Here is a 72,089-nt window from a genome sequence, read left to right as displayed (position 1 = left end):
TACATTTACATTTTAGTCATTTAGCAGACACTCTTATCCAGAGCAACTTACAGTAGTGAATGCATACATTTCATACATTTTTTTATCAGTACTGGTCCCCCGTGGGAATCAAACCCACAACCCTGGCGTTGCAAACATTTCTAAGCAAACAGCTGGAGGCAGGGCTTTCTCCAATAGAGCTCAATTTTTATGGTATGGTCTGCCTATCCAGGCGCAGACTTGGTCTCAACCTTTAAGTCTTTATTGAAGACTCATCTCTTCAGTAGGTCCTCTGATTGAGTGTAGTCTAGCTCAGGGGTGTGAAGGTGAACGGAAAGGCACTGGAGCGACGAACCGCCCTTGCTGTCTCTGCCTGGCCGGTTCCAATCTCTCCACTGGGATTCTCTGCTTCTAACCCTATTACGGGGGCTGAGTCACTGGCTTACTGGTGCTCTTCCATGTCGTCCCTAGGAGGGGTGCGTCACTTGAGTGGATTGAGTCACTGATTGTCCAGGTTGGTTTACCACTCGGGTTTGTGCCGTGGGGGAGATCTTCGTGGGCTATACTCGGCCTTGTCTCAGGATGGTAAGTTGGTGGTTGAAGCTATCCCTCTAGTGGTGTGGAGGCTGTGCTTTGGCAAAGTGGGTGGGGTTATATCCTGCCTGTTTGGCCCTGTCCGGGGATATTGTCGGACAGGGCCACAGTGTCTCCCGACCACTCCTGTCTCAGCCTCCAGTATTTATGCTGCAGGATTATTTCTCCTGTCTCATCCGGTGTCCTGTATGAATTTCATTCTCTCTCTCTTTTTCTCTCTCTCTCTTTCTCTCTCTCTTTCTCTCTACTCTCGGAGGACCTGAGCCCTAGGACCATGCCTCAGGACTACCTGGCCTGATGACTCATTGCTGTCCCCAGTCCACCTGGTCATGCTGCTGCTCCAGTTACAACTGTTCTGCCTGCGGCTATGGAACACTGACCTGTTCACTGGACGTGCTACCTTGTCCTGGACTTGCTGTTTTGGACCCTCTCTCTACTGCACCTGCTGTCTCTAACTCTGAATGATCGGCTATGAAAAGCCAACTGACATTTACTCCTGAGGTGCTGACCTAATGCACCCTCTACAACCACAGTGATTATTATTATCTGACCCTGCAGGTCAACTATGAACGTTTGAACATCTTGGCCATGTTCTGTTATAATCTCCACCCGGCACAGCCAGAAGAGGACTGGCCACCCCTCAGAGCATGGATCCTCTCTAGGTTTCTTCCTAGGTTCTGGCCTTTCTACTGAGTTTTTCCTAGCCACCATGCTTTTACATCTGCATTGCTTGCTGTTTGGGGTTTTAGGCTGGGTTTCTGTACAGCACTTTGTGACATCGGCTGATATAAAAAGGGCTTTATAAATCAATTTGATTGATTGATTGATTTACTTTATTTTTTCCAATAGAAATAGCACCGTTCTCCATGCACTGTAATTTATAAATTGATAAGAGCTAGGTAAATAAGTAATCCGTTTAGAGAAAGGGATTTTAAATACACATAGCAATTGTTTTAAATGATTTTTCCTTATGATCCCTGGAGACTAATGTGAAACCAGTCATATGGAAGCAAACTGAAAATCCTATAAACATGACATGTGTTGCGGCCCCTTTTCTGCAGTGAAGTAGGCTATATATAGATGTGCCGTTGTTCATCATTTTATTGTATGCCATCATAAATTGCGTGGATGACATTTGGAAATCCAAGCTATGGGCTTCTGTAAGGTTGAACCTGCCGAGTTGATGTATGCGCTTTAGAACGTTTTAATTATATAACCAGGCTTTTCACCTTTTTATTTTACAATTTGTATCATGTTAAATATTAGCCACTATCGGGAGCCATCATCAGTAATACTTACATACATTTATAACTGTCACTCCAGTGTTAGTTTCCTTCAATTTCTAGCCTACATTCTGTTTACCTTTCTTTCCTCTGTCACGTCCTTGTTCTTGTTTCTGAGGGTCAATAGCATTAGTGGATCATATTAAGCTAAAGTTGTGCAATAATTTGGGACATGTAGCCTATTTGAATCATAATGGAACTCTGACCACACGTATCGGCACAGGAGGTTGGTGGCACCTTAATTGGGGAGGACGGACTTGAGATAATGGCTGCATGCGGAATGATAAGAATGGTATCAAAGACATCAAACACATGGTTTCCACTTGCTCCATTCCAGCCATTATTATGAGCCATCCTCCCCTCAGCTGCCTCCACTGGTATCAGGTTAAACCTGGAGCCTGGTGCACAGTTCACGGCGACTGGACCGTTGTCACACAGTTCCAAGATTAGTGAGAATTAGGGTAGACTTATAGGACAATTGTTCAAGCCTTATTGTACACTTTTTTCCACCTTCCAATATTTTATGGATTGGACTTGAATATCACAACTTCTAATGTGATCTCCAACTGTCCTCCATCTTGCGTAACGGGTAACACAATTATACATAAAGAGTATACAAAGGACAGTTGGGCTAGGGGTTAAAATAACACATTACACAAAGACCTTAAGGGATATACCCACATTTATAGTTGTATTATTTAATTGTCTTCAAATATGGTTAAATTTCCTTTTGTAAGATAAGAAAAAGGGGGGTTTTGTTTGTAAATTTGTGAATATGACATTGGGCCAAAAGAATAATGAAATTAATTACATAAAACGTTTCAAATCATTTATATCGTAGTTAAAGAATCTAAGAAGTGCATCGCTCCATAATTTGGTAAAATCTTCATAAATCTGATTAATTATAAATCTACTGATGTCTTGCCACAGATTCTTTACATGAATACAATGCCAAAAAATATGCAACACCTTTTTGTGTGGGTGTTCCAAGAAGTACAATTTAAGTTTGTCTTTTTAAAAATTATTCATATAGCAGAATAATATTTTGGAATATATTTTTTTTAAATCCTTAATTTTGCTAATAAGTAGTTATTTGAGGCAACAGCCAAACTTTTTTCCAACAGATATTATCAATAAAATGATTCATGACATAAGGTACAGTATATGTATACAACATCCTGTTGAAACAAGGCACGTATATCTCTGTTGTTGTTGCATGGACCAAAAGAAAAACAAAGCTTTCCTACTGATGAGTCAACAGGGATAATCGAATGTAAGTTCTGAGGGTCAGGTCTTGACACATTCATGAATAATAAAGCAACACCTGAGGAAATGGCATCTAAAATTATTACAAACTCTTTAGGTGTTACAAGGATCTTGTGAAGTGATAAAAATTCCTCATAATTAAGTAAAATTCCCTCTGCATTAACAAGTTGTCTTACCAATAGATATTATTTAGGCACCAATATTCTAAATACAAAGATGTATTTTTGTACAATTTGTCCCGATTTATTCCAGATATAATATCTGTGTGGAGAGAAATTATGCTTATGAATTAAGGACCATGAAAAGCAGAGAGTTTCACTGGAACTTTGTCAATATTAGAAGTTAAAGCCACCAAAAGTAGAGAAGACATGATGAGGAATAAAGTTCCACATAGAAGTGGGTCTTCTTAGGAATTATTTTATCCAATTGACCTTAGGATCGGACCCCTTTTTTAAATGTTCACCTAAAATGACATACCCAAATCTACCTGCATGTAGCTCAGGACCTGAAGCAAGGATATGCATATTCTTGATACCATTTGAAAGGAAACACTTTGAAGTTTGTGGAAATGTAAAATTAATGTAGGAGAATATAACACATTAGATCTGGTAAAAGATTAAAACAAATATTATTTGAATTTTTCATCATCTTTGAAATGCAAGAGAAAGGCCATAATGTATTATTGCAGTTTATGCGCAATTTCGAGCATTGTGTGTGCAAAGTTTCAGATTGATCCAGTGAAGCATTTCAATACTGGACAAAGTCTGCCCAAATGTGCCGAATTGGTCAATTGATACATTTCAAGTACATAACTATAGAGAACATACAAAAATGCTATGGTAATAAAAAAATGTAAGTTTACACACTCCCAGGAATGTCATACATGATGGATCATTAGCTTATACACTAACTTTCACACATCTAGATGGCCGGGCGGGATGGTTATAGAGCAGACACAGCAGGGGTTCAAACTGTAAAACCCAGTTCCTACATTTGAATATAAAAATAGATTTGATCAAACAAAACTATGCTACATTTTATCTCTGGGCCCCTCAGGATGACAAATCAGAGCAAGATTACTGAATGTAAGTATATTGTTTACCTTCAGAGGTGAATGTATCAAACCAGTTGCCGTGATAAAAGTTTTTTGTTCTTGTGCACTCTCCTCCAAAAATAGCATGGTATTTTTTCAATGTAATAGCTACTGTAAATTGGACAGTGCAGTTAGATTAACAAGAATGTAAGCTTTCTGCCCATATAAGACATGTCTATGTCCTGGGAAATGTTCTTGTTACTTACAATGTCATTCTAATCACATTAGTGCACATTAGCTCAACCGTCCCAGTGCAGGGACACCGATCCCATATAGGTTAAGAATTATTTAAGGTAGAAAAGTCCAGAAAATTAAGCCAACCATACTCATAAGTGTTCATTACAACAGTTGTCCTAATGTAATGGTTATGGTATCTCCACAGAAAGTTGAAAAGCATCTGGTTTATCTCTGCTTATTTTACAGTCAAGATATAAAGATAGAACAGTGTATGTTAGTCTAGAGATACCCTCAGCCTTCCTTTAAAAGTTAAGACCCGCTGTAGCCATTGATTTAGCTTCTTCTGGGGTTTTTTAATAACAGGGTTCAAATTTGGTAAGCCTCCAGACTTTTTTTTAGGTAAGAGTATGGCTGACTGAAGATGGCAGTGCAGAATGCCTCATGAAAAAGCTTAGACATTAATTTCCCTAAAACTGACCAAATAATAGTACTTTTACAATGATCTGCTCTAGAAAAACTAAGACACTTTTTGACTGACACGGATGACCAATTTCCACCACCTTGTATGGTAAACATGGAAACTGAACTGCAAACATGTATAAATGATAAATTAGACATGCTTGAGTTAGTCCGTTAAGATATATAGAAGAGATGAAGGCTAGCCTTGAAATTAGTGATGAGAAAGCTGCGACACTGGAAATAAAAACTTAAAAAGCTGAAGAGTACAGTCAATGTTATCGAAGCTGACGTTAATGAACTTAAAAAAGACAACAAGATGTTAAGAGAATTGTTACTTGTTATACAGGCAAGATCAATGTGCGAAATTCTGGTGCGTACCCGGAATTAAAGAGGATAAAGGTGAAGATCCAGACAGTGTGGTGAAATATTTGATGGTTAAAGCATTAAAGATCTCAGGCGATACTGTCGACCAAATTAAACTCAAACGCGAGGACAGCGATACTAGCTCCCAAACACAAAAGTACCCAAAGCCCGAAATTAGGCAGGAATCATCAAGGTAGAAATAAAAACATGACAAATAGACTACGTAAAAGGCACACTCTTGGTATGTAGGGCTGCATGTGTGAGGGGAGTGCGGATGTGTTGGAAGATGGGGTGTCACAGTAATTGACCGTTAATTCATTATTTCTTTTAGACAGGTCTAAAGAAGCATGATATGAAGAAAATGTAGTCTATTTCAAAAGAACAGAATAAGATACTCTGAGTTGTCTTTATGTTAGGTCCTGATGTGGCTATGCCATATGGCTGTGGGCTACACTAGCTCATTTAGCAGACAAGATTTGCTTATAATTCCATGGCATTATTTTATAGTATGAAGAATACAATTGAACAAAGCTGAATAAAATATAAATATTTTCTGCAAACGACTTCAGGGAGTGCGCACATGCGGATATTCAGTGTTGAGCGGTTAACAAAGAAACAGGTACTACTATTATTTATCTAACTTTAGTTGTTCTACAAATGTTGGGCTATGTTTTGATTTGTAATATATTGTAAGGCTGCATGATGAGACTAATGATGATTTGAAATAAGTCCATGAGCACTGCTTTGTTTTTTTTGTGCAGGCTGTACACATTCCAATAGTCTCTCATTCACAATTTGACAAGCACTTGATAATGCCTCGAATTTCATGTCGACATCTCCTTTGTGGCCATAATGCACCCTAAAAAAAATCCATACCTTTTTAGCCCGGAGTGCTGCGTTGTGCCCTTCTCCCTGAGTGTGCTGTCAATCCAAAGCGTCTCTCACTCATACGGCTCTAGGTCACGTGATCAGGTCTTTCTCACAGGCTACAAGTTAAGACAGACACATACAGTGGGAGAAAAAGTATTTGATCCCTGCTGATTTTGTACATTTGCCCACTTACAAAGAAATGATCAGTCTATAATTTTAATAGTAGGTTCATTTGACAGAATAACAACAAAAAAATCCAGGAAGGATTTTGTCCCACTCCTCTTTGCAGATCTTCTCCAAGTCATTAAGGTTTCGAGGCTGACGTTTGGCAACTCGAACCTTCAGCTCCCTCCACAGATTTTCTTTGGGATTAAGGTCTGGAGACTGGCTAGGCCACTCCAGGACCTTAATGTGCTTCTTCTTGATCCACTCCTTTGTTGCCTTGGCCGTCTGTTTTGGATCATTGTCATGCTGGAATACCCATCCACGACCCATTTTCAATGCCCTGGCTGAGGGAAGGAGGTTCTCACCCAAGATTTGACAGTACATGGCCCCGTCAAATGATGCGGTGAAGTTGTGCTGGCCCCTTAGCAGAAAAACACCCCCAAAGCATAATGTTTCCACCTCCATGTTTGACGGTGGAGATGGTGTTCTTGGGGTCAGAGGCAGCATTCCTCCTCCTCCAAACACGGCGAGTTGAGTTGATGCCAAAGAGCTCCATTTTGGTCTCATCTGACCACAACATTTTCACCAGTTGTCCTCTGAATCATTCAGATGTTCATTGGCAAACTTCAGACGGGCATGTATATGTATTCTTGAGCAGGGGGACCTTGCGGGCACTGCAGGATTTCAGTCCTTCACGGCGTAGTGTGTTACCAATTGTTTTCTTGGTGACTATGGTCCCAGCTGCCTTGAGATCATTGACAAGATCCTCCCGTGTAGTTCTGGGCTGATTCCTCACCGTTCTCATGCTCATTGCAACTCCACGAGGTGAGATCTTGCATGGAGCCCCAGGCCGAGTGAGATTGACAGTTCTTTTGTGTTTCTTCCATTTGCGAATAATCGCACCAAATGTTGTCACCTTCTCACCAAGCTGCTTGGCGATGGTCTTGTAGCTCATTCCAGCCTTGTGTAGGTCTACAATCTTGTCCCTGACATCCTTGGAGAGCTCTTTGGTCTTGGCCATGGTGGAGAGTTTGGAATCTGATTGACTGATTGCTTCTGTGGACAGGTGTCTTTTATACAGGTAAGAAGCTGTGGTTAGGAGCACACCCTTTAAGAGTGTGCTCCTAATCTCAGCTCATTACCTGTATAAAAGACACCTGGGAGCCAGAAATCTTTCTGATTGAGAGGGGTCAAATACTTATCCTCTCTAGGGTATGTGGGACGAAATCGTCCCACCTACTCAACAGCCAGTGGAATCCCGTGGCGCGTTATTCAAATACCTTAGAAATGCTATTACTTCAATTTCTCAAACATATGACTATTTTACACCATTTTAAAGACAAGACTCTCCTTTATCTAACCACACTGTCCGATTTCAAAAAGGCTTTACAGTGAAAGCAAAACATTAGATTATGTCAGCAGAGTACCCAGCCAGAAATAATCAGACACCCATTTTTCAAGCTAGCATATAATGTCACATAAACCCAAACCACAGCTAAATGCAGCACTAACCTTTGATGATCTTCATCAGATGACACTTCTAGGACATTATGTTATACAATACATGCATGTTTTGTTCAATCAAGTTCATATTTATATCAAAAACCAGCTTTTTACATTAGCATGTGACGTTCAGAACTAGCATACCCACCGCAAACTTCCGGTGAATTTACTAAATTACTCACGATAAACGTTCACAAAAAACATAACAATTATTTTAAGAATTATAGATACAGAACTCCTTTATGCAATCGCTATGTCCGATTTTAAAATAGCTTTTCGGCAAAAGCACATTTTGCAATATTCTGAGTAGATAGCCCAGCCATCACAGGCTAGCTATTTTGACACCCACCAAGTTTGGCCCTCACCAAACTCCGATTTACTATTAGAGAAATTTGATTACCTTTGCTGTTCTTCGTCAGAATGCACTCCCAGGACTTCTACTTCAATAACAAATGTTGGTTTGGTTCAAAATAATCCATAGTTATGTTCAAATATCCTCTGTTTTGTTTGTGCGTTCAAGACACTATCCAAAGGGTGACGAAGGGTGACGCTCCCGACGCGTTTCGTGACAAAAAAATTCTAAATATTCCATTATCGTAATTCGAAGCATGTCAACCGCTGTTTAAAATACATTTTTATGCGATTTTTCTTGTAAAAAAGCGATAATATTCCAACCGGGAAACCCTGTTTACGTTCAGAGACGAAAAAATAAAAACATGGTGTCGCCTCGTGCATGCGCCTCAGTCTCATTGTTCTCTGATCGACCATTATCCAAATGCGCTACTGTTTTTCAGCCAGGGCCTGCAAAGACATCATTCAGCGTTTTGCCGCCTTTTGAGAGCCTATGGGAGCCGTAGGAAGTGTCACGTTACAGCAGAGATCCTCAGTTTTCAATAAAGAGAGTGTAGAAGCCCAAGAAATGGTCAGAGAGGGCACTTCCTGTAAGGAATCTTCTCAGGTTTTTGCCTGCCATATGAGTTCTGTTATACTCACAGACACCATTCAAACAGTTTTAGAAACTTTAGGGTGTTTTCTATCCAAAGCCAATAATTATATGCATATTCTAGTTTCTGGGCAGTAGTAATAACCAGATTAAATCGGGTATGTTTTTTATCCGGCCGTGCAAATACTGCCCCCTACCCTAGAGAGGTTATTTCCCTCATTAAAATGCAAATCAACTTATAACATTTTTGACATGCGTTTTTCTCAATATTTTTGTTGTTATTCTGTCTCTCACTTTTCAAATAAACCTACCAATAAAATTGTAGACTGATAATTTCTTTGTAAGTGGGCAAACGTACAAAATCAGCAGGGGATCAAATACTTTTTCCCCCCACTGTAGGGGACACAACTATGTGCGTCCTTATCCAATTCCGAGGTGCATATTGAAGATATTTGAAGAACTATGCACATTTACTTTGTCAGTCAACAAGATGAGTAGGCCTAAAGAACAGCAAAACCACTAGCCTATGTCAATCTACAATCCCCCATAATACAAAAGTCGACCTATTCTATTCTGTGCGAGAAATAAATATTCCAAACATAGTCTAGGTTTGTGGGATGCGATAGATCCCAAATGAATACAACCACTAACATCAAAACTTTGTTATGCAATGTGGCTGACGCAACAGATCAATAAGTTTAGCTTAAAATGTTGATCAACTATTAGGCTATTTCTTCACATTATAAGTGCAGCAATGCGCACATGGTAGAAGGCTATATGTTCCATATGCAGAAAACACCATTATCAAAAGTGACCGCAAATGCAATTATGCATGTAATGCTTTTATTATGAAGGTGCATTTTCATGGTGAAAATGATCTTCCCCAAACTTGAAACTCTCTCGCTGCTTATATATGCCAGTTAGGCTCTACACCCCTTGTAAAGCGGTTTAGTGTGCTTAATTTTAAGAAGTTACTTGGCCACTTTAGCTGTGATACAAACCTTATCAAAACATATAGGCCTACGGGCTAGGCTACTTGAGGTGTGCGACTATGATTCGAACAAGTCGCAAAAAAAGACATTGTTTCTTATGCTGGGCATCATTCACAAGTGATAATATAAACTCAGCAAAAAACGAAACGTCCTCTCACTGTCAACTGCGTTTATTGTCAGCAAACTTAACGTGTGTAAATATTTGTATGACATAACAAGATTCAACAACTGAGACATAAACTGAACAAGTTCCACAGACATGTGACTAACAGAAATGGAATAATGTGTCCCTGAACAAAGGGGGGGGGTCAAAATCAAAAGTAACAGTCACTGTGGCCACCAGCTGCATTAAGTACTGCAGTGAGATTGCCTGCAATGACAACAAGCTCAGTCCGATGATGCTGTGACACAACGCTCCAGACCATGACAGACCCTCCACCTCCAATTTGATCCCGCTCCAGAGTACAGGCCTCAGTGTAACGCTCATTCCTTCGACGATAAACATGAATCCGACCATCACCCCTGGTGAGACAAAAAAAGAGCACTTTTTGTCAGTCCTGTCTGGTCCAGCGACAGTGGGTTTGTGCCCATAGGCGATGTTGTTGCCAGTGATGTCTGGTGAGGACCTGCCTTACAACAGGCCTACAAGCCCTCAGTCCAGCCTCTCTCAGCCTATTGTGGACAGTCTGAGCACTGATGGAGGGATTGTGCGTTCCTGGTGAAACTCAGGCAGTTGTTGTTGCCATCCTGTACCTGTCCCGCAGGTGTGATGTTCGGGTGTACCCATCCTGTACAGGTGTTGTTACACGTGGTCTGCCACTGCGAGGACGATCAGCTGTCCATCCTGTCTCCCTGTGGCGCTGTCTTAGGCGTCTCACAGTAAGGACATTGCAATTTATTGCGCTGGCCACATCTGCAGTCCTCATGCCTCCTTGCAGCATGCCTAAGGCACATTCATGCAGATGAGCAGGGACCCTGGGCATCTTTCTTTTGGTGTTCTCAGAGTCAGTAGAAAGGCCTCTTTAGTGTCCTAAGTTTTCATAACTGTTAACTTAATTTCCTACCGTCTGTAAGCTGTTAGTGTCTTAACGATCGTTCCACAGTTGCATGTTCATTAATTGTTTATGGTTCATTGAACAAGCATGGGAAACAGTGTTTAAACCCTTTATAATGAAGATCTGTGAAGTTATTTGGATTTTTACAAATTATCTTTGAAAGACAGGGTCCTGAAAATGGGACGTTTCTTTTTTTGCTGAGTTTAGAATTCACAAGTGATAGGTGAATTGTCACCCATCAGACTATTCTTGATTTAATGTTGTCTTCACATATACTAAATAATATATGTGTGACATTTGTTTTGATTTAGAATGGACCATTATCATGCACCTGAATCGAAATCCGATGAAGCGCTGGTGCACGAAACAATTGTGGCAGGTGTGCATAATGATGAACAGCCTGGCGGCCTCAAGCGCCTCAAGGGGGAGCGGGAGCAGACATGACAGTACCCCCCTCTAGGGGCGCCACCTGGCGTGCTACCTGGGTGAGCCAGCCGAGGCGCGGGAGCCCGACGAGCCGGCTGAGGCACGGGAGCCCAACTAATAACTTGTAAAATTCTGACGTAATTCCATCAATACCTGGGGATTTAATGTTCTTTAGACATTTGATAAACTCGATAATCTCTTCAACAAAGACGGGTTCATCACACTGTTCATAGTCTGTATCAATGATAGAATTAACAGTATTCAGTGAGTCAAAAAACATATCTGTGGATTCCAGAGGAGGCTGGAGGGAGGAGCTATAGGAGGACAGGCTCATTGTATTGGCTAGAATGGCATTCATGGAACGGTATTGAACACATCAAACATATGGATCCCACATGTTGACTCCGTTCCATTGATTCCATTCCATTCCAGTGAAATTTCTCAAGTCTAAAGAAATAGTATGAATTCTGTTCTGCCTCCTCAAGCCAGTTTTCCCTGTATCTATCTGCTTTTATCTATACACTGAGTGTACAAAACTTTAGGAACACCTTCCTAATATTGAGTTGCACCCCGTTTTTCCCTCAAAACAGCCTCAATTCGTCAGGGCATGGACTCTACAAGGTGTCAAAAGCGTTCCCCAGGGATGCTGGCCCATGTTGACTCCAATGCTTCCCACAGTTGTCAAGTTGGCTGGATGTCCTTTGGGTGGTGGACCATTCTTGATAGACATGGAAAACTGTTGAGCATGAAAAACCCAACAGCGTTTCAGTTCTTGACACAGTTATTGACATATCCCGTTCAAAGGTACTTAAATCAAAGGTACTTTTGTCTTGCCCATTCACCCTCTGAATAGCACACATACAAAATCAATGTCTCAATTATCTCAAGGCTTAAAACGCCTTCTTTAACCGGTGTCCTCCCCTTCATCTACACTGATGGAAGTGGATTTAGCAAGGCACATCAATAAAGGAACGTAGCTTTCACCTGGATTCACCTGGTCAGTCTGTCATGGGAAGAGCAGGTGTTCTTAATGTTTTGTACGCTCAGTGTATCTGTCATCCAGTTTATTTTGTAACTCAATCAGTTCCATCTTCTTCTCCCCTGAAAGGCCGGCTGCAGGGTTTTGAGAAAGAGGAAGCTATTACCACCTTTTCCTCCTCAGCTCTTCCGGTCTAAGCAAGAGTATTACCATATAAGGTCATTTAAAGTGCTCCCAGCTATTGCAATAAGACTTTTTTTGCACAAGCCCTTTCCCATAAGTGTGAAAGTAGACCTTTAACCTCAAACTTAATTATATGGTTATTCAATAAGTAGCTATTTAGCTTCCAGTAGGATGCTCTACCATGGTTAGTATAAGGAGTAAATCATTTCAAATAAATGTAAATGGCCTATGGTCTGTGAGGGGAGTAGTAAAAACATTTTGAGTAACACACTATCAACACATTTCGATATAAGCTAAACATCTATTCTGGACTGTCTGGAACTAATCAGTGGCAGGGCAAGACTCCGCGAGATGACGTACAGTGTAATGAAATACATCACAATGTGTACGGGGCATAAAGCATACTTACCAGAAGTCCACTGGCATGCTCTGATAATAAAAGTATGTGCATTGCAAGCATATATGGTTTGGACAGTTCGCTCACCACGTGCGGTGAGTTGCTGACATCTATTGCCACTTGCGGTGTAAGTTCAATTACCCCATTGGGTGAATTTAATCATCACCTTGAAAATGAAGATTAGGTGCTCAATTCAATCCAACCTGCATTGGAGTATTTATGCAGTAGCTCTTTTTCAAATGGTCAACTTAACTCACAGATTGGTCTTGGGTAATGTATTAAAACCTACAACTACTACCAGGGCGACCCCTCTCACAAGTATGCTTTCATTTGTCAGAATTAGAAGTGTGTGGGTATGGGATGAATATTGTTAAAGGATTTGAAAGATATCATGATAATTGCCCCATGTGGTAATGGAACTTATAGCCATTGAACTATGAGCCAACTGTCTTAGCAGACTGCACCATCATTCAGTCAAAACAGCTGTGAAAAAATATGAGTTGACACAACCCCCATTGTCATCTGTTTCTTGTTATGATGGATGTAGTTCCGAATATAAACGTACACTTCTCACAGCCTACATGTTTTTTTTTATCTACGTAAAAGGACATAGATGTGTATGAAACCATAAACAAAAGTGCTACATTTGGTCATGTGGAAATGTGCCTTACTGCCTTTAGAATTTTGTGTAATGTTGGTAGTCTAGTCAAGGAAGCATCATAGAAAAAATATTGGCACACAACACTTACCAAGACCATTGCCAAATAAGGCGTGATGTCACCTGCTTTTATAGTAATCCTTGAAGTCGTACCACACAGTATATCTAGAAGGGAGTGTGTTTCATACCAAACCCCTTCCTTGGTTTGGTCCGGTAGTGTGAATTTTTTATTTATTTATTTTTATTTCACCTTTATTTAACCAGGTAGGCAAGTTGAGAACAAGTTCTCATTTACAATTGCGACCTGGCCAAGATAAAGCAAAGCAGTTCGACACATACATCAACACAGAGTTACACATGGAGTAAAACAAACATACAGTCAATAATACAGTATAAATATAAGTCGATATACAATGTGAGCAAATGAGGTGAGATAAGGGAGGTAAAGGCAAAAAAGGCCATGGTGGCAAGTAAATACAATATTGCAAGTAAAACACTGGAATGGTAGATTTGTAGTGGAAGAAAGTGCAAAGTAGAAATAGAAATAATAGGGTGCAAAGGAGCTAAATAAATAAATAAATACAGTAGCGGAAGAGGTAGTTGTTTGGGCTAAATTATAGATTCATTTTTTCACCTTTATTTAACCAGGTAGGCTAGTTGAGAACAAGTTCTCATTTGCAACTGCGACCAGGCCAAGATAAAGCATAGCAGTTAGACACATTCAACACAGAGTTACACATGGAATGAACAAAACATACAGTCAATAATACAGAACAAAAAAAAAGAAAAGTCTATATACAGTGAGTGCAAATTAGGTAAAATAAGGGAATTAAGGCAATAAATAGGCCATGGTGGCAAAGTAATTACAGTATGGCAATTAAACACTGGAATGGTAGATGTGCAAAATATGGAATGTGCAAGTAGAGATTCTAGGGTGCAAAAGGAGCAGAATAAATAAATAAATACAGTATGGGGATGAGGTAGATAGATGGGCTGTATACAGATGGGCTATGTACAGGTGCAGTGATCTGTGAGCTGCTCTGACAGCTGGTGCTTAAAGCTAGTGCGGGAGATAAGTGTTTCCAGTTTCAGAGATTTTTGTAGTTCGTTCCAGTGATTGGCAGCAGAGAACTGGAAGGAGAGATGGCCAAAGGAGGAATTGGCTTTGGGGGTGACCAGAGAGATATACCTGCAGGAGCGCGTGCTACAGGTGGGTGCTGCTATGGTGACCAGTGAGCGGAGATAAGGGGGGAATTTACCTAGCAGGGTCTTGTAGATGACCTGGAGCCAGTGGGTTTAGCGACGAGTATGAAGCGAGGGCAAGCCAACGAGAGTGTACAGGTCACAGTGGTGGGTAGTATATGGGGCTTTGGTGACAAAATGGATGGCACTGTGATAGACTGCATCCAGTTTATTGAGTTGGGTATTGGAGGCTATTTTGTAAATGACATCACCGAAGTTGAGGATCGGTAGGATGGTCAGTTTTACAAGGGTATATTTGGCAGCATGAGTGAAGGATGCTTTGTTGCGAAATAGGAAGCCAATTCTATATTTAACTTTGGATTGGAGATGTTTGATGTGAGTCTGGAAGGAGAGTTTACAGTCTAACCAGACACCTAGGTATTTGTAGTTCTCCACATATTCTAAGTCAGAACCGTCCAGAGTAGTGATGCTGGACGGGCGGGCAGGTGCAGGCAGCGATCATTTGAAGAGCATACATTTTGTTTTACTTGTATTTAAGAGCAGTTGGAGGCCACGGAAGGAGAGTTGTATGGCATTGAAGCTCGTCTGGAGGGTTGTTAACACAGTGTCCAAAGAAGGGCCAGAAGTATACAGAATGGTGTCGTCTGCGTAGAGGTGGATCAGAGACTTACCAGCAGCAAGAGCGACATCATTGATGTATACAGAGAAAAGAGTTGGCACAAGAATTGAACCCTGTGGTACCCCCATAGAGACTGCCAGAGGCCCGGACAACAGGCCATCCGATTTGATACATTGAACTCTATCAGAGAAGTAGTTGGTGAACCAGGCGAGGCAATCATTTGAGGAACCAAGGCTATTGAGTCTGCCGATGAGGATGTGGTGATTGACAGAGTCGAAAGCTTTGGCTAGGTCAATGAATACGACAGCACAGTATTGTTTCTTATCGATGGTGGTTGCGATATCGTTTAGGACCTTGAGCGTGGCTGAGGTACACCCATGACCAGCTCTGAAACCAGATTGCATAGCGGAGAAGGTGCGGTGGGATTCGAAATGGTCGGTAATCTGTTTGTTGACTTGGCTTTCGAAGACCTTAGAAAGGCAGGGTAGGATAGATATAGGTCTGTAGCAGTTTGGGTCAAGAGTGTCCCCTCCTTTGAAGAGGGGGATGACCACAGCTGCTTTCCATTCTTTGGGAATCTCAGACGACACATAAGAGAGGTTGAACAGACTAGCAATAGGGGTTGCAACAATTTCGGCAGATAATTTTAGAAAGAAAGGGTCCAGATTGTCTAGCCCGACTGATTTGTAGGGGTCCAGATTTTGCAGCTCTTTCAGAACATCAGCTGACTGGATTTGGGAGAAGGAGAAATGGGGAAGGCTTGGGCGAGTAGCTGTGGGGGGTGCAGTGCTGTTGACCGCGGTAGGGGTAGCCAGATGGAAAGCATGGCCAGACGTAGAAAAATGCTTATTGAAATTCTCAATTATAGTGGATTTATCGGTGGTGACAGAGTTTCCTATCCTCAGTGCAGTGGGTAGCTGGGAGGAGGTGTTCTTATTCTCCATGGACTTTACAGTGTCCCAGAACTTTTTTGAATTTGTGTTGCAGGAAGCAAATTTCTGCTTGATAAAGCTAGCCTTAGCTTTTCTAACTGCCTGTCTATAATGGTTTCTAACTTCTCTGAAAAGTTGCATATGACGGGGGCTGTTCGATGCTAATGCAGAACGCCACAGGATGTTTTTGTGTTGGTTATTAAGGGCAGTCAGGTCTGGAGAGAACCAAGGACTATACCTGTTCCTGGTTCTAAATTTATTGAATGGGGCATGCTTATTTAAGATGGTGAGGAAGGCATTTTTAAAAAATAACCAGGCATCCTCTACTGACGGGATGAGGTCAATATCCTTCCAGGATACCCGGGCCAGGTCGATTAGAAAGGCTTGCTCGCTGAAATGTTTCAGGGAGCGTTTGACAGTGATGAGTGGAGGTCGTTTGACCACAGGCTCATTACGGATGCAGGCAATGAGGCAGTGATCGCTGAGATCTTGGTTGAAAACAGCAGAGGTGTATTTAGAGGGCAAGTTGGTTAGGGTGATATCTATGAGGGTGCCCGTATTTACGGCTTTGGGGTGGTACCTGGTAGGTTCATTGATAATTTGTGTGAGATTGAGGGCATCAAGCTTAGATTGTAGGATGGCTGGGGTGTTAAGTATGTCCCAGTTTAGGTCACCTAGCAGCACGAGCTCTGAAGATAGATGGGGGGCAATCAGTTCACATATGGTGTCTAGAGCACAGCTGGGGGCAGAGGGTGGTCTATAGCAGGCGGCAACGGTGAGAGACTTGTTTTTAGAGAGATGGATTTTTAAAAGTAGAAGTTCAAATTGTTTGGGTACAGACCTGGATAGTAGGACAGAACTCTGCAGGCTATCTCTGCAGTAGATTGCAACACCGCCCCCTTTGGCCGTTTTATCTTGTCTGAAAATGTTGTAGTTAGGGATGAAGATTTCAGAGTTTTTGGTGGACTTCCTAAGCCAGGATTCAGACACGGCTAGGACATCCGGGTTGGCAGAGTGTGCTAAAGCAGTGAATAAAACAAACTTAGGGAGGAGGCTTCTAATGTTAACATGCATGAAACCAATGCTATTACGGTTACAGAAGTCATCAAAAGAGAGCGCCTGGGGAATAGGAGTGGAGCTAGGCACTGCAGGGCCTGGATTCACCTCTACATCACCAGAGGAACAGAGGAGGAGTAGGGTAAGGGTACGGCTAAAAGCTATGAGAATTGGTCGTCTATGACGTCCGGAATAGAGAGGAAAAGGAGCAGGTTTCTGGGGGCGATAAAATAGCTTCAAGGTACAATGTACAGACAAAGGTATGGTAGGATGTGAATACAGTGGAGGTAAACCTAGGCATTGAGTGATGATGAGAGAGATATTGTCTCTAGAAACATCATTGAAACCAAAAGATGTCATAGCATGTGTGGGTGGTGGAACTGAAAGGTTGGATAATGTACTATAATGAGCAGGGCTAGAGGCTCTATAGTGAAATAAGCCAATAAACACTAACCAGAACAGCAATGGACAAGGCATATTGACATTAAGGAGAGGCATGCTTAGCCGAGTGATCATAAGGGTCCAGTGAGATTCAGACAGCTAGCCGGGCCATAGGTAGCAAGCTGGCAGAAGATGGAGGGAGGTCTGTTTTTAGCCACCTCGTGCATTTCTGTCTGTAGATTAGTGGGGTTCCGTGTGGTAGGGGGGACCAGTCCAATTGGCAAAATAGTTATAGTTATAGTGGCCCAAGAAAATTGTCCGATAGACCTATTCAGATAGCAGCCGATAAGACAGCTAATGATTAGCGGGCCGCAGATGGGCATTCAGGTTACGTCGCGACGGAGGGGCCAGTTGGATAACTCCCTCGGGCAGATAACGTCGGTAGTCCAGTCGTGAAGGCCCGATGGGGCTCCGCATCGGCAGTAAAACGGGTCCAGATAGATGATTGTAGCCCAGGAGTGGCTGATGGAACTCTTCAGCTGGCTAGCTCCGGAATAATTGATGTTAGCTCCGGGACCGACATTAGCCAATAGTCACTCGGGTAGCAGCTAGCTAGCTGCAAGATCCAGGTGTAAATGTCCAGAGCCTGCGGTAGAAATCCGGGGATATGGAGAGAAAATAGGTCCGGTATGCTCTGGTCTGAGTCGCGCTGTACAAAACTGGCGATAGCTTTTCGAGCTAAGGGATAGCTGATGGCCGCCAACCGTGGCTAGCTGAACTCCAACGTTAGCCAGTGAACTGGCCAACCTCTGGCTAACCTCTGGCTAGCTTCTGTTATGGATTTCAGATTTGAGGTAAATAATACTTTTTTTTAATTGGTGAGGCGGGTTGCAGGAGAGTGTTTTGAGGTTGAGTTTTTAGAAAAAAAAATATAAAAAGATATGCGAAGAAAATATGTAAATATATATATACACGGGACACGACAAGAGGAGGACAAAGGACGTCTGACTGCTATGCCATCTTGGAATTGAGAATTGGAATCAATAATGAATCAGGCATTGGTACACTCAATATGAGATATGCAACATGCAGAATCCATTTTCTTGATTGTTTGAAATTCATTTGTACGGACACATATTATACCCAAATATTGGAGATAGCCGATAGTCACAATGAAAAATAATAATTGATAGTGCAGCGGGTAGCAAAAGTTGTGAGGTCTGCAAACAATGTGTCCACAGTAAATGACTGTAATAATATTGAATGCATTAACAGAAATGGTCATATTAAACCAATCACTGTAGATTACAAAGGACAGGGATTCATTTTAAATGTACTACTGGTGATATATGTAATGCGGAATTGATGAACATAAACAATCAAAGGGCAACAACTCACATAATGAATGCGCACAAATTGGCAGAGTGGTTAGGTGATTGTTTTGACTTGTGAACGGTATATTTTCTGTAACACACCTGATAGTGACTATATGATTTTTGTTCTTCCGTCCCTCAGCTCCCTACGTTGAGTCTGAGAACTACCAGCACACAGCTGACATGAAGGAATGTTGTCCACAAAAGGAGTTGAGGTGTGTATAGTATTTGTAATTCACCACTGAAAATCATATTCTGCCATTCCATTGAGCGTGTTGTTGTCTTACAGTCGATGTAGCTTGTGTCATTGGGTCTAATCCTGATGATGGGGGAGAGGGGGTATTATTATTTCACTTTCCATCTCCTTTTGTCTCTGCCCAGGGCACGAACGCCGCCCACTCCCCCGGCCGGTCCTGGCAATAAGACCTCAGAAACCTACCCACATCCTGGTTCACTCTTTCCACCTGCCCATTACTCTCGGGGTGAAACCCTGAAGTAAGGCTGATCGAGACCCCGAGACGTTCCATGAACGCCCTCCAGACCCTTGGCATGAACTGGGGACCCCGATCAGACACTATATCCTCAGGCACCCCGTAGTGCCGGAAGACGTGTGTAAACAATGCCTACGCAGTCTGTAGGGCCATAGGGAGACCGGGCAAAGGGAGGAGAAAACAGGACTTAGAAAAACAGTCCACAACGACCAGGATCGTGGTGTTACCCTGTGAGGGAGGAAGATTGGTCAGGAAATCCACCGACAGGTGCGACCACGGCCGTTGTGAAACGGGTAATGGTTGTAACTTACCTCTGGGCAGGTGCCTAGGAGCCTTGCACTGGGCACACACCGAGCAGGAGGAAACATAAACCCTCACGTCCTTAGTCAAAGTGGGCCACCAGTACATCCCACTTAAACAGCGCACCGTCCGACCGATACCAGGATGACCAGAGGAGGATGACGTGTGAGCCCAATAAATCAGCCGGTTGTGGACAGCAGACAAACGTACAGACGCCCAGCTGGACACTGGAGGGGAGCGGGCTCTGTACGTAACGCCTGCTCAATGTCCGCGTCAAGCTCCCACATGACCGGCGCTACCAGGCAGGAGGCCGGGAGTATGGGAGTATGATCCATGAGCCGCTCCTCTGTGTCATACAGCCGGGACAGTGCGTCTGCCTTCACATTTTGGGAACCTGGTCTGTAGGACAGGGTAAACACAAAACGGGTAAAGAACATGGCCCACCTTGCCTGACGGGGGTTCAGTCTCCTCGCTGCCCGGATGTACTCCAGGTTGCGGTGGTCAGTCCAGATGAGAAAAGGGTGTTTAGCCCCCTGAAGCCAATGTCTCCACGCCTTCAAGGCTTTCACCACAGCCAACAACTCCCGGTCCCCCACATCATAGTTCCGCTCCGCCAGGCTGAGCTTCTTCGAGAAGAAGGCACAGGGGCAGAGCTTCGGTGGCGTGCCTGAGCGCTGAGACAGCACGGCTCCTATCCCAGCCTCGGACGCATCCACCTCCACAATGAACGCCAAAGAAGGATCCGGATGGGCCAGCACGGGAGCCGAGGTAAACAGTGCCCTTAGGTGACCAAAAGCCCTGTCCGCCTCAGCCGACCACTGCAAACATACAGGACCCCCCTTCAGCAGTGAGGTAATGGGAGCCGCCACCTGGCCAAAACCCCGGATAAACCTCCGGTAGTAATTGGCAAACCCTAAAAACCGCTGCACCTCCTTTACCGTGGTGGGAGTCGGCCAATTATGCACGGCTGAAATGCGAGCACTCTCTATCTCCACCCCTGAGGTGGAAATGCGGTACCCTAGGAAGGAGATGTCCTGCTGGAAGAACAGGCATTTCTCAGCCTTGACGTACAGGTCATGCTCCAACAATCATCCAAGCACCCTGCACACCAGGGACACATGCTCGGCGCATGTAGCAGAGTATATCAGAATGTCATCAATATACACCACTACACCCTGCCCGTGCAGGTCCCTGAAAATCTCGTCTACAAAGGCTTGGAAAACTGATGGAGCATTCATCAACCCGTACGGCATGATGAGGTACTCATAATGCCCTGAGGTGGTACTGAACGCTGTCTTCCACTCGTCTCCCTCCCGGATACGCACCAGGTTGTACGTGCTCCTGAGATCTAGTTTCGTGAAGAAGCGCGCCCCGTGCATTGACTCAATCGCCATGGTGATGAGAGGTAGCGGGTAACTGTACCTCACCGTGATTTGATTTAGACCTCGATAGTCAATACACGGGCGCAGAGCTCCCTCTTTCTTCTTCACAAAAAAGAAACTCGAGGAGGTGGGTGAAGTGGAAAACCGAATGTACCCCTGACGCAGGGATTCGGAGACATATGTCTCCATAGCCGCCGTCTCCGCTTGTGACAGGGGATACACGTGACTCCTGGGAAGTGCAGCGTCTACCAGGAGATTTATTGCACAATCCCCCTGTCGATGGGGTGGTAATTGAGTTGCCTTCTTCTTACAGAAGGCGAGAGCCAAATCTATATATTCAGGGGGAATGCCCACAGTGGAGACCTAGTCTGGACTTTCCACCGTAGTAGCACCAACGGAAACCCCTAAACACCTCCCCGAGCACTCTCGTGACCACCCTGTGAGAGCCCTCCGTTGCCACGAAACAGTGGGATCATGACAGACTAACCAGGGTATGCCTAGCACCACGGGAAACGCAGGAGAATCAATAAGGAAGAGACTGATTCTCTCCTTATGACCCTCCTGCGTCACCATGCCCAGGGGCGCGGTGACCTCCCTAATCAAACCGGACCCTAATGGTCGACTGTCTAGGGTGTGAACTGGGAAGGGCATATCAATTGGAACAATGGGCATCCCTAAATCTATGGGCAAATGATCTGTCAATGAAATTCCCAGCTGCGCCTTAATTGACGAGTGCCTTATGCTGGGAATGCGGGGAAAACTCAGGAAAAGTAACATTCAAAAACATGTGAACAACAGAGAGCTGTGGGTGAGCATGGTGCCGGCTCATCCGGGGTGACGCGAGAGTGCCTACTGCCTCGACTCCCAGAGGAACCTATCCAGCACCGACCGGCAGTGTGCCCTCTGCGGCCACAGATGGTGCATGAAACGGAACCTCATCCGGTCTCCCTAAGCGCAGCACCTCCCAGCTCCATGGGCGTCAGAGTGGTGGTGCTGGGGGATGGAACCAACAGACCCCGATCTGGACGTCCGCGGGTAGCCAGCAGGTTGTCCAACCGAATGGACAGGTCCACCAGCTGACCGAAAGTGAGGGTGGTGTCCATGCAGGCCAACTCCCGATGGACGTCCTCGCGCAAACTGCAATGATAGTGGTCGATCAGGGCCCTGTCGTTCCATCCCACGCCAGCGGCCAGGGTCCAGAAGTCCAAAGCGAACTCCTGGGCGCTCCTCATCCCCTGCCTCAGATGTACGAGACGTTCATGAAATCTTCAAAGATTTCGGGTGAAATCGGGTGAAATCTTTGAAGTGGTCCAGCGCCGCATCTCCTTCTCCCCACACGGCGTTGGCCCTCTCCAGGGCTCTCCCTGAGAGGCATGAGACGAGGGCAGACACCCTCTCTCGGTCCGAAGGCGCCGGGTGGACGGTTGCTAGGTAGAGCTCCAATTGTAATAGGAAACCCTGACATTGTGCAGCCGTCCCATCATACACCCTAGGGAGTGCAAGACGAATCCCACTGGGACCGGGCGAAAGAGAGGCGAGTAGTGGAGACCTTGGTTGAGCTGGCGGAGGCGCTGGAGGACCTCGCTTTCTCTCCCAGCGATCCATATGCTGTAGGACACGATCCATGGTGGCGCCGAGATGATGGCGCATCGCCGCTTGCTCCTGGACGAGCTCCTCGACCCCAATAACAGGGGTATCTGCTCCTGCTGACTCCATGACGACTGGTGTGTGATTCTGTCAGGTGGTGGGTGTAGCTGGTGCATGAAGTCAGGCGCAGGAGAGCAGAGATGAGTGAACAACGCACTTTACTTAAGCTAATAGCACAAAGTAACAATACAAATGTGCAAACAATAACGGTTGTCACAAAACACGGGTGAAAACAGCACCCGGGAAAAAATTACCCCGAACGTACCGACCTTAACAATAAACAATCACACACAAAGACATGGGGGAAACAGAGGGTTAAAGGCAAAACCAATTGAAAATGAAAAGTGGATCGGCGATTGCTAGAAGACCAGCGACGTCGACCGCCAAGCGCCGCCCGAACAAGGAGAGGAACCGACTTCGGTGGAAGTCGTGACATTCCCAGGAAACCACCTGCTACGATACAAAATCAGCTTTCCCAGGCAAAGAACGGGGGCATATGCTGTGAAGCCTGTGAAGACAGACCCAACCTACTTTAAGTTATAGTTATTTATTTCAAATCAATTGAGCATTTCAGGCACACAAACATTTTAAAAATTCAAACACTGAAAAGTTTCACAAAAAAGTCCACAATCAAATATTGCGTATTTCAAATTGAGTACTTGAAAAACACCAGAAAATGCATCGTAGAATGAATGAGTAGATCACTACATCAATGAATTGATAGCATCATAACACAGAACAGAAGTGCTTGTTGCACCCTCGACAACTACTATGATTATTATTATTTGACCATGCTGGTCATTTATGAACATTTTAACATCTTGACCATGTTCTGTTATAATATCCACCCGGCACAGCCAGAAGAGGACTGGCCACCCCTCATAGCCTGGTTCCTCTCTAGGTTTCTTCCTAGGTTTTTGGCCTTTCTAGGGAGTTTTTCCTAGGGAGTTTTTCCTAGCCACCGTTCTTCTTTCACATGCATTGCTTGCTGTTTGGGGTTTTAGGCTGGGTTTCTGTACAGCACTTTGAGATATCAGCTGATGTACGAAGGGCTATATAAATACATTTGATTTGATTTTGATTTGAACAGGAGGAAATTTAGTTAATACCCATTTAACAAACATTTCCCTTTTCAAAAACATTACAGGCTACGTATGTAGGCTCCTGAATCTCCTCTTCAACGAGGTCACCCTTCATCTAGTGCCGTATGTGGCGAGCTGTCCATCCCAGGACCCGTCTGCCCGGTGTGAGAGGCCAGATGAGGAGGCCATAGCTGGATTTGTCATCCGCTTCTATCTTGGGGATGACTGAAGCCAAGTCGGTGACTGAAGCCTGCTTGATTGAAACAGGGCACATGGGTCCCGCTCCCCTCCCCTCCCCATCAATCTCTGTTGTTAACATTTACGTGACATGATATCACATTTTGTTACTTTGTATTGTTTTTTCAAGCTTTCGGAGGGAAAATTAGTGTTACAAATTCTACGAATCAATGGGGTCCTGCACACTGTAGGGCACCGGGTGCCTATATTAGGATTATAGCGCTAATAAATGTATGTCAAATGATGTGTCACCATTATTTCTCATAAGTGTTCATGTTGATCAACATTTCGGCTACGCTGGCCTATTGTAAATAATAAAATAAATGTCTGCTCAATACATACAATTCTGAACATATTGTAATTTATAATGCTAATGCAGAGGCACCAATAAATTGTCCAGTACACTTATTGTATGCTGTTTTCGTGTACATTCCCTTATGTGTAAACTTCTAAGGTGACTCAGGCTTTACTAATTATTGTGATGAAGTGTATTGGTGAACTGTATTCTGTAATTAGTGACAAAACAATAGAAATGCTATTGTGTATTGCTATAGTTTGTCTGAATATCCAACAGTCCGTGCTCAGCTCCGTTGACCATGAGAGCATTTTGCAGAGAAAATGCCTCAGGCATACTATTTAGGTTCAGAATGACGTGGCCCATTGTTTATCTTGTTACCTGGCAACTAACACAAGGGTATTTCAAAGAGCTGTTGGTCAAGCCAAGCTCATGAATATAAGCTCCCCGCCCACTCAGCCTGTTCTTTCAGGCTTCCTGATAGATGAGAGAAAGGTACAATTTCTTCAATTCTGAGCATTTTAATAGCGTAAAAATATTATAGGGGTGCTTGGTCATGCAAGGATATTTTTACTAAATAGGATTTCTGTGCGGGACCTTTAATAAATAGTTGTATGATGGGAATATCCATAAACAATAACTTTTTATTGTAAGGAGGAAAGGGAGCGCTTTTTCAAACCTATTTGTGAGTTCCTAGGTCAAGCCATGTGTTAACTAGCATCTTAATTAGCCTAGAATACTTATTTTCCGGACGTTGAAAAGATGTCTAGGTTTCACAAGTTTGGACAGCACAGTCCAGTAGAGCACAGTGCAGTGTGGTACAGTACAACATAGTGTATTACAGTACAGTATAGTTGAGTTTAATTCAGTAGAGTACAGCACAGTCCAGTAGAATACAGTGCAGTTTGGTACAGTACAACACAGTGTATTACAGTACAGTATAGTTGAGTTTAATTCAGTAGAGTACAGTAGGATAGTACATTATACTGTACTCCCTACTGTGCTGAACTGAACTATACTCTACTTTTCTTTACTGTGCTCTATTGTATACTGTGCTTTCCAAATTTGTGAAACAATAGACGTTTATGATTGGTTCAGATTTGGTCCGGTCTGGACCCGCTTGTCAAAACTGTGATTCATGCAACTCCGACTGAGAGTCAGCAACATTCTCACACACACACACACACACACACACACACACACACACACACACACACACACACACCTGCAGTGGTGTAAAGTGCTTAAGTAAAAATGCTTGAAAGTATTACTCCACTACATTCCACTACATTTTCCCTGACACCCAAAAGTACTAGTTACATTTAGAATGCTCTGGCAGGATAGCAATATGGCCCAATTCAACCACCTATCAGTATAACACATTGTCATCCCTTCTGCCTCTGATCTAGCAGATTAACTAAACACAAATACTGCATTTGTAAATTATGTCTGTCCTTAACTCTGGTTTGCTTAATATAACACATTTGATGCATAGCATTTACTTTTACTTTATATGACAGCTGAGTACTTTTTCCACCACTGTAATTAAGAAAATTTAAAACTAGATACTTTTAAACTTTTTACTCAAGTAGTATTTTACTGGGTGACTTTCACTTTTACTTGAATCCTTTTCTATTAAGGCATCTTTACTTTTACTTAAGTATGACAATTGAATACTTTTTCCACCACTGCACACCTGTTCCTCTTTGAAAAAGCATTCCTTGTTTTCAACCAAAAATGTTGTTAACACAAATGTTTAGAGCTTTACTTTTTTTTACATTTGATCAAAATATTTCATTTTTATTCAAATATCAGATGGTTACTGTTGTTTAATTTATTAAGACGATTTTAATGGAGTAAGAACTACAATGTAAGAACTACATTGTAATAATCTCTGGCTTCATTTATAACCTTGCGTAAATTTTACACTAAATATATGCATGCAATATTTCTGAAAAGACTGTGCCGGTATCCAAATATTGAGATTTATAAACTTGGCGCACACAGTACATACGCATGTTCCCCGTTTATAATATCAGACAAAAACAATTACAAACTGTTCTGGACCTGTAAACTGATCATTTGAATTGAATAATGTTTTGCATTTACTTTTTCCCGAATCTAAATATGCTGCACTGTGCGTGCATTATAAAACACTGCCCACTAGAAAAAAAGAGAAAACTACAGTAGGCCTACTTACAGTGGTAGCCTACACACTTCAATGAAAAATATCAACTGTCTGTTCACCTGTATGTTATAAACCGCACCCCCTTTCTAATGCACGGAACAGAAAAACAAAATTATATTAGACTGTCTAATAGGCCCAATCAAACGAGAGGTGCACATGGAAATTTGTTGTATGGCTACTTCTGAATGAGGAATTTATTCTGTAATGGTTACCATATATGTATGATATTGTCTACTCGAGACATTTCACATGACAGTATTCAGACGTAGCCTACAAACATGGATGGAAAAGGTGAAACGTCTGTTCTACCGTCAAACTGTGCTTCCGATCGGATCGCATAAAGCTATTCACTACTCTGAAGTGGGTCCAATTAAATGAGAGTTGGGACAGATGTTTATAAATGAGGCCCCTGTATGGACATAGAGTAGTGCCAAAATTATTGTAAATACATGTTTTAATTGTTTATTTTACCCTTATTTACCAGGTAAGTTGACTAAGAACACATTCTCATTTACAGCAACGACCTGGGGAATAGTTACAGGGGAGAGGAGGGGGATGAATGAGCAAATTGGAAGCTGGAGATGATTAGGTGACTGATTTTATGAAGGCCAGATTGGGAATTTAGCCACACCAGGGTTAACACCTCTACTCTTATGATAAGTGTCATGGGATCTTTAGTGACCTCAGAGAGTCAGGACACCCGTTTAACGTCCCATCTGAAAGACGGCACCTTACACAGGGCAATGTCCCCAATCACTGCCCTGGGGCATTGGGATATTTTTTTTTTAGACCAGAGAAAAGAGTGCCTCCAACTGTCCCTCCAACAACACTTCCAGCAGCATCTGGTCTCCCAAACAGGGACCGACCAGGACAGATAGAGTACAACTCACAAATATGTACCATAATCCATAAATCAAAAAAACACAATGCACAAATATAATGGACTCTCCATACACAAACACCTCTTGACTTGTACTTGTAAAACATCATTTTTTATAAATGCGAAATTATTTATAAATATGGATAATGATTTGTTAGTAAATGCTCCCACATTTGCAAACAAACATCACAATGTGTAGATAAGAACAAAAGCACTGACAAGCATCTTTTCAAAGTTTTAAATTAAAGCATTGCATTGTGTAGGTTTCCAATAATTTCAAAAAAACACGTTTGCGTTAGAACTGTTGAATCTGCATTTGCAGATCAAATGGCGTCTGTGGATTTGTTTTCATTTGTTTACAGAATTGTGTCACCTTCCGTATGTTCATTGAAAAAAATACACAAATGCAATGGGTTTTTCTCAGTTGGCCATCTCCATTGAACTAGAAAATATTGGCGGAATCTGTCATCAAAAAGCAAGCTCACCCCTGTGTGTTTTAATGTCCAATCATGTTTCTTTCTCTGTGTCTGTGTATAGGAAACCCCCACTAGTCCTTCTTTAAAATATAATTAATATAAACAAGTGCAAGGTTGCTGCAGTTTGACAGCTTTTTCATCCTTCCCAAGGCCAGGAGTTTTTCCAGGAGTTTTTTTAAAACCATGTGACCTGATTAGAAAAACTCTGGTCCCATCAGAGTCCATATTAAAGGTCCGCAGTTTTACCTGGTTAGGTTGACAGATCAGGAAAAACTACAGGCCTCAGATTTTTTTATACATTTTGTCATGGGGTGCAAAGAAAATGTAGCAGTTTTAAAGCAAATTTTCATGCAATTCTATACATTTTGCCATGTCTAATGTGTATTCATGTGATATTTGAGCGACTCAAAAATTATAATATCTATGGGCTAAAAAAAACGAAATAAAAAATTGTTACCTGACATGGGCTAGCTGATCTGGACATTTCAGACAAGTTATATATAGCTCTTTAAGGTATGCAATGACTAACATGACAAGAGGAGTAGTGATGATGTGTAACAGTGTAGGTTCCGTCCCTCTCTTCGCCCCAACCCGGGCTCGAACCAGGGACCCTTGCACGCATCAACAACTGACACCCACCGAAGCATCGTTACCCATCGCGCCACAAAAGCCGCGGCCCTTGCAACGCAAGGGGAAACCCTACTTCAAGTCTCAGAGCGAGTGACGTCACCGATTGAAATGCTATTAGCGCGCACCACCGCTAACTAACTAGCCATTTCACATCGGTTACACTCACCCCCCCTTTGACCTCCTCCTTTTCGGCAGCAACCAATGATCCGGGTCAACAGCATCAATGTAACAGTGTAGGTTCCGTCCCTCTCTTCGCCCCAACCCGGGCTCGAACCAGGGACCCTTGCACACATCAACAACTGACACCCCACGAAGCAACGTTACCCATCGCGCCACAAAAGCCGCAGCCCTTGCAACGCAAGGGGAAACCCTACTTCAAGTCTCAGAGCGAGTGACGTCACTGATTGAAATGCTATTAGCGCGCACCACCTCTAACTAACTAGCCATTTCACATCGGTTACAGATGCACTACTCAATTTCGAAATTGCACCCTGTGCATTCTACTATTGTCACGTTCTGACCAGTAAAGGGGTCATTTGTTATTGTAGTTTGGTCAGGACGTGGCAGGGGGGTATTTGTTTTATGTGGTTCGGGGTGTGTGTTTATGTAGAGGGGTATTTGGTTAGAGTATTCCTGGGTTTTTGGGTTATGTTCTATGTGTCGTATTCTAGGTTCTATCTATGTTGTGTATTTCTTTGTGTTGGCCTGGTATGGCTCTCAATCAGGAACAGCTGTACATCGTTGTTGCTGATTGAGAGTCATACTTAGCCTGTTTTCACCTGTCCCTTTGTGGGAAGTTGTATTCGTGCACTGCTATGTTTAGCCTGCAGAACTGTTAGCTGTCGTTCGTGGTTTCGTTTTGTTGTTTTTTTGTGTGGAGTTCGTAATAAAATAAATATGAGCATTCACGTACCCGCTGCATTTTGGTCCACTTCCTACTACGACCGTTACAACTATTACAACTTTCAAGACTAAGTTTTAATCCGAACTGAGTTCCCCATCGGGTGCGGCCCTACAATTTGGTAACCACTGGCCTAGTGGTTAAGAGCATTGGGTCAGTAACCGAAAGGTTGCTGATTTGAATCCCTGAGCTGACTAGGTGAAAAATCTGTCAATGTGCCCTTGAGCAAAGCACTTAACCCTAGATGCTTTGGATAAAAGTGTCTGCTAAATGACTAAACTGAAACTAGCCACTTGATAAAGGGCTTAGGGGCCAAGTGTTTGTACAGCTTGCATTGACCTTAGCTAAGATACATACATAACAAAATACTATAGAATACTACAGTAATTACTATATAATTCTGAACAATACTATACCACACACTGTAGTATCCATCGATCATGTGTAGCACTTAGTATAGACTTTTGTAGAATACTATAGTAAATACTACAGTATTATCATCACAAAAAACTGGACTACAGAAAAGTCAGCAAAAAAACAGTTCAGTCTTCAAAAACACAATTTTTGTCCTACCTACATGTTAGGGACAATTTTCTCTTTTAGTATTTCTCCAGTAGGTTTCCTCAAGGAGAAAGCCCCCCACTTCTATGTCAAAAATTATAAAACAAAAGCACTTTAGTAAATACTATAGTAATGTCTGCAAAAACACTACAGTAAATACTACAGTATACAACAGTCCGCAAAAACACTACAGTAAATACTACAGCATACTGTACAATATACAATATGTTGCAGAGTGTTCAATTTGGCTGATGGGGTGCAAGGAGAGCCCCAGCTCCGCTAAATCCATTGACAATTGCGTGCAGCGTAACGGATTGTTAAAGAAATGTTATACATTTGGTTGTAATATCACCTCTTGAAGAGCATAGTCAGAACTACAAATTTCAGATTATTCCAAGCAAAACAATTGTGCACATTTAGCTCGCTATTAGAGTCAGGCTATACAGCAATACATGCTTTTCATGATCAGTAAACATCAATTGATCATGTAATTTCAGATAGCCGACACTGTAAATGTACAGCAGGGATGGTGTAATATGATGCAATATGTACTACAGTAAGGAAAATAGTACTGTAAACTATATTAGAGCATCTGTCCAGACAAGCAAATTTACAGTATTAAGCTGGCAACTGTGGTGCCAGTATAATGCTGTAAATTTACAGGGACATACCTAAAGTAATGTACAATTATTTTACAGTACTAAACAGCATTGCAGGTTGTCTTTAGAAGACAGATCCCTGAAATGTAATATTGTAAGAAAAACAATACGTGTACATATACAGTGCATTCGGGAAAGTATTCAGAACCTTTGACTTTTTCCACATTTTGTTACGTTACAGCCTTATTCTAAAATTGATTAATTTGTTTTTTCCTCATCAATCTACACACAATACCCCATAATTATTTTGCAAATTTATAAAAAATGAAAAACTGAAATCACAATTACATAAGTAATCACACCCTTATTCAATACTTTGTTGAAGCACTTTTGGCTGCGATTACAGCCTCGAGTCTTCTTGAGTAAGATGCTACAAGCTTGGCACATCTCTTTTTGGGAATTTTGTCCCATTCTTCTCTGCAGATCCTCTCAAGCTTGGATGGGCAGCATCGCTGCACAGCTATTTACAGGTCTCTCCAGAGATGTTGAATCAGGTTCAAGTCCGGGCTCTGGCTGGGCCACTCAGGGACATTCAAAGACTTGTCCCAAAGCCACTCCTGCGTTCTCTTGGCTGTATACTTAGGGTCATTGTCCTGTTGGAAGGGCAACCATTGCCCCAGTCTGAGGTCCAGAGCATGGAGCAGGTTTTCATCAAGGATCTCTCTGTACTTTGCTCCGTTCATCTTTCCCTCAATCCTGACTAGACTCCCAGTCCTTGCAGCTGAAAAACATCTCCACAGCATAATGCTGCCACCACCATGCTTCACCATAGGGATGGTGCCAGGTTTCCTCCAGAAGTGACACTTGGCATTCAGTCCAAAGAGTTCAATCTTGGTTTCATCAGAACAGAGAATCTTGTTTCTCATAGTTTGAGCATCCTTTAGGTGCCTTTTGGCAAACTCCAAGCGGGCTGTCCTGTCCCTTTTACTGAGGAGTGGCTTCCAGCTGGTCACTCTACCCTAAAGGCCTGATTGGTGGAGTGCTGCAGAGATTCTTGTCCTTCTGGAAGGTTCACTCATCTCCACAGAGGAACTCTGGAGCTCTGTCAGAGCAACCATTGGGTTTTTAGTCACCTCCCTGACTAAGGCCCTTCTCCCCCGAGTGCTCAGTTTGGCCGGGCGGCCAGCTCTAGAAAGAGTCTTGGTTGTTTCAAACTTCTTGACAAAACTTGACCTCATGGCTTGGTTTGTGCTCTGACATGCACTGTCAACTGAGGGGACCTTATATAGACAGGTGTGTGCCTTTCCAAATTATGTCCAATCAATTGAATTTACCACAGGTGGACTCTGTGAGAGCAAAATTACAAGATTATGTTATCATACTGTTTATGCATCGAATAGCTTTGATGAGTACTTTCTCATCTATGTCTATGTGAACTGAGAGGAGCCTAAAAATCTACAGCTGGCATTCCATAGATAAGATGTGGTGGGTGTAACCGAGATAGAGAGAGAGCCTGGAGGAATAGAACAAAACACTTATTGTGTATAATCATTCTTGCATCTGGGAAACAACACCAAAGACAGATGACCACAGGATGAACCCAAAGTGGCTTATGGTGCCCACCAATCTGCATGGGAGGGGTGGAACCAACCATGATGAAGCATTTTTAGTATCAGCTATATAAGGACCAGCATTATTTGTAAAGGTTAGACTCTTGATCCAACTCTTCGACCATCCTCATTATTGCAATTAATAGAAAAAAGGTTATTCCATGATTCGATTATTCAATAATTATTGAATAAAGATGATTGTTTGAAGAAATGACAAAGTCTCTCTCACTTGATTAGAATATTCCACGACAACTCCAATCAAGTTGTAGAAACATCTCAAGGATGATCAATGGAAACAGGATGTACCTGAACACAATTTCGGTCTTATAGCAAAGGGTCTAAATACTATCTAAATAAAATATTGTAATTATTATAATAAATTTGCAACAAAAAAATTATGTTTTCACTTCTTCATTATGGGGTATTGTGTGTAGATTGATGAGAAACATTTTTAATTTAATCAATTTTAGAATAAGGCTGTAACGTGACAAAATGTGGAAAAATTCAAGGGATCTGAATACTTTCCGAATGTTCTGTATATAAAGTACCAGTCAGAAGTCAAGACAGCTACTAATTCAAGGGTTTTTCTTTATTTTTGGTTATTTTTACATTGTAGAACAATAGTGAAGACATCAAAACTATGCAATAACACATATGGAATAATGTAATAACCAAAAAAATGTTAAACAAATTATATTTTAGATTCTTCAAAGTAGCCAGCCTTTGCCTTGATGACAACTTTGCACACTCTTGGTATTCGCTCAACCAGCTTCATGAGAAATGCTTTTCCAACAGTTTTTCCACATAAGCTGAGCACTTGTTGGCTGCTTTTCCTTCACTCAGAGGTCCAACTCATCCCAAACCATTTCAATTGGGTTGAGGTCGGGTGATTGTAAACAGGCCAGGTCATCTGATGCAGCACTCCATCACTCTCCTTCTTGATCAAATAGCCCTTACACAGCCTGGAGGTGTGTTTTGGGTCACTGTCCTGTTGAACAACAAATGATAGTCCTACTAAGGGCAAACCAGATCAAATCAAATCAAATTTATTTATATAGCCCTTCTTACATCAGCTGATATCTCAAAGTGCTGTACAGAAACCCAGCCTAAATCCCCAAACAGCAAGCAGTGCAGGTGTAGAAGCACGGTGGCTAGGAAAAACTCCCTAGAAAGGCCAAAACCTAGGAAGAAACCTAGAGAGGAACCAGGCTATGAGGGGTGCCCAGTCCTCTTCTGGCTGTGCCGGGTGGAGATTATAACAGCACATGGCCAAGATGTTCAAATGTTCATAAATGACCAGCATGGTCAAATAATAATAATCATAGTAGTTGTCGAGGGTGCAACAAGTCAGTAACACAAGAGTAAGTGTCAGTTGGCTTTTCATAGCCGATCTTTGAGAGTATCTCTTCCGCTCCTACTGTCTCTAGAGAGTTGAAAACAGCAGGTCTGAGACAGGTAGCACGTCCGGTGAACAGGTCAGGGTTCCAGCAGGTCTGGGACAGCAGGTCTGGGACAGGTAGCACGTCCGGTGAACAGGTCAGGGTTCCATAGCTGCAGGCAGAACAGTTGGAACTGGAGCAGCAGCACGGCCAGGTGAACTGGGGACAGCAAGGAGTCATCAAGCCAGGTAGTCCTGAGGCATGGTCCTAGGGCTCAGGTCCTCCGAGAGAGAGAAAGAAAGAGAGAATTAGAGAGAGCATATTTAAATTCACACAGGACACCGGAAAAGACAAGAGAAATACTCCAGATGTGACAGACTGACCCTAGCCCCCCGACACATAAACTACTGCAGCATAAATACTGGAGGCTGAGACAGGAGGGGTCAGGAGACACTGTGGCCCCATCCGATGAAACCCCTGGACAGGGCCAAACAGGTAGGATATAACCCCACCCCCTTTGCCAAAGCACAGCCCCCACACCACTGAAGAGATATATCCAACCACCAACATACCATCCCGGGACAAGGCAGAGTATAGGCCACAAAGATCTCCGCCACGGCACAACCCGGGGGGGGGGGGCGCCAACCCAGACAGGAAGACCACGTCAGTGACTCAACCCACTCAAGTGACGCACCCTTCCCAGGGAAGAACACCAGTAAGCCAGTGACTCAGCCCCTGTAATAGGGGTAGAGGCAGAGAATCCCAGTGGAAAGAGGGGAACCGGCCAGGCAGAGACAGCAAGGGCGGTTCGTTGCTCCAGCCTTTCCGTTCACCTTCACACCCCTGGGCCAGACTACACTTAATCATAGGACCTACTGAAGAGATATGTCTTCAGTAAAGACTTAAAGGTTGAGACTGAGTCTGCGTCTCTCACATGGGTAGGCAGACTATTACATAAAAATGGAGCTCTATAGGAGAAAGCCCTGCCTCCAGCTGTTTGCTTAGAAATTCTAGGAATAATTAGGAGGCCCGCGTCTTGTGACCGTAGCGCACGTGTAGGTATGTACGGCAGGACCAAATCGGAAAGATAGGTAGGAGCAAGCCCATGTAATGCTTTGTAGGTTAGCAGTAAAACCTTGAAATCAGCCCTTGCCTTAACAGGAAGCCAGTGTAAGGAGGCTAGCACTAGAGTAATATGATCACATTTTTTGGTTCTAGTCAGGATTCTAGCAGCCGTATTTAGCACTAACTGAAGTTTATTTAGTGCTTTATCCAGGTAGCCGGAAAGTAGAGCATTGCAGTAGTCCAACCTAGAAGTAACAAAGGCATGGATTAATTTTTCTGCGTCATTCTTGGACAGAAAGTTTCAGATTTGTGCAATGTTACGTAGATGGAAAAAAGCTGTCTTTGAAACAGTCTTGATATGTTCTTCAAAAGAGAGACCAGGGTCCAGAGTAACGCCGAGGTCCTTCACAGTTTTATTTGAGACGACTGTAAAACCATCCAGATTAATTGTCAGATTCAACAGAAGATCTCTTTGTTTCTTGGGACCTGTTTCTTAGGACCTAGAACAAGCATCTCTGTTTTGTCCGAGTTTAAAAGTAGAAAGTTTGCAGCCATCCATTTCCTTATGTCTGAGACACAGGCTTCTAGCGAGGGCAATTTTGGGGCTTCACCATGTTTCATTGAAATGTACAGCTGTGTGTCATCCGCATAGCAGTGAAATTTAACATTATGTTTTCGAAATATATAGTGAAAACAATAGTGGTCCTAAAACGGAACCTTGAGGAACACCGACATTTACAGTTGATTTGTCAGAGGACAAACCATTCACAGAGACAAACTGATATCTTTCTGACAGATAAGATCTAAACCAGGCCAGAACTTGTCCATGTAGACCAATTTGGGTTTCCAATCTCTCCAAAAGAATGTGGTGATCGATGGTTTCAAAAGCAGCACTAAGATCTAGGAGCACGAGGACAGATGCAGAGCCTCGGTCTGACGTCATTAAAAGGTCATTTACCACCTTCACAAGTGCAGTCTCAGTGCTATGATGGGATATAAAACCAGACTGAAGCGTTTCGTATACATTGTTTGTCTTCAGGAAGGCAGTGAGTTGCTGCGCAACAGCTTTTTCTAAAATGTTTGAGAGAAATGGAAGATTCGATATCGGCCGATAGTTTTTTATAATTTCTGGGTCAAGATTTGGCTTTTTCAAGAGAGGCTTTATTACTGCCACTTTTAGTGAGTTTGGTACACATCCGGTGGATAGAGAGCCGTTTATTATGTTCAACATAGGAGGGCCAAGCACAGAAAGCAGCTCTTTCAGTCGTTTAGTTGGAATAGGGTCCAGTATGCAACTTGAAGGTTTAGAGGCCATGATTATTTTCATCATTGTGTCAAGAGATATAGTACTAAAACACTTTAGTGTCTCCCTTGATCCTAGGTCCTGGCAGGGTTGTGCAGACTCAGGACAACGGAGCTTTGGAGGAATACGCAGATTTAAAGAGGAGTCCGTCATTTGCTTTCTAATGATCATGATCTTTTCCTCAAAGAAGTTCATGAATTCATTACTGCTGAATTGAGAGCCATCCTCTCTTGGGGAATGCTGCTTTTTAGTTAGCTTTGCGACAGTATCAAAAATACATTTTGGATTGTTCTTATTTTCCTCAATTAAGTTGGAAAAATAGGATGATCGATCAGCAGTGAGGGCTCTTCGATACCGCACGGTACCGTCTTTCCAAGCTAGTCGGAAGACTTCCAGTTTGATGTGGCGCCATTTCCGTTCCAATTTTCTGGAAGCTTGCTTCAGAGCTCGTGTATTTTCTGTATACCAGGGAGCTAGTTTCTTATGACAAATGTTTTTAGTTTTTAGGGGTGCAACTGCATCTAGGGTATTGCGCAGGGTTAAATTGAGTTCCTCGGTTAGGTGGTTAACTGATTTTTGTCCTCTGACGTCCTTGGGCAGGCAGAGGGAGTCTGGAAGGGCATCAAGGAATCTTTGGGTTGTCTGAAAATTTATAGCACGACTTTCAATGCTTCTTGGTTGGGGTCTGAGCAGATTATTTGTTGCGATTGCAAACGTAATAAAATGGTGGTCCGATAGTCCAGGATTATGAGGAAAAACATTAAGATCCACAACATTTATTCCATGGGACAAAACTAAGTCCAGAGTATGACTGTGGTAGTCAGTAGGTCCAGAGACATGTTGGACAAAACCCACTGAGTCGATGATGGCTCCGAAGGCCTTTTGGACTGGGTCTGTGGACTTTTCCATGGGAATATTAAAGTCACCAAAAATTAGAATATTATCTGCGATGACTACAAGGTCCGATAGGAATTCAGGGAACTCAGTGAGGAACGCTGCAAATGGCCCAGGAGGCCTGTAAACAGTAGCTATAAAAAGTGATTGAGTAGGCTGCATAGATTTCATGACTAGAAGCTCAAAAGACGAAAACGTCGTTGTTGTGTTTTTTTTTGTAAATTGAAATTTGCTATCGTAAATGTTAGCAACACCTCCGCCTTTGCCGGATGCGCGGGGATATGGTCACTAGTGTAACCAGGGGGTGAGGCCTCATTTAACACAGTAAATTCATGAGGCTTAAGCCATGTTTCAGTCAGGCCAATCACATCAAGATTATGATCAGGGATTAGTTCATTGACTATAACTGCCTTTGAAGTGAGGGATCTAACATTAAGTAGTCCTATTTTGAGATGTGAGGTATCACAATCTCTTTCAATAATGGCAGGGATGGAGGAGGTCTTTATACTAGTGAGATTGCTAAGGCGAACACCACCATCTTTAATTTTGCCCAACCTAGGTCGAGGCACAGACACCGTCTCAATGGGGATAGCTGAGCTGACTACACTGACTGTGCTAGTGGCAGACTCCACTAAGCTGGCAGGCTGGCTAACAGCCTGCTGCCTGGCCTGCACCCTATTTCATTGTGGAGCTAGAGGAGTTAGAGCCCTGTCTATGTTCGTAGATAAGATGAGAGCACCCCTCCAGCTAGGATGGAGTCCATCACTCCTCAACAGGCCAGGCTTGGTCCTGTTTGTGGGCGAGTCCCAGAAAGAGGGCCAATTATCTACAAATTCTATCTTTTGGGAGGGGCAGGAAACAGTTTTCAACCAGCGATTGAGTTGTGAGACTCTGCTGTAGAGCTCATCACTCCCCCTAACTGGGAGGGGGCCAGAGACAATTAATTGATGCCGACACATCTTTCTAGCTGATTTACACGCTGAAGCTATGTTGCGCTTGGTGACCTCTGACTGTTTCATCCTAACATCGTTAGATGTTAGGATGGGATGGCGTATCGCTGCAGAATGCTGTGGTAGCCATGCTGGTTAAGTGTGCCTAGAATTCTAAATAAATCACCAACAGTGTCATCAGCAAAGCACCCCAACACCATCACACCTCCTCCTCCATGCTTCACGGTGGGAACCACACATGCAGAGGTCATCCGTTCACGTACTCCGCGTCTCACAAGGATACGGCGGTTGGATCCAAAAATCTCAAATTTGGGCTCATCAGACCAAATTACAGATTTCCACCGATCTAATGTGCATCGCTTGTGTTTCTTGGCCCAAGCAAGTCTCTTCTTATTGATGTCCTTTAGTAGTGGTTTCTTTGTAGCAATTCAACCATGAAGGCCTGATTCACGCAGTCTCCTCTAAACAGTTGATGTTTAAATGTGTCTGTTACTTGAACTTTGTGATGCATTTATTTGGGCTGTAATCTCAGGTGCAGTTAATTTCCCATTTCTGAGGCTGGTAACTGTAATGAACATATCCTCTGCAGTAGAGGTAACTCTGGGTCTTCCTTTCCTGTGGCAGACCTCATGAGAGCCAGTTTCATCATAGCGCTTAATGTTTTTTTTGCGACTGAACTTAAAGAAACTTTTCAGTTTTTTTAAGTTCTTGAAATGAGTGACTGACTTTCATGTTTCAAAAACCTCATGAAGCTGGTCGAGGGAATGCCAATGTGCAAAGCTGTCATCAAGGCAAAGGGTGGCTACTTTGAAGAATCGCAAATATAAAATATATTTTGATTTGTTTAACACTTTTTTGGTTACTACCTGATTCCATATGTGTTATTTCATGAATTTGATGTCTTCACTACTTTTCTACAACGTAGAAAATATTCAAAATAAAGAAAAACCCTAGAACGAGTAGGTGTTTACAATTTTTTTTAAATATATATAGTACCTGTCAAAATTTTGGACACACCTACTCGTTCTAGGGTTTTTCTTTATTTTGAATATTTTCTACGTTGTAGAAAAGTAGTATATATATATATATATATATATATATATATATATATATATATATATATATATATATATATATATATATATACAGTTGAAGTCGGAAGTTTACATACACCTTAGCCAAATACATTTAAACTCAGTTTTTCACAATTCATTTAATCCTAGTAAAAATTCCCTGTCTTAGGTCAGTTAGGATCACCACTTTATTTTAAGAATGTGAAATGTCAGAATAATAGTAGAGAGAATTATTTATTTCAGCTTTTATTTCTTTCATCACATTCCCAGTGGGTCAGAAGTTTACATACACTCAATTAGTATTTGGTAGCATTGCATTTAAATTATTTAACTTGGGTCAAATGTTTCAGGCAGCCTTCCACAAGCTTCCCACAAGCTTCCCACAATAAGTTGAGGTGAATTTTGGCCCATTCCTCCATGACAGAGCTGGTGTCTCTGAGTCAGGTTTGTAGGCCTCCTTGCTCGGACATGCTTTTTCAGTTCTGCCCACACATTTTCTATAGGATTGAGGTCAGGGCTTTGTGATGGCCACTCCAATACCTTAACTTTGTTGTCCTTAAGCCATTTTGCAACAACTTTGGAAGTATGCTTGGGGTCACTGTCCATTGGAAACTTTAACTTCCTGACTGATGTCTTGAGATGTTGCTTCAATACATCCACATAATTTTCCTGCCTCATGCCATCTATTTTGTGAAGTGCACCAGTCCCTCCTGCAGCAAAGCAGCCCGACAACATGATGCTGCCACCCCCATGCTTTACGGTTGGGATGGTGTTCTTCGGCTTGCAAGCCTCCCCCTTTTTCCTCCAAACATAACGATGGTCATTATGGCCAAACACTTCTATTTTTGTTTCATCAGACCAGAGGACATTTCTCAAAAAAGTATGATCTTTGTCCCCATGTGCAGTTGCAAACCGTAGTCTGGCTTTTTTACGGCGGTTTTGGAGCAGTGGCTTCTTCCTTGCTGAGCGGCCTTTCAGGTTATGTTGATATAGGACTCGTTACACTGTGGATATAGATACTTTTGTACCTGTTTCCTCCAGCATCTTCACAAGTTTCTTTGCTGTTGTTCTGGGATTGATATGCACTTTTCGCACCAAAGTACGTTCATCTCTAGGAGACAGAACACGTCTCCTTCCGGAGCGGTATGACGGCTGCGTGGTCCCATGGTGTTTATACTATTGTTTGTACAGATGAACGTGGTACGTTCAGGCATTTGGAAATTGCTCCCAAGGATGAACCAGACTTGTGGAGGTCTACACTTTTTTTTTGAGGTCTTGGCTGATTTCTTTTGATTTTCCCATGATGTCAAGCAAAGAGGCACTGAGTTTGAAGGTAGGCATTGAAATACATCCATAGGTACACCTCCAATTGACTCAAATTTTGTCAATTAGCCTATCAGAAGCTTCTAAAGCCATGATATCGTTTTCTGGAATTTTCCAAGCTGTTTAAAGGCACAGTCAACTTAGTGTATGGAAACTTCTGACCCACTGGAATTGTGATACAGTGAATTATAAGTGAAATAATCTGTCTGTAAATAAATTGTTGGAAAAATTACTTGTGTCATGCACAAAGTAGATTTCCTAACCGACTTGCCAAATCTATACTTTGTTAACAACAAATATGTAGAGTGGTTGAAAAACGAGTTTTAATGACTCCAACGTAAGTGTATGTCAACTTCCGACTTTAACTGTATATATATTCAAATTCATAACATTAATTTCACATGAATTGCACTTTAACCACAAAGAACAATATTTCAAAGATCAACATTACAACTCCAGATAGGAAAGAGAGCGAAAGAGAGAGCGATAAGTGATAAGAACATTGACAAAAAAAATCGGCATTAATGTACTTCACCATACACAAACAAAAAGATCAGAATAGATCATTCTTGAAAATACTGGACAATGTAAGAAAAGAAAAAACAATCAAAACAGATAATCGAAAAATAGGAAAACAACAGTTGAACAAGGAGAAATATTTACAGAACTATAACAACAATTGCTTGCCTGCCTGGCTTTAAGAGAGAAACGAGAGAGAAATTGAGAGAGGGGCAGAGAGAGTGGTCTGAGAGAATGAGAGATGCAAACAAGGACGTGCGAATTAGTCTCGGTGGCGTGCAGATTATGACCCTGATCTTTGAAACCGGTCCTCCTTAGCTCTGATACTAGCACAAACATGAAAATAGAAAGAGGGAGAGATTGCTATTGCTCAGTGGGTAAAAAGGCAGGTGACAACTGACAAATCAAGCTCGAAATCAAATTAAATGTTATTCGTCACATGCACTGAACACAACAGGTTTAAACCTTACTGTGAAATGTTTACTGACAAGCCCTTAACCAACAGTGCAGTTAAGAAAATAGAGTTAAGAAAATATTTACTAAATAAACTTAAGTAAAAAAAGTAACACAATAAAATAACAATAACGAGGCTATATACAGGGGGTACTGTTACCAAGTCAATGTGCTGGGGTACAGGTTAGTCGAGGTAATTGAGGTAACTTGTACATGTAGGTAGGGGTAAAGTGACTATGTATAGATAATAAACAGCGAGTAGCAGTGGTGTAAAAACAAAGGGGGTGTCAATGCAAATAATCCGGGTGGCCATTTGATGAATTGTTCTGCAATCTTATGGCTTGGGGGTAGAAGCTGTTAAGGAGCCTTTTGGACCTATACTTGGCGCCCCTGTACCGCTTGTCGTGCGGTGGCAGAGAGAACTGATGACTGGTGTCTGGTGTCTTTGACAATTTTTTGGGCCTTTCTCTGACACCGCCTAGTATAGTGGTCCTGGATGGCAGGAAGCTTGGCCCCAGTGATTTACTGGGCCGTACACACTACCCTCTGCAGCGCCTTATAGTCGGATGCCGAGCAGTTGTAATACCAGGTGGTGATGCAATCAGTCAGGATGCTCTTAGTGGTGCAGCTGTAGAACTTTTTGAGGATCTGAGGACCCATGCCAAATCCTTTCAGTCTCCTGAGGGGGAATAGGCATTGTCGTGCCCTCTTCATGACTGTCTTGGTGTGTTTTGACCATGATAGTTTGTTGGTGATGTGGACACCAAGGAACTTGAAGCTCTCGACCCGCTACACTACAGACCTGTTGATATGCAGGTGGGGTGAAGGTTTAAAATACATCTGGACATGCTCATTCTTGATTTCGCTCCCTTAAAACATGTTTGACTAGCTAGCTAATACAAATGATGCAGTAATCAAATATATCATGGCAGAAAAAGTGCGTGCTATACAGATCATTGGTGTTCACGCACCAGCAGTACGCAAATTTGGCCAACTCATTGTCTTCATTCTCCCTTCTTAGCAGCATATAAGCATCCTTCTCGTACGAGCTAGCTAGTTATCCATGATAGTTGGATAGCTACAGCAAGCTAGTTAATTAGCAAACCAGCTAGCTATTATTTCCCGCCTTGCTAACTAGTTAACATCTGACTGTAGCTAACGTTAACATTAGCTGCTAGAGAGACATTTTTTTTTCTCGAACATTAGCTAGCTAACTAGCTACACTCGCACACACCAATGACTAATCACTAGCAGTTGCTTTTGGAAACTCATTGCCCTCACCCCCCCATCTTAGTGGCTTATTAATGCCCCTCTCTCATGAGCTATGACAGGTAGTTAGATAGCAGTTAACCCACACAGCAAGCTAGTTAGCAAATCAGTTTGCCATGCTTTCCTGCCTTTTTATGTTAGCTAGCTAGTATCTGCAGGTATCCAGAGTAGCTAACGTTAGCCTAGAGTCTAACGTTAGAGAAAATAATATTTTGTGACCTAAACAGATTACAAATTACAAAATGTTTACAAAAATTCTCACAACAATGTGTACTTCTGTCCCCACTCTCGCTTGTCCTCAACTTTTTGAAAGTTGTTGCTGTCTGGCTTCTGTGTGGTCGTGAGCTCGCCGCTGTTAACAGAACTGTGCGAAAACAGTACCCAACAGGCATGGGCAAAGGACACCGTCTACCAGTGTTGCCCTTGCCTTTTCTTCTGTGAGGTTTATTGCCATTTGGCCTCCAACATTATGGTACCTATTGTACTGGAGCACCCCCACCTCCTGCCTATCCTAGCAAAATCATTGACCAATAGAAGTATTAAGAGGTGTTTCTGCAGATGCAGGAATGCCCATATGCAGGAACGCCCTGAATTGCAGACCGCAATTTCACCGTTCTGCACCCATACAGGTCATTTTCTGACACCGTAACAAGCTCAGTTTGTCAAAGAAAAAATATATTTTGAGTATGTTATTGTGTACAGTTCCTGTGAAGTCACCATAATTTAATCAATATAGGCTATGTAATATATGATTATTTTTCATGGATCATGTTTTAAATTAGTACAGCAACTATACTGATAAAAAATATAAACGCAACACGTAAATAAAAGATCCCAGAAAGCTTATTTCTCTCATATTTTGTGCACAAATTTGTTTACATCCCTGTTAGTGAACATTTCTCCTTTGCCAAGATTATCCATCCACCTGACAGTGGCATATCAAGAAGCTGATTAAACAGCATGATCATTCCACAGGTGCACCTTGTGTTGGGGACAATAAAAGGCCACTCAAATTTGCAGTTGTCACAGAACACAATGCCACAGATGTCTCAAGTTTTGGAGGTGCCTGCAATTGGCATGCTGACTGCAGGAATGTCCAAAATAGCTGTTGCCAGAGAATTCAATGTTCATTTCTCTACCATAAGCCGCAACCAGCCTCACATCCGCAGGCCACGTGTAACCATGCCAGCCCAGGACCTCCACATCCGGCTTCTTCACCTGCGGGATCGTCTGAGACCAGCCACCTGGACAGCTGATTAAACTGAGGAGTATTTCTGTCTGTAATAAAGCTCTTTTGTGGGGAAAAACAAATTCTGATTGGGCCTGGGAGGGGGAGCCAGGACCTGCCACCCATGGCTGCGCACATGCCCAGTCATGTGAAATCCATAAATTAGGGCCTAATGAATTATTTCAATTGACTGATTTCCTTATATGAACTGTAACTCAGTAAAATCGTTGAAATTGTTGCATGTCGAGTTTATATTTTTGGTCAGGCTGATCTTCGGCTAACTTTGGACCAAAACGGGACGAACGAAAACATAGCCCAATTTGGGATTACTATTTCAAGGCGAAATAACGGCCACGATGGATGAACTTGATGTCACCCATAATTCGACATTGCGTGCTGAGTGGGATAGACTTCCAGTCATTGCATTAACGATAGTTAGCATTGGCCCGCGAAGCTACCTCTAACTTCCTTCATACTGGTCACAGAGACATAAAAATGGTATCCACGAGTTCATCTTCCTCTGTGGAAGTAGATAAAGGGCCTCATTGCCAAAATCCAGAAGTATCCTTTAAAACATTGTATAATCGTGTCAGTGGGTTGGTCCAGCTGACCAAAAATGTTTATTATCAATACTATCAACATGTAGTCAATGCTCTGAGGGAAGTAGGCGAACAACAACAAAACCATTTGGTCACGACTTCTACCAAAGTCGATGCCTCTCCTTGCACAGGTGGTGCTCGGGGGTCGACGTCACCGGTCTTCTAGCTATTATTGATCAGTTTTTCATTTTCCATTGGTTTTGTCTTGTCTTCCATCACACCTGTTTCCAATCCCATTAATTACTTGTGTATTTAACGCTCTGTTTCCCCTCATGTCCTCGTTGGTGATTGTTTGTGTGTTACGTTACGTGGGTTTGTGTATCGGTGTGCGACGGGTATCTTTTACTCATTTTATTTTGTACTTTGGTTTTGGAGTTTGTTTTTCATTAAATACTCCATATTAACCAACTTGGTTTCTCCTGCGCCTGACTTCCCTGCCACCTACATACACGAATATGACAGAATCACCGACCAGCATATTGAAGTCAGCAGGAGAGGATACCCCGGACATGGAGGTGGCGGAGCGCGTCCAGGAGCAAGTGAAGAAGCTTCACCATCTGTGCGCCGCCATGGATCGCGTTGTCCAGAAGATGGACCACTGGGAGAGACAGGGAGTACTTCCAGCGCCTCCACCAGCCCAACCGGGGTCTATACTGCACGCCCCTTCTCAACCTGAACCCGGTGAAATCCGAATATCCATGCCTCAGGGATACGACGGAAATACTGCCGGCTGCTGGGGTTTCCTCCTCCAATTAGACCTTTATCTGGCCACGGTCCACCCAGTTCCATCAGACCGTGAGAAGAGTTTCACCCTCGTCTCGTGCCTCACCGGGAGAGCCCTGGAATGGGCAAGCTCTGTGTGTGATGGAGGAGATGCGGCGTTGGACCATTATGAGGAGTTCATCCACCGTTTCCGGGCAGTCTTCGACCACCCACCCGAGGGCAGAGCGGCGGGTGAGCACCTCTACCATCTGAGGCAGGAGACGAGGAGCGTCCAGGATTTTGCTTTGGAGTTCAGGACCCTGGCAGCCGGTGCAGGATGGAATCACGGGGCCCTGATCGATCATTATCACTGCAGTCTGCGGGAGGACGTCCGTCGGGAGCTGGCCTGCAGAGACACCACCCTCACCTTCGACCAGCTGGTGGATCTGTCCATCCGGCTGGACAACCTGCTGGCTGCTCGCGGACGTCCAAATCGGGGTCTGGTGGTTCCATCCTCCCGCACCCCCTCTCATATACCCAGGGAGCCGGGAGAGAGGGTGCACAGGGAGACCGGAGGAGGTTCCCGCTCGTGTACCATCGGTGGCCGCAGAGGGCACACTGCTGGTCGGTGCCGGGTAGGTTCTTCTGGGAATCAAGATAGAAGGCATGGCGCTCTGGCGCCACCCCAGGTGAGTAGGCACCATTCTCATCCAGAGCCCTCTGTTGCACATATATTGGTCTGTTACTTTTCCTGATTTTTCCCGGCATTCCCAGCATAAGGCGCTAGTAGATTCAGGCGCCGCTGGGAATTTCATTGATCAAGCTTTTGCTAATAGTTTAGGGATCCCTATTGTACCCGTGGATGTGCCTTTCCCCGTGCACACCTTAGATAGTCGACCATTAGGGTCAGGGTTGATCAAGGAGGCCACAACTCCTTTGAGTATGGTGACACAGTTCTGTCACAAGGAAAAAATTTGTCTTTTCCTTATTGACACTCCTGCATATCCCGTAGTGCTGGGCCTACCTTGGTTAACTAGTCATAACCCCACTTTTACTTGGCCACAGAGGGTTCTCACGGGGTGGTCGTGAGAGTGCTCAGGTAGGTGTGTAGGGGTTTCCGTTGGTGCTACTACGGTGGAAAGTCCAGACCAGGTTTCCCCCGTGCCCATCCCCCCCAAATATGACGATTTGGCTCTCGCCTTCTGTAAAAGGAAGGCGACTCAATTATCACCCCATCGACAGGGGGATTGTGCGATAAATCTCATGGTAGACGCTGCACTTCCCAAGAGTCCCGTGTATCCCCTGTCGCAAGCGGAGACGGTGGCTATGGAGACATATGTCTCTGAATCCCTGCATCAGGGGTACATTCGGCCCTCCATTTCACCTACCTCTTCGATTTTCTTTTTTGTGAAGAAGGATGGTCTGCACCCGTGCATTAATTATCGAGGTCTCAATAAAATCACGGTGGGGTACAGTTACCCGCTACCCCTGATCGCCCCGGCGATTGAGTTAACGCACGGGGCGCGCTTCTTCACTAAACTGGATCTCCGGAGTGCGTATAATCTGGTGCGTATCCGAGATGGAGACGAGTGGAAGACAGCATTTAGTACCACCTCAGGGCATTATGAGTACCTCGTCATGCCGTACGGGTTGAAGAATGCTCCATCAGTCTTCCAATCGTTTGTAGACAAGATTTTCAGGGACCTGCACGGGCAGGGGGTAGTGGTGTATATCGATGACATTCTGATTTACTCCGCTACATGCGCCGAGCATGTGTCCCTGGTACGCAAAGTGCTTGGTCGCCTGTTGGAGCATGACCTGTACGTCAAGGCTGAGAAATGCCTGTTCTTTCAACAGTCCGTCTCCTTCTTAGGGTATCGCATTTCCACGTCAGGAGTGGAGATGAAGGTTGACCGTATTGCAGCCGTGCGTAATTGGCCGACTCCCACCACGGTGAAGGAGGTGCAGCGATTTTTAGGGTTTGCCAATTACTACCGGAGGTTTATCTGGGGTTTTGGTCAGGTGGCTGCTCCCATTACCTCACTGCTGAAGGGGGGTCCGGTGCGCTTGCAGTGGTCGGCTGGGGTGGACAGGGCTTTTAGGAAACTGAGGGCTCTGTTTACCTCGGTTCCCGTGTTGGCTCATCCGGATCCATCTTTGCAATTCATAGTGGAGGTGGACGCGTCAGAGTCTGGGATAGGAGCTGTGCTCTCTCAGCATTCGGGTACACTACCTAAGCTCTGCCCCTGTGCCTTCTTCTCTAAGAAGCTCAGCCCAGCGGAGCGAAACTATGATGTGGGGGACCAGGAGCTGTTAGCTGTCGTCAAGGCTTTGAAGGTGTGGAGACATTGGCTTGAGGGGGCTAGACACCCTTTTCTCATCTGGACTGACCACTGCAATCTGGAGTACATCTGGGAGGCGAGGGGACTGAACCCTCGCCAGGCAAGGTGGGCCATGTTTTTCACCCGTTTTGTGTTTACCCTCTCTTACAGACCAGGTTCCCAGAGCGTGAAGGTAGACGCCCTGTCCATCTGGGCGTCTGTACGTTCCGTCTGCTGTCCACGACCGATTGATCTACTGGGCTCACACGTCACCCTCCTCTGGTCATCCTGGGATTGATCGGACTATGCGCTGTCTTCCTGGGAGGTACTGGTGGCCTACCTTAGCTAAGGACGTGAGGGTTTATGTTTCCTCCTGCTCAGTGTGCGCCCAGTGCAAGGCTCCTAGACACCTACCCATAGGTAAGTTACAACCCTTACCCGTTCCACAACAGCCGTGGTCACATTTATCGGTGGATTTTATAACCGATCTTCCACCTTCACAAGGTAACACCACGATCCTGGTCCTGTCGTCTCCTCCCTTTGCCCGGTCTCCCTACGACCCTACAGACTGCGGAGGCTCTGTTTACACGTTTTTCATCACTAAGGCGTGCCTGAGGATATAGTGTCTGATCGGGGTCCCCAGTTCACGTCAAGGGTCTAGAAGGCGTTCATGGAACACCTGGGGGTCTCGGTCAGCCTTACTTCAGGTTTTCACCCTGAAAGTAATGGGCAGGTGGAGAGAGTTAACCAGGATGTGGGTAGGTTTCTGAGGTCTTATTGCCAGGACCGGCCGGGGGAGTGGGCGGCGTTCGTGCCCTGGGCAGAGATAGCTCAGAATTTGCTCCGCCACTTCTCCACTAACCTCTCACCCTTTCAGTGCGTGTTGGGGTATCAGCCGGTTCTGTCCCCTTGGCATCAGTCAGACCAAGGCTCCTGCGGTGGACTATTGGTTCCGGGGTGTGAATACTTATGTAAATTAGATATTTCTGAATACATTTTTCAATAAATAAGCAAAAATGTCTTAACATGTTTCCACTGTCATTATTGGGTATTGTGTGTAGATGGGTGACATCTTTATTTTATTCATTTTGAATTCAGGCTGTAATGCAACAAAATGTAGAATAAGGCGTATGAATACTTTCTGAAGGCACTGTATGTCACACACAGATTTTAGGCATGGATTCTGCCCTCAATAGACAAGGTAGATCTATTAGAAACAGAAGTCTACATGGGATTTATCATGGAGTTCATTATTCTGAAGTATTACCAGAAGTATCTTGCAATCTAATCATAACATACAGCAGGTGACTGCACACTCCTGTCATTAATTTCACAGGACAACATATCCACTTAATTTGTTCCATGGCAACGTTTTCTGATTCTATAAAAAAATTAAATATTAGTCCTACTCTATTGAGTGAATGACTAGTCCAGGCCTAACAGTATGGTCCCAGACAGGCTCAATCAGCCTCCATTTTAAAACTGGAACTGTATATTTGTGTGATTTCTCTGAAAGTTTCCTGGCCTCACACTTCTCTCTATCTTGTAAACACTTAGTGATATTTATACACACACACACACACACACACACACACACACAATAACCATAAAGTATACACGCATGCACACATTAGAATCTCCTTGGTAGTATGGAGAATATAATCGTTCAATTCCTTCTCCATTTCACCATAGTTCACCTTCTCTCCCTTCCTCCACCATGACTATGCTACATCTACCTTAATTTATGGAATGTCTTGCCTCCAACCACTCAGCATGATAAAGCTTTGACTGTTCATTTTATGGGCATACACATACACATACAAACCCCAAACACTCGGGCTTGGCACTTCTCAGAAAATCAGTCTCTCTGCTTCTTTCAAACACAAACACCCCCACACATCTGATTTCACCCTCTCTGCTGAGTGTGTTTCCCAGTACTCGTCCCTGCATCTCTCTCTCTCTCTCTCTCTCTCTCTCACTCTCACACACACACACACACACACACACACACACACACACACACACACACACACACACACACACAGTGTCACAAACGTCCGTCTGTTTGCTGCTGATTCGGCCTGGCTCCAGACACAGAAAGTACCCTCTGTGCCCTCCTGACTCCCTCTACCCAGAAAACATGTGGCGGGAAGAGGGAAGTACCCCTTACCAACTGAACACCCAGCCTGCCCTCTACTCAAACAGCTGGAGGGAGGAAAAAGCCTACTGAATAGGTTGATTATACCACAGAAAAATATTGTTTATGTTCAACCATTGACAAAGCAAAGAGGAATTCATGTGTCAAAGCAATTTAAAGAGATCAACATGTTTATGAAATAGGGTGGAAATTAAGTTATTTGTTGAGGTTTGTGAAGGGTTGAAAAGGGAGAGGTCTGTTAAGAGTCAGGCCAAGCCCTGAGGTATGAGGCAAAAGTAAATCAGAAATACAATGCCTAATGCCAATGACCACAGGCGTATTCATTACGCCAATTCTGTTGCGAAACGTTTCTTTAAACGGATGCCATAGGAACGAAACAGGGAGGGACCTACCTGAATTTGTCCAATAAAAACTTGTTTTCGTTGCAAAATGCAACTGTTCGCACTAATGATTACACAACACATGTTCAAGTGTAGCTGGTGCACAAGCATTCACACAACCACACCAACAGAATGAAGAGTACACACCAAAACTTTACAGAAAATGCCTTTTGTATTAAAAGTTGTTCAATCCAGACAAGTGGGTGATAAAAGGCTTGTCTGGGGTCAAAATTACAATTGAAATCAGGAATTCACATTTCAAAAAGAAACTATTTCTAAGATAAAAACAAACATGGCTTACTTTTTGCTGAACCCACAACATAAAGCTGTTTGGGTTCATACTCTCAGTGAAGGAATACCATTGTGGGGGGGGGGGGGGGGGGGGGGGGGGGAGAGGCCAAACTTTGCCCTGAAATAACTGTTATTCCATCTACACCTCAACTTCCTCACTGAAAAAGACAAAAAGGGCCATTACATTTTATTTCAAATCACTTTTTAACCGCACACCTTTTTGATTTGAACACCATGTCTTCATCACTGGAAAATATAAACAGCTGGGTTTAACACTTTTAAATCTTACAAACAGGGATGTCAAACTATTTAATCATTTCTTAATTTGTCTTTTTTTTTTTTTTTTTAATCTTTTAAATTCAATTATCTACAAAAGCATCAACTTCGACTTTTTCATTTTTCGCATTTGTACTAGCATAGACCCTGTTTTACATAATGTGAGGCGTTTGTATTGTGCCTGCCATTGGTTGAGACACAGCATGCTCTTGAATACAGGGTGGGTGTCATGTTTTGGCTAAATGTACTAAAATGGGAATAACAGAAATTTCAGCTTTCAAATGGTACCACAAAGATGATTTGTCCGCACATCAAAAAATGTTGACATGAATTAGAATATCAGTTGTTTGAAATTACACTGTCAATATTCTATATGAAACCTATTGAAATCATAGAAATATACGTAATAGAATAGACATTCCCATTTAAGTTGACATTCAACGGTGAGTGGACCGGTGGCCATCTTTGTGAAAGTAAAAATGTCAATTTCAATGGTGTAGCACCAGCTAAATTCCACTGGTCTGAAGGGATTGTTCCATTCTATGAATTATATTTCTAAAGATTCGAATGGCACCCAACCTGTATTTAAGAGTATGCTGTGTCTCAACTGATGGCGGGCACAACACATATACCTCAGAATATGTAAATTGGAGTTTACACATTTTAGATAATTGACATTAAAATGTTTATTTTTTTTAAATAGTTTTACAAGCCTGTTAAGCGTTTAAATGATATCAAACTCAACCATTTATATTTTCCAGTGATGAAGAAATGTATCATGGTATGTTGGGGTATGCTAAATTGGTCAACTTTGAGCACCTCTATCTCCTGAATGTTTTGGCTTTCAGTTCCAAAATGTCACTTTCTGACCACCTCTTCCATGGGTAAATGTGTACGAATAGTTTAGTTCAAATCAAAAAGGAGTGAGGTCAAAAAGTAATTAAAATGAAACGGAACAGCCCGGAAGTAACCCTCTTTCACTATGAGCCCAACTGAAATGAAAAGGTAAAGTACTGTTGTGATTGTAGGGCTCCTTGGTTGGCACATACAGACATAGGTGTATTTCTTAGGAAGGCACTTGACATGGGGTCCTGTTTCCCCCCCATGTCACATCAGTAAGGTCCTTGTTTGTGCACATTGAAGAGTGAGACGAGCAGGGGAAGTTAAATCCAACGTTACCAAATCCTGAAGAAAAACACAAAAAAGCAATCCACAACACTCCATGGCCTGACAACACATCTTGGTAGGACTTTTTTTCTGCAGGTAATACACAATTTCTTGATGTTTAGTCATTTTAATTAGTTGCTCAGGTTTAGGCTAGTTCCAGTGACCAGTGCATATTCACCGAGTCTGGGGTTTATTTGACACTAAAAATCCAAACAGAGCTTTTGCTCATGGGGGGGGGGGGGCCTTGAGCCCATCAGAATCCACACAAAAAGTGACCAATCCCTGTTCAGCAAAGGGATTAATCCTAATCCCTCTCCAGGCCAGAAGGACCCGCCCAGAAACCATGAAAAAGTACAACTCAACAGTAATCAAACCCCACCAAAGTTCCATAACAAAAAAAAGTGTCTCTTAGGTTTTACAATAAGACATTCCCAGTGAGGCACGTTTACAGAAAAAGTGTCAATTACAAAGCGGTGTGATATTTTTTTTAAATCTCAAACATTCAAGTACTTTGTCATGTAAACACTTTTTAGGCTATTTCAATATAAATTGTTGTCATCGTCGATTGTGTGTGCAAATAGCTTTCCAATAATACTGACGGTCGCATTATCAAAAAGAGGCCGTATACTTTTGTTATCAACAAGTTATCAAAACAGGCCTTGTTTTTTATGAGTTTTACTTAGCTAGATAACAATCACAGTTGCAAACTTAAAGATGTTTTCTTAGAAAAGAACACAAGAACAACAGCGATCTCCACCGCTGGGTAATGAGGAATAGTTCATCTGTCTCACGATTTCTGCGAACAGTTCGTCGACCAAGCCTTTATTTTTGGCAGAAGTTTCCATAAACGGGCAATTCCACTCCTGAGCCAGCACCTTGCCTTCCCCGGAAGAGACCTCTCTCTCGCCTTCCAAGTCCACTTTATTTCCAACCAATACCATGGGCACTCGCTCGTATCTTTTCACTCGGATGATTTGATCCCTCAACGCCTTGATGTCTTGGAAGCTCTGCTGGTTGACCAGACTGTAGACCAAAATAAACCCCTGCCCGTTTTTGATGTACAGGTCTCGCATGGAGGCGAACTGTTCGGTCCCCGCCGTGTCCAGTATCTCCAGAACAGAGGGAGACGAGTCCACCTCGATCTCCTTTCGGTAAAAATCCTCTATTGTGGGGTCGTATTTCTCAATGAAGGATCCCGTCACAAACTGGACAGTCAATGCAGATTTGCCCACGCCGCCCGAGCCCAACACGACCACTTTATACTCCCTCATGGCTTCAGAAAACAGACAGCCCCTCTCCACGGATCCTCTACCCACCCGATGTTTTCAGTCTGCAGAAAGGCAGCTCTTTCAAGGGTGGGAGTTGTCAAATCCCTCGGCGGAAACGCGTTCGAAGGGTCGTCTCCGAAGGTCCTGGTAAGAATCCGAAGAGAGCGGCCGTTTCCGAACATTAATAATATAACGTGTAGCACATTTTCCGTTGTTTGTACTGTGCCACGGTGTTAAAAAAGCGTGATCTCTTCTATGGCTGGCGTTTCCTGCAGTTTCTCAACGCAAGACAACTAACGTCACGAACCAGGGCTTAGTTCTGTGATTTCTTAAAGGGGCAGTCACCCAAAACATCAGTCAACGCAAATATTAGTCACCTGGGGCCTCATTTATAAGCCGTGCTTGCATACAAGATATACCCCAAAAATGTGCGTGCGCCAGTTACTGCAAAAAACCTGACGTGAGAATGTGTTCATCACCCTGCAAACTTGAGACATCAGCTGTTCGAGTACCCATGCTAACATACTGTATACAATAGTAAATACTACATATTATTAGTTCATTTTTCTATACTGTAAACAAACAGTATCCTTTCAGTTGAGTGTACTAGCGCTTTGCCTGTCTACTGGAAGTTGAAATATGCAACTTCTTGCTAGCTTGTTAGGATAGCTAACAAATTGCTAGCTAGACATCTTATGACTTCATTTTGACTTCATTAACAATGTCCATTGAGAACGTCCATAATATACTGGCAAGTTCGATGTATTAGCAGCCAACTAACGTTAGGACTGTAGCTAGCAAACATACCGGTACATACAAGCAACTGCTGTAATAATATGCTATGCTGTTCGTAAGGCTAGCGTAGCTAAGAAATTGTCAGACAACATAACGTGTAACGTAACTTATTTGAAAAGGCATTACTTTATTACATTGTTCAACATTTGTCATAATTAGTTAAAGCAATAAATATGTATCCGCTCTCGTCAGACTTTGGCTGCATATTTTCCGCCATTTTCTTCAAATCTGAAAATGTTTTAAAGCCACGCCCATTTTCTGAAATATTGAATTATGGGCCTCAAAAGCAAGGAAATAGTGTCCACTGCTTGGCAAATGTACGACATTCGGGAACTTTTGGCATACTAACTATAGCCATACTATGACCAATAAACATACTACATTTGTCACAAATAGTATGGTTAGGACAGACAAAATGTATTCACTGTTTAACAGATTTTCCCCCCAGAAAAGTGAGGCGAGCGAAAAAAATAAATGTGTATATATATAAATTAAGTGCATAAGGAAGTACTTTACCACATTGTCCTAGGAACATTGTCCTAGGCACAGATGTTGCAATGTTGTTATAACCATGAGAAATTAACCACAATGGGAAGCATAACTTGTGACAGTTTATTTTCCTGATTAAAAAAAATCTGATAAAAATCAAGAACAGCGTCACAAGACACCATAACTAAAGTTGGCCGTGTGCAGTAGATCACCTACTGGGTGTCAACAAACAATGTAGAATCATCTGGAAATGAAAATGACGGCCAATGTTCTGTGGTCAGACGCAATAGCACAATCACCTGCTGCTTTTTACTGTTCAACAGCACGGTGTGTTTTGCCCTTTATTTGTTGTTTATTCTGGTCTCTAGGGCGTTCATTTTTTAAAAGATTTATTGGAGCTCTCGTAATGAACTGCTTTCCTTCTTGCTTACAAACTGGGCACATTGGCCTGACATGTTGGAATTGTTTGAGCCTCACCAACTCTTCCCCCTCAAGAAAATCTGGACATCCACAATGGACACACACACATCTGGGAATAACACTGATTGCTGAGTAATTCTGCATCTCCGCTTGCATTCCACAGGTTAGCCCCTTGAAAGCAACTATCTGCTCATGATATGGATTGTCTTCTTGGAAAATCTCTGAACCACATGTAAAGGCCTATCCTTGTCAGTGGTGTCCAAGCTGTACAGATCATCACATTTCTGGTGCTCACGTCTGTCTGCTGTCAATGTTGGATCAGGCACAAACCTTAATTTCATAAATTGTTCTTCTGGCAAGCATGAAGGATTCATTAAGCAGTACCAGCATGGATCTTCTCCCTCACATTTCTTGATCTGTACCATGTATTATGACATTTTGAAATGTCTGTTCTGGAATTGCTTGTACTGTTCCTTGTCAAGGTCTTTTCTGCTGAGGTCATGCATCATGTCAACTTCTGTATTAATGATGTTGAATTGTGCAATACTGGCAATTTCTTCCTGTGTTGCGTCCTGATGTACTTCAACGTGGGTTCCTTTCCACTTAAGGCGCTCAAACCGGCCAATCACAAGAGCTGCAACAGGATGCATACTCTTTTCAAAATCCTCTTTCAGGTCTGGCTGTTTGGTGGCTATTTTACGTAGGCTTGTCATTGTGCTACACTTCTTCACACGCTTCTTATTTGATTCTTCCATCTTCTCCCTCGCCAGGGCTGTTCCCTGAAGCCCCAAGTTTAGAAGGGAATTAACTCTCTCGGCAGGGTTGGCCCAGCTGTCATCTGGTGCTGTTCTACAGGCCATAATCATGTCAAGATCCAGTTGAGCAAACAGGAGTGTGTGGCATGCTTGAACAAAGACAGATGTGGTTCTGTGATCTGGCCCACCATCAGATTGAATAATAAAGATTGACATCTTCACTGTAGTTCTCTCCTCTGAGGATGCTGAGATTTAACTGTGTCGAAGGGGCTGGATGGCTGGAAAAGCTTGTCCTTGACAGTGACATTAATTTTCCCATCATAGAATGAACTAGATGGAGATGCTGGGATCAACATTACAGATGGTACAAGTCGACAGATGGTACAAGTCCGCTGATGTGGTAATCATGGTTGGCAGCTGCTAGAACTGGCCCACTCACAGGAGCAATGCTTGGATGTCTGCCTCTGTTACAGGTCCCTATAGGCTGGCCAGGTTCTCCGACAGGGATGATTGCCTTATCATCCACACATAACATTTCACAGTCCTTCTGCCACATGCAGGCAAACTGTTTTTAATGTAGTTCCACTGTACTGCAACAAACTTTGAGTCTTGATGTCCCTTATCACCCGAGGCTGGACCATGAACTTGAGGTCAAACCTTCCTATGTACTGGAGAGCAGACATGAACCATGGATTCTTGGGTGTAAACTGCAGTCTTAGCCACTGTATTGATGGGATTTTAATTTCTGGTTAAGACGCTTTTCCACTGTGTCACGCAAGTCCTCAACTGATATAGCAAAAGGCTGAGCTGACCTGAGCTGTGTATTCATTAAAATACTTCTGTGCTTCATCCCAAAAGGCCTGGAATGAGGATTGTTATTTGCCATTCAGCTTCCTCAAATCCATTTCAGGTCTGGGTCATCACCATCAAGGAGGAACAATGATACTCTCTCATCAAGTGGGCACTGTTCATCATTGTTCGCTGAACTCTTGTCATCTGTCAGAAACCGATACATTTCTCTCAGGAAGTGTAATGATGTGCTCTGGGAGTCGAGAAGTGAATAATTTAATAGAAAAACGAAACAATACAAAACAAGAAACATGAACAACGCACAGACATGAAGCTGGAACAGAAACAATAACACCTGGGGAAGGAACCAAAGGGAGTGACATATAAAGGGAAGGTAATCAGGGAGATGATGGAGTCCAGGTGAGTCTGATAACGCGCAGGTGCACGTAACGATGGTGACAGTTGTGCACCATAACCTAGAAGCCAGAGAGAGCACACGTGACAGGAAGTAGCTGTTCACTTTGGCAGCATGTGCGTATTTGTACAGGAATGCTTTTTGCATTGCTCTAGTGAGGTATGTTGGTATTTATTTTCTCAGGGTGGAGATGACAGAAGCCTGGTCTCATGAACACCAGTGCCATGTGAGGTTACCTTCCATATGAATGTCAGAGTGCCTAGGTAGTTACCACAGGCATACTTGTACAAAGTGAAAGTCAATGGAAGTTTCAAGTTTTCAATCCATTTCCTTCTCTGGAATCTATCTTCAGGAGAAAAGTCCAGTAGAAAGAGGGGGTGGTATTGGGGCACTTTCTCCAAAGCTTGAAACAGAGTGCTGTACTGGGGTCTGACCGGTCCGCATGATGCTCTCACAGTGTAGCATAAAAAAATCTGACTCTGGTGTAGGTGGTGGAGTGGGCTGTTGGTGACGTCTGGTCATTGCTTGATTCACCTTCTCCAAGTGGGATAAATCAGTTGCTATGGACTCTGTTAGACGCACCACATCTTCTCTGAGATCTAATGTGAACAAGGAATACAGGCAGTTTTAGTTGAGAGGTTTAAAACATAAAGCTTAGACTTACTTTTGAAAATAAAGGTTTTACATTTCCCGAATAAATGGTTACATTTTACAATATTAGACACAGTATGTTTGACATTAATCTACAAGTAGTAGTGTGCCACAAACTTAATTGATATAGAAAAATGACACAATACATTCATTAAAATACCTGTGAAGTGATTCCGGTGTGCCCAGGGCTGGGATATTGAGATGGAGAGCTGACTGCAATGATCCCGAAGCTGATCTTAACTTCGTTTTGGTGCATTGTGTCGTGTTTCCTGGTATCTGTTGTAGGATCCACAGCCTTGTGGTAATTGCAGGAATCTGTCTGGTATGGCTAAGATTCTCTCTTTGAACGTCTGTAGATGGGGGGGGTCCATATACCAGAGGGCTTTTGATAATCGGGTAACGAATGTCAATATGAACATGAAAAATAGGAGAAATATTACATTTCAGTCTGATTATCAGATTATTATTATTATTAATACACTAACATGAATGAACATTATTCACATAATATTGCATTCTATTATACATCCTTTCATATAAAAAAATAATTGGGAAAAAAAGGGAAATTTGGGAAATTATCTGTTCTTTAATCTACTTAATTGTATAGCCTAACAAGGCTTTAACATATTAATACAATACAAATATAAAGGCCTATCATAGACTGTCCTTTCTAGTGTGTGTAACCCTAACGTGGCATCTAAGGAGCATGAATGAATCCTATGATTGCTGATTAGAGGTAGAAGTGATAATTCACTTAACCCAGAGTTCTTCAATGTGGCAGATAGTGTGGTCCAAAAGGGTTACTTCACTAGAATTCTTTAACATACTATGAATAGTCAGTGTCTCTACCTCGGAACTGCAGCTCAATTTCTCCCTTTCTCTCTCATACACACACACACTGGAGAGACTTGGTTCACTGTTTTCATTAATATATAATCTGGGTCTATAAGTATATTTTCAGAAAATAAAGCTCAAGTACCAAGGAGATAAGATAGCATTTGTGTGTTACATAAATTGCATAGTTTATTTACAAAAAAAGTACATTTACAAATAAAACACACTGCAATTTGACATTCCAGGTATTAAGCATAAATGGACTTGGAAAAATAAAAATTATTTTGGTGCCCATCAATATTAAAAACTTACAGTATCATATTTATGCTCATATATATTATGCTAACTAATAGCAAAGGAAAGTTTTGGAATTGGCCTAATCAAGACCAAATGAAATCTGTGTGACATGATACCCTTTGGATGTATCATTTTAGAATGTCAGTGTACTAGCTAGTACACAGTGCAGGTTTTAATCATGACCAGAGGGATATTAAGTGGGATACTAAGTGCCAAATTATCCTAGGTAATTTCTGGTGAGTCCTGGCAAAATGTTTCACAAACTCATCCATGTCGAGGGAGCGTGCCCTCCTTGACTCAACACTGAGAATTCCCAGGTGACTTAATCTGTCATCAACCATTGTTGTCCTAAGGTGGGTTTTAATCAGTATTAAAGCTGAGAAGCTTCTCTCGCAAGAAGCACTGCTGACTGATGTAACAACAGAAACCTTACAAAGTCGAAATAGCTCATGGAAGACCTCTTTATAAGGTTCTAGAAACACAACAAAGTCAAGGAGAGTAGGCGGTCTATCCCTTCCACTTTTCTCTCTCCTATCAAGAAGCCGCTTGGTTTGATGAACCTCATGTTTGAGGTCCTCTAAATCTGACTCAAAGGTCTGAGCAAAGGCAAACAGGGGCTCCTCATTCAAGAATGTTGTACTCTTTGGGTTGAGAGACTGGACCCCTTGCATTATGTCGCAATTCTTATTTGAAATACCCTCTGCAGCTCAGCTGTGAGACTGTCAAGCACCTGATAAAAGATAGCTCTTTGGAAGCGCTCACCATCACTTTGGTCACAATTTTTCTGTCCTACAGTGCTCATCAATGAGTCGTGAAATCTTAAGCTTGGCTGTCTTTTACACACTGTTTGTACACTTATTTTGCAGTGCTCTGCAATCTCTTCAACCTCTTTCCATAGTTCTCCAAAGTAACCGTCACTTCTGTGGTCCTGTAATGTGTCTGTAAGGGCACCTACTAGATCCACAGCCCTTGCTAGGTCAAGAGAGCTTGATTGGAGCATGTCAGAAAGACATTTAGCATCACCAAGCACTTTACAGAAGGTAACCAAAAGCCCTATGAAATGTAAATCTGAGAAAGAAGGCCCCTTGCCTCCACTGATCTATCACCACTATTTTCAAGTGTGATATCCTGTAGCACTCTCAGAACTGCTGGAAGCCTGTCCCTCAGATTATGTAATGCCATGTATCTGCATGCCCACCTTACATCCGTAAGTCTCTGTAGTTCCCTGGGCTGCTGCTGTGGATACAGCTCTTTCTGAACTGCAAGCCACTTGAGATGAACGTACGAGCCAGATACAAAGTTATAAAGCTTCCGCAGGAGAGCAAAAAAGTTAACTGCCTCAGGCACTGATTTTACAGCATCGACAAGAACCAAATTCAAACAATGTGCATTACAGTGCACATAAAATGCAAATCTTGCCGTTTTTAATCCATGCAGACACACCAGAATGCTTTCCGCTCATGACGGATGCACTGTCATAGCCTTGCCCCACAAGATTATTTCTGTAGTCCAGATCATGTTTTTCAAGGCAATCAATTATCATTTTTGAGGCCTGCTGCATCTAAGCTTTCAGCTGACTGAAAGTGTAAAAAGCTTTTGTGGGTGGCCCCATTGTAATAGTACCTCACAACTAAAGACATTTGTTATTTTTTAATTAAATCTTTGGTTTCAATTGCAATTACACTAAAAACTTCCCTTTCTTTTACTTGTCTTATTATTTCACGTTGTACAATCTCAGCTCAGCCCTCAAGAACTTCCTTCTGGATTTGGTGGCTTGTGTACTTAACATTGCCACATGCATTCATCCTTTTCTCTATGAGAGGGTCATGCTTTGCTATTCCTTCTAAGATTGTCAAAAAATTACGTTGTTGTGAGAGTCAGACTCTCGATGACTCTCTGCGCTATATTTTGAGTGGCAGTTAATAGCAGCACATATGTAATTGTTTTAATGTAAGTACACTTTTCCTCCTTTCTTTGTACGGTCCTCATTTATGACATCTAACATTGATAAGTTGCTGTCAATAGCCTTTTCATGCTGATTCCAAGCATACATAGTATTGATATGATGCTCTGCCTTCGAATGGAGCTTAAACCCAGAATCTTTAAACAGCACCTTTTTCCAGTTACAAAAACCTGACTGTGATGTGAAGGCAGATTCAGGTGTATTGGGCAGAGAAAAATGTCTACAGGCGAAACAATAAGTAGAATCTTGACTTACAGAATATTCAAGCCATGAATTGTCCTTATACCAGGAGCTGTTGAAAGCCCCTTTTCTAGTACCATGCTGAGTTCTGGGAAATGTTTTCAAACACGGCTGTACAGGACCCTCTTCTCTGGATCTTGAAATGTCTGAAATACACGTTAAATAATGTGTCATATCTCTAAGGAAATGTATAATTAAGGGATCAACAAGATTAGATACTAACAGCTGCTAACTAAAATGTGTAGTTTAACCTGTTTGGGATAGGGGGCAGTATTTTCACGGCCGGATAAAAAACGTACCCGATTTAATCTGGTTATTACTCCTGCCCAGAAACTAGAATTTGCATATAATTAGTAGATTTGGATAGAAAACACCCTAAAGTTTCTAAAACTGTTTGAATGGTGTCTGTGAGTATAACAGAACTCATATGGCAGGCCAAAACCTGAGAAGATTCTATATGGGAAGTGCCCTGTCTGACCATTTCTTGGCCTTCTGTAGCCTCTTTATCGAAAATACAGGATCTCTGCTGTAACGTGACATTTTCTAAGGCTTTCATTGGCTCTCAGAAGGCGCCAGAACATTGAATGAGAATTCTGCAGTCTCTGGGCGAAAAACAGTAGGAGTTTTGGAGAGTGGTACTTCTGAGAACAGTGACACTGGCACACGCGTGCATGTGATGACTCCATTTTCTTATTTCAGTGTTTGAACGGTTGGAATATTATCGCTATTTTACGAGAAAAATTGCATAAAAATTGATTTTAAACAGCGTTTGACATGCTTCGAAGTACAGTAATGGAATATTTAGAATTTTTTTGTCACGATACGCGCCGGCGCGTCACCCTTCGGATAGTGTCTTGAACACACTAACAAAACGGAGGTATTTGGATATAACTATGGATTATTTGGAACCAAAACAACATTGGGTGTTGAAGTAGAAGTCCTGGGAGTGCATTCTGACGAAGAACAGTAAAGGTAATCCAATTTTTCTTATAGTAAATCTGAGTTTGGTGAATGCCAAACTTGGTGGGTGTCAAAATAGCTAGCCATGATGGCCGGGCTATCTACTCAGAATATTGCAAAATGTGCTTTCACCGAAAAGCTATTTTAAAATCGGACACCGCGATTGCATAAAGGAGTTCTGTATCTATAATTCTTAAAATAATTGTTATGTTTTTTGTGAACGTTTATCGTGAGTAATTTAGTAAATTCACCGGAAGTTTTCGGTGGGTATGCTAGTTCTGAACAAAACATGCTAATGTAAAAAGCTGTTTTTTGATATAAATATGAACTTGATTGAACAAAACATGCATGTATTGTATAACATAATGTCCTAGGAGTGTCATCTGATGAAGATCATCAAAGGTTAGTGCTGCATTTAGCTGTGATTTTGGTTTTTGTGACATATATGCTAGCTTGAAAAATGGGTGTCTGATTATTTCTGGCTGGGTACTCTCCTGACATAATCTAATGTTTTGCTTTCGTTGTAAAACCTTTTTGAAATCGGACAATGTGGTTAGATAAAGGAGAGTCTTGTCTTTAAAATGGTGTAAAATAGTCATATGTTTGAAAAATTGAAGTTTTTGCATTTTTGAGGTATTTGTAATTCGCGCCACTCTATACCATTGGATATTGGTGTTCCTAACAGGTTAAAGGAAAGTCCTGGCATACCACTGTGTCCTTTTGGAACAGCATATCTGGTGCTTGATGCAGTTGGGAGGGGCTCGATGACATCTCCTGGCAGCTCTGGCTCACTGTCTTGCTCAGAGCCAGAGGTCTCTGTGTCATCCCTTGATACATCTATTACATTACAATAACACAAGAACCATTAGTGTAGAATCACAATAAAAATGCCACAGCCATCAAAACAAGTACACATGAATCAACAGCCAACATTTTAAAGTGATGCTTAATCTGACAAAATCATCTATTACAAACTGAAGCTAAACTTAAATTCTGAACTGGGCATGTGACTGACTGCCTGGTAGATGCTCTGACCTGGTGGTGGTAGACTGGGTCCTTGTGATGTCTGACCACACTGACTCTGACTAGCCTCAGGTAGGGAGCTTGTCTGGAGTCCGGTGGTGAAACAAGGGCTGGGGTCTGTTTGCAACTGATCTGCCTCTTTGTGCTTCTTTAAAAATAAGTCTGATATCTCTCCATTTCTTTTCATTTTTAATTGACCCTATGCAAAAATAAGACAGTCTATGGTTACATCTAAGCATCCAATTACCCACATTTTAGTCCAATCTTAATTACAAATCCCAATTATCATAACTGTACCTTAAAATCAACTACCAGCCAGTTACTAGTTAGATCATGGCTAGCCCTACTCTGCAGTAACTTAGCTAGCTATAATTTCTTACACCTTTACGATAGCAAAACAGGCTATCTGCAAATTGTGTTAACCTTTTGAGTAACGTTAACAGATTGACAATAAATTGTTCATTTTGAGTTCAAGTACGAAAATCGAATTGAGTTAATGGATTTCAAATTGCTGAATGTTAACTTGCTGAACACTGACAGCTGTAGCCTACTAGTTACCCCACATTAGCTAAACATTCATATACTGTAACTTTCGACACTGCACTATATACGCGTGTATTACTAGCACAGACGTAAACATAATGTTAGGCTAAATTGGAAACCGATCTCTCTTATCTGATTAACTGTCTGTTAATGGAGCCAAAGGTTAACTTACACAGAGACTCAACTTTTGTAAAAGTTGTTCAGGAAACCTAAACCCGATGCTAAACCTTAAAACTTACTTCAAATATGATGCTTTCGCCAATCGTGAAAAGAGCTTGTGGAGCTGTGGAAATATTCTCTCTTCTTCTGTATGTTCTTTTTATTCTTCTGTATCTCGCAACTAACGTTAATATTCTCTCGTCCTCGATTTGAAAAATGCGCCGCCAAACGTCAAAATATATGCTTCTTTCAATAAGAGGTGAAATAAGATGTCAATCAGCATCAACCTGCCAGTAGCGAATGAAATGTCGGTGTGGCACGTCAGATGTCTGTGTCACCCCGGACACCCCTCTGGCTCTGCCCCTGGTAACTCTGCTCACCACATCATCCTTCTATTGTCTCGTCTGGCTGCCACGAAAAGTCCCCACCAGGGAGACAGTTGATCACATCATTGTAGAGCTGCTGATCTGCATGAAGTGTGTGCGTGCCACTGGCGATGTACTTTGCTGGACATGCTAGCTGTTCTCGGCAGCGCATCCACTTCAAACTCATTCCGTCTTGGTGTTATCGGTTGGCCTACTACTACTGGTAGTACCGGTAAAATGGAAGTTATGAATCGCAAATCACCATATAGCTGACACACTTCGATTTCATCAATCATTTTGACTTTGGTTGTCCAAAATACTAACGTTATTAGCTTTCACGCCCCCATTCTCATCGACGGGGCTATAGTGGAGCAGGTTGAGAGCTTCAAGTTCCTTGGTGTCCACATCAACAACAAACTAAATCAAATCAAATGTATTTATATAGCCCTTCTTACATCAGCTGAAATCTCAAAGTGTTCTACAGAAACCCTGCCTAAAACCCCAAACAGCAAGCAATGCAGGTGTAGAAGCACGGTGGCTAGGAAAACTAGAATGGTCCAAACACACCAAGACAGTCGTGAAGAGGGCACGACAAAACCTATTCCCCTTCAGGAGACTGAAAAGATTTGGCATGGGTCCTCAGATCCTCAAAAGGTTCTACAGCTGCACCATCGAGAGCATCTTGACTGGTTGTATCACTGCCTGTTAGGGCAACTGCTCGGCCTCTGACCGCAAGGCGCTACAGAGGGTAGTGCGTACGGCCCAGTACATCACTGGGGCGAAGCTTCCTGCCATCCAGGACCTCGACCAAGCGGTGTCGGAGGAAGGCCCTAAAAATTGTCAAAGACTCCAGTCACCCTAGTCATAGACTGTTCTCTCTGCTATCGCACGGCAAGCGGTACCGGAGCACCAAGTCTAGGTTCAAGAGGCTTCTAAACAGCATCTACCCCCAAGCCATAAGACTCCTGAACATCTAATCAAATGGACTATTGCATTCCCCCCCCACCTTTACACTGCTGCTACTCTCTGTTGTTGTCATCTATGCATAGTTACTTCAATAACTCTACCTAGATGTACATATTACCTAAAATAACCGGTGCCTCCGCACATTGACTCTGTACCGGTACCCCCCTGTATATAGTCTCGCTATTGTTGTTTTACTGTTGCTCTCTAATTACTTATTACTTTTATCTGTTATTCTTGTCCGTATTTTTTTAAAGTGCATTGTTGGTTGGGGGCTCGTAAGTAAGCATTTCACTGTGAGGTCTACACCTGTTGTATTTGGTGCATGTGTCTAATAAAATCTGAACACACGAGACTCATCCTTGGTCACTGTGGATGGACTCCGCAGCTCCAAATCTGCTGAACATTCCCGCTGTCAAGGTTGTTGACAATGGTCTCTGCCTCCTGGTCAGGCAGAGCATTGGCTTCGGGCCATGAGCACCCAGCCAATGGCCATGAGCACCCAGCGGTTTCCACTATCTTTCCACTCCCTTCAACAAAATGCTTGGACAGCAGCTGGCCATCGTCTCTGCCAAACACCAGCATGACTGGGACAAGCACCCGCCCAAGGTCCTCAGGGCATGCCGCTCCGCTGTCCAAGACTCCACCTCCTGCTGAGCATGAGAACGGCCTGGAGGGCCCTTTCTCGCTGTGCATTTGTCACATCGGCGGCAAAAGTCCTCCACATCCCTCTTGTGCTGCCCCCAGTAAAAGCCCTGACAGAGGCGGCGGAGGGTTTTTGTGACCCCAAAGTGTCCAGTCCCCACACCCCCATGAGTGCTCTGGAGCACAGCCTCCTGCAGTGCTTTTGGGACCACCACCTGCCACCTCTCCTCTCCCGTAGCTGGCTCCTTCCTTGCCCGCTGTAGCACGCCATCAGCCAGCCTCAGTCTCTCAAACTTTGACCACAACCCTTTGGTCGCGAGTGAGAGCGCTGCCACCTCTTCCCACGGTGACCTCAACTGTGCCTCTACCCACTGTAGCACTGGCTGTAGGTCTGTGTCCCGTCCCTGGTGCTGCCCCCATTCAGCCACGTCGACAGTCTGCAGCTCACAGCAGACAGGCCCGCTCACCCGACACACTGTGGCACAGAACCCATCTCCCCACACAGCTCTCCCTCTCACGTCCCTCTCTCCGCTCACAGTGGCTGCACCCATCTGCAGTACAGGGCCGACGGGACATGGCATCGGCATTGGAGTGGCGTGCCCCTGCTCTTTGCACCACTGTGAAGTCGTACGGCTGAAGCTCCTCCAACCAGCGTGCAACCTGCCCCTCTGGCTCTCTGAAAGACATGAGCCACTGGAGAGCAGAGTGGTCAGTCCTTACAGTAAAGGCAGGCCACCCAGTTAGTACTTGAAGTGTTTGATGGAAGTCACAACAGCCAGGAGCTCACGCCAGGTGACACAGTACCGGCGCTCATGTTTGTTGAATGTTTTGCTGAAGTATGCCACCACTCTCCCCCTCTGGCCCCACCTGGGACAGCACCCCATCCATGCCCATATTGCTTGTGTCTGTGTCCAGGATAAAGGGCAAGGTGAGGTCAGGGGGGGCAAGCACAGGGGTCTCCACTGTCGCACTCCACTGTCCAAGTGAAGGCCTTGTCCTTCGGCAACAAGCGATTCAGCGACGCCTCGTACTACCTCCTGTAGTACGAGGCCAGGCCCAGGAAGCTCTTCAGCTGATGCTGGTCGGTGGGGGTGGGGCCAGTGTCGGACAGCCCCCACTTTGTCCTCCATGGTGCTGATACCTGCCTTCCCCACTTGGTGGCCCAAGAAGGACACCTCTCACCTCATGAAGTGGCACTTCTCGGGGTGGAGCTTCAGGCCTGCGGCAACTACCCTCTCCGGCACACGCCGTAGCGCCCGCAGGGCTGACTGGAAGGAGGTGCCATGGACCAGGATGTCGTCGAGGTATACCAGACACTCCTGTCGGGGGGATGCCATCCAGCACCCTGTCCATCAAACGCTCAAAAGTAGCTTGAGCGTTGCACAGGCCAAAGCACAGGACCTTGAACTGCCAGTGTCCTCTGTTAGTGGAGAACGCAGTTTTGGCTCTGGTCTCTGGGGAGAGGGGCACCTGGCAGTAAGCACTGCGGAGGTCTAGTGAGGAGAACCAGGAGGACCCTAACCAAGTCCATCGACTCATCGATACGTGGTAGGGGTATGAGTCCTTCCTGGTTACCTCATTCAGCCACCTGTAGTCCACACATAACCTCAGCTTGCCCCCCTTCTTAGGAACCATGACGACTGGTGCCGCCTAGGGGCTGGCTGAGGGCTCGATGAAGTCTGCCCGCTGCATCTCCAACACAGCCTTATCTGCCGCCTCCTGGCGTTCCATTGGGATATGGCGGGGACCCATCTTGATGGGCCGAGCATCACCTGTGTTGATCTCATGCTGCACCAGATGAGTCTGACCCACCTCTTCCTCACTCAGCGCAAAGCTGTCTCTGAATTTAAACAGCAACTGCCACAACCGTTCCTGCTGCTCGGGATCAAGACCAACACAGTTCCTCCCCCATATCTCCCTCACTGCAGACAGTGTCCTCTCTTCTCCCATCTGGGGTAGCTGGGCTGGGGGGGCGCGGCCCGGGCTCACGGAGGGATGTGTCGTGAAGTTAGCTGGGGGAATGTAACACACCAATATGGAGGAGGGGGGACAGCAATGAGTCTATGCTGCTTTAACTGTTGGAGTAAGGGGATATTTGGGTTGTGTGAATGTGACATGGGGGACGGGCAATGGTGATTGCCAGCCCTCCCTGGAAGCTCAGTGTGCCCCTATTTAGGTCTAACTGGCAGCCTGTGCTCCTAAGAAAGTCCAACCCCAGGATACAAGGGTCCTGCACAGCCGCCACCCACACAGGATGATGCACAGACCTGCCCCCTACTGTCAGAGTCATTATTCCCTTTCATGGGTGCCAGCTCATCTTCCCTCATTTCTGGGGAGGTTCCCATTGCTTGGAAGGCAGCAACGGTTTGTCCTTTATTTAAAGGAGGAGATCAAGCTGATCCTAACTGTTATAGGCCTATTTCTATTTTGCCCTGTTTATCAAAAGTGTTGGAAAAACTTGTCAATAATCAACTGACTGGCTTTCTTGATGTCTATAATATTCTCTAGGGTATGCAATCTGGTTTCCGCTCAGGTTATGGATGTGTCACTGCAACTTTAAAGGTCCTCAATGACGTCACTATTGCCCTTGATTCTAAGCAATATTGTGCTGCTATTTTTATTGACTTGGCTAAAGTTTTTGATACAGTAGACCATTCCATTCTTGTTGGCCGGCTAAGGAGTATTGGGGTCTTTGGGCTGGTTTGCTAACTACCTCTCTCTCAAAGAGTGCAGTGTATAAAGTCAGAAAATCTGCTGTCTCAGCCACTGCCTGTCACCAAGGGAGTACCCCAAGTCTCGATCCTAGGCCCCACGCTCTTCTCAATTTACGTCAACAACATAGCTCAGGCAGTAGGAAGCTCTCTCATCCATTTATATGCAGATGATACAGTCTTATACTCAGCTGGCCCCTCCCCTGATTTTGTGTTAAATGCTCTACAACAAAGCTTTCTTAGTGTCCAACAAGCTTTCTCTACCCTTAACCTTGTTCTGAACACCTCCAAAACAAAGGTCATGTGGGTTGGTACATAGGATCATAGGAATATTTTTCCTATTTATTTTATTTTCATAACCGTTACAGAATAAATTCCTAACTTTTTCTGGCCATGATGGGTTCATATTCCCGAAGTAGCGTAGTAAATAGATTGCTGTATGTATTTTAAGTTTTGCAATCCCATATGCAGCGTGGTTTATAATACACAGTCGAATTTAGCACGTGAACAGTTTAACTTTTACATTGAAATAGGCCTATGTATGCTACTGTAAGTACTGTAATTGCAACAGCAACAAAAATGCGTAGCCTGCCCTAGATAATGTTTCAGAATTCGTGGGCAGTCCATCATATATAGGTTGGGGGGAAAGTCGACGCAAAACATTTGTGAATTCAAACGTTCTGCTGACAGGTCCACAACAGTTTGTCAACGTTTTCTCTTTCAGAAATGGCAGTCTTTTGCTAGATACAGCATAAAAATGTAAAGCTGCAATATGTAACTTTTCATAGTTTTTCTATGTTCAAAAGCTCCAATAAGTCACTAGTCATCCAATGTTATGCAACAGTAACAATATTGCGCCTCTAGCCTGCCTGTGAACCACTGTATTCATTATCCCTGTCAGGTTTGATTTTCCCGCCAGATTTTCTGGAGCGCACAATGAGTGACATGTTTTCCGTCAGTGAGGAAGCGGTGTGATAGCTAGCTAGCTGAGCTCATGGCCAACGTGTAAAGGAGATAGCTAGCTTAGCGATATGGCGGACGCGAGGGGCAATAGAGCCCGGGCCAAGACGAGAGTAAACCTCAGATTTGTGTTCATATAGTGGAGAGAACTAAAGGAGTTGATGAGATTCAGATACTTAAGACGAGACACGACTCAACGGTTTGTTTGATCCGAACGGTCCCGCTTTAGAACGTCTCATGTCATTGGTTGGAGTATTCAAGATTCAACATGTCAACTTTAGCCACAATCTTGCGACGAGAAGGATCCATTTAGCCATTCAAATAACAGTTCACTAACATTCTGTGTTTCAGCTAAGCAGCTAGTTAACTAGCCAAGAAGAGAGCTAGCTAGCTATTTTGCTGTACATAGGTAGCCTGGCTTGCTGACATTTCAGTCAAAAACTGTACCCTGTTTCTGATGCATGTATTTCATGACACTTGTTTGCTACAACAAGTGGCAACTCTGTTTCAAAGTTTCAAAATGGAATTGTGAAGTGGCACCATTACCGTGGAAACATTCTCAGCTTCACATCTCATGTTCTTGATCTGAATGCCCCATCTTTAGTCAGCTGTTGTACAACACAACATTTTAAAACTAGCTAGTTTTATCTCTGATCTAGGTCAGGGATGGTCAACTCCTTGGGGGCTTGATTGATGACGCACTTTTGCCCCAGCACCAGCTAACACATGACTCCAATAATCAACTAATCATGGTCTTCAGTGTAGAATGCAATTAGTTTAATCAGCGGTGATAGTTTTAGGGCTGGGGGAAAGTGTGATACCAATCAGGCCCCGAGGACTGGAGTAGGCCAATCCTGATCTAGGTCTACGTCTGAGCTGGAGTCCTTCCAGAATCAAATACTCACATACGTGGTTTGCTTTTCCGTCTCCAGTCAATGAGGCTGGAACCCTACTGGCAGCACTTGACTACAACCTTTGTAACCATCGTCCAGTATTGGCGAATGCGTTGTGCAACAAGATGTAAGTGTTAGTTGTCCTCTCGGTTGTGAAAAAGATTTGCATGATGAGTTTTTTTATTTTCCTGTGAGTGCAGAGCAGTCTTTAGCGGAGTGGTTGGAAAGGAAATGGAGGGCTGGAGCAGTGCGAAACCGCTCCATGAGCGATGAGTGGGATTTCAAACCGCTCAACTCCGCTCACATGCTTTGGTGTAAGGGAAACATTCTGATAAAGTACTCAACTGATATCACCCAGACCAAGGAAAAATTCACACAAAAATCGACTTACAAAAATATCACTAAATTGAGTATTTTTCCTAATTGGGATCTAAATGAAGAATAAAGTACAGTGTAGTTGTGGAAAGTGTTAACCTGTTATGTAAACGTACTTGCTAATAAATAATATGAATATTACAGTGGTGAAATGGCAGCAGTTGTGTATTGTAAGGTGCAGGAGTCTCCCTGCAATTCATGCAGGTGCACCAGCGAGGTTGTCAGGAGACCCTGAGATAGCTCTTCGGTACTCCATGATGTCAAAAATCACTCCAGGCCGGTAGATAAAAGCGGCCAGCTCCAGCACCTCTCCCCTTTCTTCAAAGGACAGTTCTTGCAATTTAGCCTGTAAAGATAAGAAAAAAAGCAACATGAAATTACACAATTCAGCAAAATGTTCTGTGATATGATGTTGTGAAATGGGTGAACAGTACCACAAGTGAAATATTTTTACTAACCTTCATCTCGGCCAGCCTCTTCTTGCAGTCAGGCAGCCCTTTCAAGGTCTTCCTGTCCAGCACTTCAAAACTGGGATCGTACTGAAAAAAAAACATGTACACAACACTTATTAGGATTGTATTGTTCACTACATGGTCTGTTATGTATAACCAATAAGGATTTTCATGCAGAAGAGTCGAGTATAACACTTCTACAATCCATACACAACATCTTCATAGCCATAGCTCTCGAGAATCAAGGAGCCATTCCAGTAATATTATTAGCTACCTGGTTTATCTTGGAGTCAGAAGGGCAAAGGCTTGAGGTCAAAGGTTTGAATGCATTCCAATGCCAAGATTATTTTCATTTACATTTACGTCATTTGGCAGACGCTCTTATCCAGAGCGACTTACAAATTGGAATGAATGCAGAGCTATGATCGTCAAAATGCATTATTTTACGCTGCTTTTTTTATGCACGTGTGATAACAAATGTACTAAAGCTATCATCATATTCAGGGGTGAAAGTAGATGTCATTTCTTCCTGGTATGGGACCACCCATGTGTACCAACAATTGAGGCCAGAATGTATGTGTCCAATGTTGTCCGCGCACATCTCGTTGTCACCACTCATCTCTGCCTTGGCAGCATTTCAGTGTTCTCGTGGAACCATAGCATTTTTAGAGCGTAGCCTATACCACCCTTTATCAAGTCCATTTGCACGGTTTTCATGCCTCTGACATGCGGTAATGGAAAAAAAAGTGATGTAGTAGCCTACAATTGTCTTGGCATTTTAACAATTATTGTGATTGGCTCATGTTTTACTGGTACGGCGTACCCACAGTATTTATTTTGCCAGGACACCATACCGAACCATACAGCCTTACTTTCACCCCTGGTCATATTGCTGTCTTGAACCAGGCATGGAAATTCACGGTAACTATTATCAACCATGTTGTTAGCTAGCTACCTTTATGACTGACAGCGTGAATATTACAACATGTATAACATTTTTAGTACCTGTTGGTAAAAATGGAGTCACCATTATCTTATATCTTGTCCGTAACTGATATTGCATCAGCATCCTCGATCTCAAATGTCCCAACTCTATTGGGTTGTCACTAGTTACCACAGCCACAAAGTCAAAATGGTCTACACTGCGTTTCCACTAGATAACACAGCCACAAAATCAATTGACGTCATGCCAGCGGCGACTACCAACGAGAGTTGGGGGTTCTGGGATATCGTGTTCAAATCTTGAAATAAAGCATTCTGCCTACACCTCTACTGAAATGTGATAAATTGCCATTGCTCTTTCTTTTACAAACTGCCATGATCTAATTCCAATAGTTGCAAATTATACAAATAAAGGGCATTATTGTCACCATAAAAGGTGAATGGAGTCAAGTCTATAACATATGCGTATGTTTGGCATGCACCAAGTTTATGAATCGTAATATTTTTGTAAGTGCGCATGCTTTTCAGAATTGCCGCATGCAGATATTTAGTTTGAAATATACGCAACGGTTATGAGGCCCAGTGTTCATTCAAATGAACGTAA

At 43.2% G+C, this 72,089-nt stretch overlaps 1 protein-coding gene, 1 long non-coding RNA gene and 1 other non-coding gene across 3 annotated transcripts; 1 reads left to right on the top strand and 2 right to left on the bottom strand.

Moving 5' to 3' along the window:
- The first annotated feature begins 30,043 nt into the window (after positions 1-30,043).
- On the top strand, positions 30,044-30,098 carry LOC115170286 (U7 small nuclear RNA). Its single transcript, XR_003871031.1, has one exon. It is a non-coding gene; the product is annotated as a U7 small nuclear RNA (small nuclear RNA).
- Positions 30,099-49,997: 19,899 nt separating this feature from the next.
- Positions 49,998-53,145, bottom strand: LOC115169336 (ras-related protein Rap-2b). The gene has a single exon (XM_029724859.1). It carries the CDS (start codon positions 52,847-52,849, stop codon positions 52,301-52,303), a length of 549 nt encoding a protein of 182 aa, XP_029580719.1. The 5' UTR covers positions 52,850-53,145; the 3' UTR covers positions 49,998-52,300.
- Positions 53,146-69,878: 16,733 nt separating this feature from the next.
- On the bottom strand, positions 69,879-71,658 carry LOC115169337 (uncharacterized). Its single transcript, XR_003870848.1, has 3 exons — positions 71,549-71,658; positions 70,550-70,630; positions 69,879-70,437 (listed from the first exon to the last, which is right to left on the bottom strand). It is a non-coding gene; the product is annotated as an uncharacterized LOC115169337 (long non-coding RNA).
- Between the last annotated feature and the right edge of the window lie 431 nt (positions 71,659-72,089).

Source organism: Salmo trutta, chromosome 31, assembly GCF_901001165.1.
Source record: "Salmo trutta chromosome 31, fSalTru1.1, whole genome shotgun sequence".
NCBI lineage: Eukaryota > Metazoa > Chordata > Actinopteri > Salmoniformes > Salmonidae > Salmo > Salmo trutta.
This window is presented reverse-complemented; position numbering and strand designations above follow the sequence as displayed.

Excerpts from the sequence above, each read along its gene's own strand:
- LOC115169336 (XM_029724859.1), bottom strand. The coding sequence starts at position 52,849 with ATGAGGGAGTATAAAGTGGTCGTGTTGGGCTCGGGCGGCGTGGGCAAA.